General features: G+C 38.2%; 1 protein-coding gene across 2 annotated transcripts; it reads right to left on the bottom strand.

Annotated features, from left to right (window-relative positions):
* Nucleotides 1–774: 774 nt before the first annotated feature.
* PTGIS (prostaglandin I2 synthase) lies at nucleotides 775–56,591 on the bottom strand. 2 transcript variants are annotated; one of them, XM_026697499.2, is made up of 10 exons: nucleotides 56,191–56,591; nucleotides 43,642–43,765; nucleotides 40,871–41,049; nucleotides 37,602–37,745; nucleotides 25,839–25,993; nucleotides 22,878–23,059; nucleotides 14,221–14,392; nucleotides 11,087–11,268; nucleotides 7,622–7,773; nucleotides 775–6,640 (listed from the first exon to the last, which is right to left on the bottom strand). In XM_026697499.2, the coding sequence occupies exons 1-10, from the start codon at nucleotides 56,286–56,288 to the stop codon at nucleotides 6,493–6,495; spliced, it is 1,536 nt and encodes a 511-aa protein (XP_026553284.1). In that variant the 5' UTR covers nucleotides 56,289–56,591; the 3' UTR covers nucleotides 775–6,492. The 2 variants fall into 2 exon arrangements, with proteins under 2 accessions (XP_026553284.1, XP_087785131.1); XM_087929005.1 differs by lacking the exon at nucleotides 56,191–56,591 and adding an exon at nucleotides 54,652–54,674.
* Between the last annotated feature and the right edge of the window lie 4,357 nt (nucleotides 56,592–60,948).

Genomic DNA, 60,948 nt, shown 5'->3' with positions numbered 1-60,948 from the left:
CGTTCTTTAAAGATGCTAGGTAGAACTGTGGGCTACTATAGTGGTTTTCAACCTGTGGTCCACAGACACCTGGTGAGGAGGGCACGATGTTGTCACAGAAGGTCTGTGAAGGTTGGAAGAAATGTTGGGATTTATATCTTAAGACTTGGGGGTCCATGGCCACAAAAAATATTTAAAGGGTCCATGAAGAAAAGGTTGATAGCCACTGGGCTATTAGCTTCACCTTCTTCTTAGGTCCTATCCTTTATGCTAAATCTATTCAGGGGGGTGATCTTCCTTTCAAAGTTATCTGAACACTGCTTTAAGATGTAAAATAACTTTCACTCAGTGTCATGTAAAGGGTTTCCTCTGAAGCCCTGGATTTAACACCAGATTCTGAAAGATTAAGGTGTAATGGTTAGAGCAATAGACTGAATGGATTATGTGTGGGATTTTGACCACTTTTTCTCAGACCAGCCTTATGGAAAACTTGTGTATATAAAATTTATGTTTTCTACTTTACACTATCTGGAAAACAAACATGCCTATGATCTGTACATAGAAAGGCAATAAAATGAAGTGGACTGAGATTGCTGGCAAACATAAATGTGCATAGGCATGAATATGATTCTAAAGCCTTCAGGCATTGCACATTCTCTTTATGGAGGGGAGCTTTACAGAACCCCCTTCAACTGCCAGAAGAGCTCTCCTTGAAAGCTTGAGGTTTGATCAGATAACAGAGAGATTTAAAAAATTGGAAATGCAGCTACAGAAAAATGAAATATGAGTTCCACATCCAATATGATCATGTTTATTTTAGGAAATCTATACCTGTCCTTTCTACAAAATATCCAACAATACATGGTCATAAGCAAATAAAACCAGTTAATCCAACTGAAGAAACAATTTAAACAACTAAAGAACAATAGCAGCATAATGAACAATTTTATAAGAGTATCCAATGAGATTAATGGGAACAGCTTCCTCTAACAAGTTATTTGAGATCAGCACTTTTCAAACTTGATAATTTCAAGATTTAACTCCAGAATAGCATCATAAAGTCCATGCATCTTAAAGTCGCCAAATTTGAAAAATACTGATCTAAATCAACTTTGAAGTGGACACCTCATTGATTTTTCAGTTTGGTGTTCTGTTTTTCCCCTAAAGCTTTTATTTAATTCTAATACCAAGATTATTTCTTTGCTCTGTTAAAGATATGTATCAATTCTCATTTAAAAGAAATGTTTTTACAATAGTATTTGCTTATTTTTTTTATAACAGCATCTGCAAATATTTCCAGAGGGAAATTAAACAGCAAAAACTACACAGATTCTTAAGATTTTTAAAAATGAATACATTTATACAGCATACTTTTTTGTGTGAACTGTAGTCTCCAAAGACTGCTTGCTTCTGTTTAATGCTGGAAAATGAAAGTCTAGCTTTAAGGGAAAATGTAATAATAATAACACAGGGAAAGTGTTTTTGTTGCTGTTTGCTTTGGTTTTCCCATAAAAGTGATTTTTGTAGCTTTTGCCTGGACTCAAGTATAAACATACTTGGTAGTTATTAGATGTCATAAAAAATGTAGCATTGTGCCTGAAAAAGAAACTGTTGTACCCTATATTGTGGTTCCCAACAGTACTGGTCCATGGCCTGTTAGGAAATGGGCCACACAAGCAGCAGATGAGCGAGTGAATTCATCTGTGCATGCACAGGATCTAGGTTGTATGCAAAACCTCCCCACCCACCCAGTCCATGGAAACGTTTTCTTCCGTGAAACCGATCCCTGGTGCCAGAAAGTTTGGGGACTACTGCTCTATATAATATGTTGAAGATCTCATGAACCAGTGTTTTTCAAACTTGACAGCTTTAAGATATGTGGAATTCACCTCCCAGAATTCCCCAGCCAGCACAGAATTGTCCCAAAGGTTCTTTTTCAAAAGGCAAGTGGACTTCCTAGTTTTTCTTTAAAGACGTTTTGCTTCTCATGCAAGAAGCCTCTTCAGCTTCTTGGATGAGAAGTGAAACGTCTTCAAAGAAAAACCAGAATGTCTATTTACCTCGTTATAAAGCACCTTTGGGACCACCATGACGTGGATGACTGAAAATCTCCATAGACAAGTCCACACATCATAAAATTGTCAATTTTGAAAAAACCAGCTGTAACTAAAGGTACAATTGGAAAGAAAGGATTCATTATTTGGGCTAAATTGTTGTGTAATGTGTATACTAACTCGGAAGTAAAGTCTAATTAAATATGAGGGCTAGAGTCTTATTTTTCACGAAGTCATACCGGTTTCCAGGTAGATGAACTTAGCTATTATATTGTAAACCATGGTCTGGGATTTGAATTTATGATTTTGTGTGTGTGTGTGTTTATATACCTAGTAATTCCATTGGACAAATCCATGCTGTTTACTTGGCAACATTTTTGGGAAATGCTATTGCCTTCTTCCCAGGTCTGAAGGAAAGGGACTGGCCCAAGGTCACCCTAAGGCAGGCCTAGGACTGGATTTCTAGCCCCAGTGTCTTTAACCAAACAGGCACCAAAGTGGCTGTCACGTGTGAACTAGGTCACTCTGTTGTTCAATAAGCTGTCATCTAACCCTAGTATAGCATGAAATGCAGTCCAGTTCCTCTTATAGTCTTATTAAACAAATAAAGTGCTGCATAATTCTACTGATAGTCAGTGAAGTGTGTTTGCAAATAAGTAGGGATAAATTGTAATCCTAAAGTTAAAGCTGAAGATTGAAAAACAAGCACACACATACACATACAGACACACAACTTGGATAGATATTTACAAAGCTACTATTGAGGAACCCAGTACTGGGTTGCTCATTAAGGCTGGAAATGGAAAGACTCTGCTATTTACATGTCCATGTAGTTTTCTTGGCAGCAAGATGAGAGTAATTTCCTTTTGTCTTTTTTTTAGGATACTTTTTCACTTTCCTTTCATTTTCTGTGATTTTTCTGATAGTCTCACCTCTAAGTACTATTAGGTATACTTAGCTTTTCAAGATCAGCCAAGATTACTGAGTGCTGCCCCCGGCTGTGGACTTCACCAAGGCTAGGCTTTGTTAATTTTTCTACTATTATAGAGGGCATAAAGAATGGCTTTGAGGGACTGAAGGAATATTCTGTTATTATACAGTATTTTTACAGTAAAAATAATATGGGCCTACATGACTTTGATTTCCTAAACTGGTCTACTTTGAAGGTTGGCAGCTATGTAAATCAATCATAGTCAACATGTTGTTGCATTGAAATAGTGCCATTTGGCCTACCCTAATACCATTTTGCGGTCTTCATAAGATATTTCAGGGTGCTGTGATTACTTGCTTCCAGCATTTCTTTTCTACATTTATTTGTCTGGAATATTTGGGAGCTGGGATGAAATCAACAACAGTTCTGCCATTTTCCATTTCTAGGCCAAGTTATTGGAAATATGGTAAATTACGCTACAAGTCTTTTATGTAAGGCCTATAAACCTGTCCAAAAATAGTCCAGCCAATAGGTCAGGAACTTACTGATAGCTCACTACACATTCCAAATCCCTACTTTAATCCCACCATCATTCAGCTGGACCATTTTTAGCCCATAAATTTGTCTTCTGAAATAGCCCGTGTAACAGATTACTGGTGTGGAGTACCTCCACAATTACACTTTGACAACTTGAAAAGTGCTAAAGCCACCATTTGAGGCACTGACACATATATTCCCAGCCATCCCTGCCACAATTTAAGGAAAACGATTGGTGGTGGTTTACACTGGATGATAACAGTTGATACTGGATTAGAAGAAAACAAAACTTCTGAGGTGGCAGAAGAAGTAAGGGGGAACAAGATGGAAAGAAGTCTCTAGTCCCACAGAGAAATCATACCATGGGCTGGACATCCAATAGTAGAAGTCTTAAAGGTCTTCTGCTATCAATAATGGGCATCAAAGGAGGCATTCTCCATGCCACTTCTCCCTACAGCTTCTTGTGTGGACAGACACTCCAGTTCTACTTTATTTTCAGGGCAGAATAGATGTTGGTAAAGTGTGATCAACATTTCTTTAAGCTGACATACCTTAAGCTAGCTCCTGTGCTGAATAACTGCATTTCAATGCTGAGGTATAGAACAGCCTGTGATCTTGCTCTTGAATGAACCTTTCTATCTACTATTTATATCAATTCAAAAATACACTGTTTTCAATAGGTGGCTTTGTGATGTCATTGGGTTTGCAATATTGTTTTGGGACAGGGAAGCTGTAGCGCTCCCGATGTTTTGGGAATACTGTTCTTAACAGTAGCAAGCTAGTGGGAAATCCTGGATAGCCACAAATTAACAACACCAGTTATATAGCTACGTTTGCTGTGGAGATAAACATTATCAACCAAGTTGGTACAATCCCCGCCCCCTTTAACTGTCTTGAGTGCATATGGCCATTATGTCTGCCATTTTGATATCACTGATTCCCATGCGTCCAGGGGAATGTATGTGTTTCTCAAATACACATATGCTGTTCCTGATGTAGCTAGTTGTTACCTGCTTCTTTCTATATTATGAAGGGTTTTTTGGATGGTTTTAAAAAATCTTTCTTGAAGAATCTAAGGATAAAACGGTAAGTTAATAGTTTACAGTTACTTTTCAATCCAACAAATTATTTTTATTCATATTTATTATTCACTCAGAACTCAGTTGGCTTCCTACTGTGTCACAAAAAGGCCAGTCTAAATGGTTTCTGCACATATGTATTATGTGAAATGGCCTACTTACATGCATATATACATGTACATATACATATACATACATACATACGTAGCAAAATAGCATAAAATGCATTTTCATAGATAAACATAAATCAACGTCTATAACTTGATGTTTTCCAACTGCATTAAACAATTCTCAGAATCCCCAGCCACCACCCCTGGAGGACATAAGACATAAGAATTTATTTGTCATTACACTCGCAAGCGGGTGCAACAAAATAAGGTGCTCTTCCACAAGTAAAACTGGACAACACCATTGAAAGAAAAATAAAATTAAACACAACAGACCATACAATAATCTCTATACAATTTAAAAATGTAAATACCCCATTACTCTCAGCCATTAAATTCCACAAAAATCTTATGACCCTGCATTCAAACTCAAAACTGCACTTGGATAAAAACTGTTCTTAAATCTAGTCGTCCTTGTTCTTAATACCCTGAATCTCCTTCTCGATGGTAATAGTTCCAAGAGCTGATGTCCCGGATGAGAGGAGTCATTCAATATATTAAATATCTTCCTCTTACATCTATTCCTATACCGTTCTTCCAAAGAGGGGAGTGAGCAGCCAATGATGTTTTGGGCCATCTTAATCACCCTCTGAATTGCCTTTTTCTCTGCCACTGTGCAGCTCGAGAACCATACACAGAGACAGTAGGATAATATACTCTCAATTGAACTCCGATAGAAGGTAGTCAGTAGACTTTCAGCCAGTTGTTGTTTCCTAAGAATCCTTAGTAAATACAACCGTTGTTGTGCCTTCTTAATTAAAGCAGCAGACCATAGTTGAGCGCTGGACCAGAATATTTTTCTGAATTTAAACTGATAAAAAATGTGATTTGGCCTTTTTTGTTTTAAACACACAAGGGAATTTCAGTTAAAATCCATATAAAAGGAGTGTGGTGTTTTGCATTAATTCCATTATGATTGCACCCAACGGGAAATGAAGTATCATATCAGGATCTTGTAATTTATTGTAAAATATTCCTCCTACAGTCTACACATACTTACCTACACACATACACACACTTCTTGTTTTTCACAAGCGGCTTTTTTCAGATGAGAAGTCACTGTAAGCCTGAGAGGCTACAGGGTGATGGAGTGAGGTCAAACTGAAAAAAGTAACAGCCTCACCCACAATAGCTTATATTGCAAATTTCTTCATACTTTTGAAACATCTTGAGTATGAGGTTGAAAAACTGAAGCCACTTGCACAAGGGGAGAACAGTTTCAGGAAGCTGAAAGGCAGAATTCGATCTAGTATTAGACAGTTGCCATACTTTTAGAAATGGAGCTCCAAAATCAGGGGTGGGATGCTACCGGTTCGGCCTGGTTCTACAGAACCGGTAGCTCTGAGGAGCAGCAGGCACCAAACCAGTTCAGTGCAATGACCTTTTGCTTGTATGTTTGGCCCACCCGCCCACCTGGGTTTTTGGCTGTCCTGCTTTTTGCGTGGCACAGCTGAAACTGAAAAAGCAGGAAAGAAGCTTTTCAAATGCTGCACGACTGCGTGCAGCACTTGTCAGCTGTCCTGGCGGCACAGCTGATGTCTTTTTGCAAATGTACACACACGTGCAGTGCGTGTCAGGCCCGCGCGTGTGAACCGTGCATGTGCATGCAAAACACAACTCTCACCGAACCAGTAGTAACACCAGTTGAATCCCACCCCTGCCCAAAATCAATTCCAACAGTAACTAACAAGCGTTGTTTGTGGATTATACCCTAGACAGAATGACTGGAGAAATGGACCATCACTTTACTGGTCTTTCAATTTATATCGTATTCTGACATCTGTTTCTGGCTGCAGCATTCCAAAACCATATCTCTCCTTGTCAAAGCCTGGTATTTCCTTAGCAGGATCTATCAGTTCCAAGTCAAAACAGTTTAAGAGGTGGAAAACACATCTGTAAATAGGAGAAAGCAAAAACAAATCAATATGGCCAATGATATTCACTTTGCAATGTTTTTGTTTTAATATCAAAGAAGTAGAAATATCTAGCCTCAAAAAAAAGGGATAATTAAACAAAAATTACAATTGTAAAACTAAGCAGTGCAGCATGCAAATTTGCACTGTTAGTCCTTAACCTATTTAAAGTAACTGTGATCTTATACAGCTTTGCTCAGAATAATGTGTGGCTTTATTGGATATTTCTAAAAGAAACTGGTGGTGGCCAGAGGTGTGATTCTTAACAAATTTACCCATCAGTAAGATCCAGAGAAACTATTTTTTTTTTTACAAACTATGGCTTACAGCCACTTCAGACCCAGAAAAGCACGCACAATAAATCCTCTGAATGAATGGACTGAGATACAGTATTTGTAGGCAATCAGCAGAAACCCCAAATGGATCAGTAAATGAATCCTTGAATTTTTGCTAAGGCGAAATTGAACAGACCAACTATCAAACTAAGAACAGGCTATTACTAATTAACAATGAAGAGCAATCTATTCTGGGGTATATAAGGAAACTAATTTGCTGCTTGCTTTGAATTGCAAAGTAACAGATGTAATGGATGTCAAACAAAACTTGCGGTTGGCATTCATCTTGTTTCCTTTCAATCTGATGGATCACAAGATGTAAAATTTATTTTATGTGCCCATTTCATGAGAAATTACTCTGAGTGGTTATGAACAGTGAAATTTGGAACTAATAGATGAAGTAATCTCAGATAGAGTATCATCTGAGTAATGGATGAAGACTTCATCAAGAGTTTTAAAAATGGATTCAATCCATATTCACACCGTGAAACCATATCAGATGAGCATTCCTGTTCACTTTGTTTTGCCTTTAAGAGCTCTGGCTTCTGCTACAAGCCAACCCTTGCTTCTTTTAATCGATTCTATGCTTAGAGAGGCTATTTTATCAGTGTTATGCATTCACTTACAGTTTGATGCTATTAACTGCAAAGAACTTTCCAATGCAGACATTTATTCCTGCTCCCCATGGCATATTGTAATATTTGAGCCTTTGTCCTCCTTTATAGAAGTCTTTTTTTTCTGTGCCATCTGAATTGAGAAACCGGTTGTATATGAACTTCTGAAAAAAAATTCAGATAAATGTTAATTTTCATTTGAAATAACCAATATTTAAAAAGAAACATCCCACTTAGGATATTTAGCTGTATAAAATTCCATCCAGAAGTTTAAACTAGAATAAATGGGAGGGGAATTGTCTATGTGACACATGATGGAACTGGATCCAAATTTAATCTTAAAGCAGACCCATGGAAATTGGTATAAACTAACCGTAATTAACTTCAATCTCATAAACATTTATATGTTAAGTATTCTATGATCCTGAAGAAATAAAAATATTTACTGTTTGCAAAACATGGCAAAAGAAATGAAAGCAGTTACATAAGATAAACTCTATAAGGTTTTATTTTAGATTTTTCTGTTTTTTTAAATCTTGTCTTTGTTATTTTTATCCTTCAAAAAAGGAATGAGAGCTCCATTTCTATAAAGAAAGAAATGAATCTTCAACATACTGCATCCTTATACTTTTATTAAAAAAACCCAGAAGATTGCAATTACTTAAAAATAATCTTCACTCTGGATACTGCTCCACTCCAAAGTAAATTTAGTCATAAAGCCTTGTTGAACATTGTAAAAATAATTTGTTATATTGGTAAAAGGAACAGCAATTCCCTAAATGAACAACTTTGCATTACTTTGCTTCAACAAAGAGGCAAGTTTTCCTCCCACAGATCGAGTTTGTGTAGGTGTCTAGTAGAATATTTGTGAGAATTCTTGTATTGTGATCTTAACCTTCCTTCAAGTGTGATAGTAATCAGAACTTTTATATTTAGATTCTTTTTTTCCCAGTCTTAGGGAAAAAAAACCACAGGCTTTACTGTTTATTGGGACTTGGATTATAATACTATCATGGTTTTCTCAACATTGTTCCTGGGAAATTGTTCATAAAAGGAAACAGTTCCAGTATGACTCTCTGTCAACAAAGAAAAAATTAGAAAGGTGAAGTAAAAGAGAAGCAAGTTAGGAACACTGAACTGGGGAAGTTACTGATATATTTTTTAAAGACGTGCAATTGGTTGCCATAGCAACAGCCAAACAGGAATTCCAGGAGAGGTTTTTACATTCTTACTATTATTATATCATTATATTTTTATATCATAAATATGGATCCAAACTATTTTTGTTTCTGGGAAAACTCGAGAGCTGGTCTTATGAGAGAAAAAAATATTTTTGAGCTGACATGAAAGAACCATCACGAATCTTAATGTTACCCACTAGAAGGTCTGCATTCCTTTCTTTTTTTATTTTTTTTATTTTTTTATATATAAATTTTATTGAATTTACAATTAAAAAATAACATAACAACATTACATATGCAACAGAGAGAGAAAAAGAAGAAAGAAAGAAGGGAAAGAGAGAGGAAAAAAAAAAAAAACAACGCTCGGTCTTGCGACCGAAAAAGGAGAAAAAGAAGTATAAAAGAAAGAAAAAAAAAGAGACGGAAGAAAAAAGAAAATACGTTAAAACCAGACAGATATCCTTTTTGACAGTCTGCAAGATCCAATTCTCCTACCTTACTTTAAATATACACATCTTATCACTATTTATGCTTAAATTACCCATTATTCATTGAACAGTTTATCTCTGATATAACCAATTATACCACGCATTCCAATTATTATCAAATGCTGAAGACTCTTTATTTTTAAGAGCTATGGTTAACTTGTCCATTTCTGCGCAGTCACATATTTTCTGAATGACCAATTGATCTGTAGGTAAACAGGATGATTTCCAGCACTGGGCAAATGCTAATCTGGCCGCAGTTAGAATATGAATTATGCATTCCTTTCTTGATGCAATCAGTTCAGACGTTCAGTGCAGAGAGAGAAAACCCAAGACTGATGGGTGGGCTGATTTTCTTTTTCCACTCCAAATATGGAACTAATTTTTTTTTTGACAACTTTACTGTTAGTCCTTGGCCTAAGACCATTTGTTTAACGAGAGGACGAAGATGTCCTTGGAAAAAGTGACTTACAACCCATCCCTGAAGTTACAACCATTGCCCCATCCCCAATTGGCTCACATTTACTGTGTGTCAGCTGCATCTCGTGGTCGCAGCCTGCAGCCACAAGCAGAGTCAATTGGGGAAGCTGGGTTTGCTTAACCACTGCATCATTTGCTTAACAGCCCTGTGACGCACTGACCAACCACTATGATTTGTTTAAAGACCAGAGTAAAAATGGTTGTAAAATCGGTTCGGGTCATGTGATGACTCACTTAATCACCGCAATGCTCAGCAACTGAAATTCCTGTCCCAATTGTGGTCATAAGTCAAAGATTACGTGTGTATTGAATTCACTGTGTTTGTCAACCCTGAAGCTGGCCTAACTGTGGCCATTTTGTTTTTGTAGCTTTCCTCTAAGTTTCTCTTCGCGCTGGAGCAAAGCGTGGAGCAAAGCCTGGAGTGAAGGGGCCAAGGAGGTAGCTGGGGTGTTGTAACCTAAATAAAATTCTTTCCCCTGGGAACCAAGGACGTTGGTGCAGGTGTTCAAAAGATGGAGACTGAGGTCACCTGGCGACTGGACTGTATGCTGATTGGACCATGCGACTGGAGACTCATGGGGGGGAAGTGACAATGTTTTATTTTTAATTGGGTGTGTAAAACCGGCGGGAATTTGGACCCGGTTTTCCTCCAAGTCTGTGCCAATTTTATATGTCCCAATAAAATATTCTTTGAGGAATATGCCTGCCTTAGAGATCTCATTGAATGGGATGTATTACTTGGAACCCTAACAGTGTTTTAAACACAGCTATATCATTAGAAAGCTTTAGCAGTGAGATTTCCAGAAATTCTCCCAAGAATAGATCTTTAAGGGTCTTTGATCTCTCACAACAGCCAGGTTTGGTATAGATGGGTTGGTGTGGCTAGGTGGGCATGACTGGGTGGGTGCCCCCATCCATGCCCACCTGGCCACACTGACCAAGTAAAACTCACCCAGCTGTGCCCACCCATCCATATCGACCTGGCCACTGTGACTCATCCCATTCTGAATCTTTAAGGCTTTACTGCAAATGAAGGAAGAAAATCTGCTATAACTGGTAGTTATAAGATAAGCCTGCCAGATCTCTTCCTGGGATCTCAGCCTGGGATCTCAACCTCAGCCTCATTACCTGACTTATGCAATGTCTTCATGCAGCTGTTCCCTCAGGTGATTTGCCATTATGTCATTGCCTGTAGTTTTGACAAGTCTAAGAATGCTGTGCACTGAATAATCACAGTTCTTCACTTAATACAGTAGTTAAGATACATAGCACAAACAAACATCAGAGCAAAGTCATCAGGGGAAACAAGATTCAGAATAGCACTGTTTTACCTCTGGCTCCTTATAGATTCCGGGGTCCCTCTGAGGGCTTATGAATGGGAAGAGGCAAAGCCTATCTCCTTTCCTCAGGTGGTACTCTCTGCCAGTTGTCAGTCTCAGGGCCATGTCCTGAAGGACTTCTCGGCTGATAAAAGGAGCAGCTGTCAAACGCAGGGTTTCATTTAAAGCACTGTCTGTACAAACAGAAAACCCACAGGGAAAATTATGGCACCCAAAATAGCACAGGAGCAAAGGTATGGATAGGCTGTCATGACATCAATGTGCGGGGAAGATGATAGCTCAATTTATAGCCATCGCAATTGCCACCCAAACTCCCACCTTGCCAAATCCCTTAGAAACAAGACCAGAAAAAAAAGGAAATATAATAGGAACATCAGAGTATATTCATGAACTGGAATAGAGCTTGGTAACAAGGTCAGCAACGAAAAGGCATAGCAACTAAGTCAGCCAATGAGGGCTGTTTTTGGAAACTGAAACTAGAAGTTGCCTAGGCTGGAAACTGAAACTAGAAGTAGCTTAGGCTTGGCTCTATGTTAAGCTCCACAACTATGTGTTGAGCTCTGAGTCTGTCTATTAAAGATAAAACTAAACTTGCTTGCTTGCTTGCTGAAGACTGGAGCTCTGCTCTGAACTTGCAACATGTTTCTGTTTGAATTTGCTCCATGTTGGAGAAATCTACAACTGGTTTGTAAAATCTTAGTATGTTTATAAAGACTTTAAATGAAGCATCAGCCATCTGTGTTTATTTTTCTGGCACTGAATTATTGCTGCAAAACCCTCAATAGAACTTTTGTCCTAACATTGGGGGAGGCCTAAGAAAACCAGCCAGAATATAATTCCGTTAGATCGCTGCTAGCTAGGCACTTGCCCTAGGCACGAAAGCCAGCTGGTGACTTCTCTCTCAGCCAACCTACCTCACGGGGTTGTTGTTTTTGGAGAAAATAGAAGGAGGAAGCAGTATTAGGTATGTTTGTTGCCTTATTTATAAAAATAATGAGGACAGGATAAAAAAAATATCTAATAATAAATAGTGTTTGCGTACTGCATCCATTATTATCTGTGATTTGGTTTTTTTCTGTCTTTCTTTACTGGTGGCTTACAATATCATGGAAAGTTTGCCAACTGTAACTTATTCAATAAAGTACAGTTGAAAAACTTTGCATGATATGTGGAAGTGTTAATACTTATTTTATACATTTCTTATATGTAACAACCAGAGCGTAATCAGAGGATAGGTCTGGAAGCAGTGTAATATTTGTGATACTGCAGTAGAGAAGAATGAACATAGTGGGTGAGGTGGGGGCTTTCTATACAAAGTGAACCAGCAGAGGGCAAAGATAATTCTACAATTTCTTTTACCTGTTCAGTTATTTTTTTGTGTTGGGAATTTTCCCACGGAGAAAGGGCAGTTTCCAATCATACAGTTCAATTGTGTTGAAGCAGTTACCTTCACCGTGTGATGATATGTGTTTGTATGAGAGGTAACACTTTTTTCTGTATACCTATGGTTGGGACTAATATTAAGATGCTGACAACATGGAACTTGTTATACCCTTTGATTTTAATAGGATTATTGGTGATTTAAAAGGGTTTTGCGAGGCACATGCTGATCTTTAGCAGGAAGACTAGAATTAAAATGCTTTACTGCTAGTTTTAGTAGCAGTTCTGAATAAAGACAGTTCTGAATACAGATCATCTGCATTTTCTTAAAGGAGACTCTGTGAGTGGGGCAAAGAAACTGTAGGAATCTGAGAGTTAAATGTCATGATTTAAAATTACAAATAACAATACATCCTTTCAGAGGTTCCCTTACTACATTCTGAAAGTGTTCTTTGCAAATCTCAGAGTAGGGATGAGATGAAATGTGAGAAAGATGGTAGCAGAAAGATCTTGAAGTGGTAGCAGAAGATCTTGAAAGTTAGATGAAACATAGTGAACTTTTTCCATTTAACCTGAAAGCAGGGGATACAGCTTTTACTCTGATTGGGTTCTGACACTGTAATACACTGATTGCTGATTAGGTATATGACACCATATAATCACATGCATAAGCCCCAATCGGTCATGCAGCCCAAACCTCAATAGTCCAGATCAGCAGTGGGATTCAAATTTTTTTTACTACCGGTTCTATGGGCGTGGCTTGGTGGGCATGGCAGGAAATCCCCATTCCCTCCCCACTTTGGGGGAAGGTTACTGCAAAATCCCATTCCCTCCCCACCCCACTAACCTGCTTTCCAGCTCTGTTCTCCTGTGCAGGGCAACCAAAGAAGACCCAGCCAATCATCTGGGACTCAGGAAGCAGAGAATAGATGGGGGCAGAGCCAGTCAGAGGTGGTATTTGCCGGTTCTCTGAACCACTCAAAATTTCCACTACCGGTTCTCCAGAACTGGTCAGAACCTGCTGAATACCACCTCTGAACCAGATTATAATCAATATCTGCAACTCTGGCCTATTGTTGATTAGCTCAATTTAATTCTCATCTGGGGTTCTCTACACCTGAACTAATAGCTAATTCATGGTTAACAGCTACTATTAAGGGTGCAGGAATAGTTACAAACAGGATAAGATAATACTTTTATTTTAAAAAAAAAAGTTAAATGATACTAAAAAGATTGTTGGGGTGCCTAGTGTATACAGCAAGGGAAACAGAGACAATGATCAGACTGGTTAACTTGACTGGCTGAGTACCAAATGGAAAGTTAGTTTCCTACTATAATATAAACTAAGTCTACAATAATGGTTCCATAAATAATTCCATTATATCTTATGCAGGGGTGCTTTTCCTGCCCAAGACAGTTCTCATTTCAAGGTCACCTTAGAAGGGGGATGTGACTGGAATTTGGGGGAATTTTCTCTCAAACTTTGCCAGCCCTGAATTTGAAAGACATTGCACCCAGGCACATACTGCAGTCTTCCTCTCGGTGATGATATCCACATGTTTACCAAGATAAAAAGACTGGATACAACATGGAGGCAGCTAAAGGGAAGTATCTGATATTCGCTATGCTTTAAGTAAGTAAAGCAAATCAAAGAGACAGGAGATCCAGTGATGACAGTGGTAAATATTTAACTGACACTTAAGGAATTAAATAGCTCAGGGCTAGATGAATGACACGTTACTAACCGAAAATGGGGGTGCTATCCAAAACGTCTTGGCTGAGTATCTCACAAATTGGCCTGTTTGCTAATCGTCTGTTTCTAAATAGTTTTTCCATTTCAGCTTGAACTGCTGCCATGACTGGAGGATGTTTCAAAAGAAACAGGAGAAGCCAAAAAACTGCTGGACCAGCATTGCTCTAAAAATGAAAAGAAACAACAAAGGAATCAGACAGAATTTAATGCCAAAGAACACATATAGAACTTTATCACAAAGCAGCAAAATCGGATCCAATTTTAAATATCCTTTCAGTTAAAATCAACGGAGTCTGTTTCACCTTCAAGAAAGAAAGTTCCATATTAAGCAGTTTGATAAATGAACAACAGGGTGGCCTTAGATTAGATTTCTGGTGCCAGAAAGTCCAGTTGCCTCTTGAAAAAGCACCTTTGGGACAACCATGACCGGGATGACTGAGAATCTCTATAGACGTTTAGAAAACCAGCATTTTATTACTAAGACTTGGCTGGGTCTTGAAATGGGGGTTTTCCTTTCTGAAATTTGCCCAGTTGTGTTTCAATGTGGCATCAACCAAAACTCTGGGGTAGGGGAAGATTTATGACAATCGTTACCAGGGAATCTTTTGTGACTTCAAGGGGTCTGCCCCACAGATCCCTGGCCGTGAGATTCAGTTCATTAGGTTGGGCTCTAAGGATCATTTGCTGTTGTATCAACTTCCATGCTGCATAGCAACTTCCCTGCCTGAGCTCTTTGACTCCATTTTTCAGGTTAGGCATTGAGGTCTCCAGACGTATGGCTCTAAAGTTAATCTCCCTGGAGTGGAAAGAGTTAAACAGTACTTACAGAATGCTAATTTACCTCAGATACCTAAAGAGATTGAAACAATGTTAGAAAACAATATAAGGATGATGGAGTTAACTGAAGCACTCAAGAAGCAAAATAATGGAAAGGGAACAGGCCCAGATAGACTTCCGGCAGAAATTTACAAAACATTACAAGAATTGTTGAATCTTCCATTGCTAGAAGTTATGAATGAAGTTATGTTAAAGAAGAAGATACCTAAATCATGGTCAGAAGCCTATATTACACTTATCCCAAAAGAGGAGGCCGATCTATTACAAATTAAGAACTATAGACCTATTTCTCTACTAAATGCAGATTATAAAATCTTTGTTTCAATATTGGCAGAAAGGCTTAAAAAATATTTAAATAATTTTATTCATCCTGATCAAAATGGATTTCTGCCAAAGAGACAAATTAAAGATAATATGATAGTAATCTTGGACACCTTGGAATACTATGAGGCACATCCTGAAAAACAAATGGCTCTGATATTTCTAGATCACAGAAGGCATTTGATAATGTGAATTGGCGATTCATGTTATTACTGTTGGAACCGATGGGCTTTGCTAAAAAATTTATTTAAGCAATAGAAGCTATATACTACAAGCAAATGGCAAAGGTAATGATAGAGGGAGAACTGACAGACTCTATCAGTATAAGAAAAGGAACAAGACAAGGGTGCCCACTATCACCTTTGTTGTTTGTGTTAACTTTGGAAGTGCTAAACAGAAATCTTAGAGATGAAAAGAATATAAAAGGAATGAAAATCAAAAAGGAAGAATTTAAGCTGCAAGCATTTGCAGATGATCTGGTTTTCATCTTAGAAGACCCTCTAGAAACAGCACCAAAATTGATAGAAAAGATAGAGACATATGGAAAGGTGGCTGGTTTGAAAATAAATAAAGATAAGACAAAGATCTTGACAAAGAATATACTATTAAGACAAAAGGAAGAACTGGCAGACCTATTGAAAATTCAGGTCACGAATAAGATCAAGTACTTGGGGATATATTTGACAGCAAGATGTAGTACACTAAAAGAGAATAATTATATCAAACTTAAACAGCAGATAGCGCTAGATCTGGCAAAATGGGAAAATTTACAACTGTCACTAATAGGGAGAATTTCAACAATCAAGATGAATATATTACCCAGAATTTTATATTTGTTTCAAACAATTCCAATTAGGCTCGGAAAAGATTACTTTGAAGATTTAAATAAAATTGTCTTGAAATATATATGGCAAGGTAAGAAAGTGAGAATAAAGTTAAAATTTTTGCAAGATGCTAGAATTAGAGGAGGATTTGGTTTGCCTAATTGGGAGTTGTATTATCAAGCTACAAATCTGATGTGGGTTAAGGAAAGGATAACACTAAGAAATATTAGATTGTTGACATTAGAAGGACATGATTTGTTGTTGGGGTGGCATGCTTTTTTATGGTATAAAGGAACTAAAACACAGGGGTATTTTAGAAGACATTATATACAGGAGTCTCTGTGGTTAAACTGGGAGAAGATTAAAAGACAATGTTATTTGAAAATTCCAGTCTGGCTATCGACTATTGAAGCATTTTCTTATCCTGTAATATACAAAAAGGAAGAAACAGTTAGATATGGTGAAATATTGAATGAAAAGGGTGAACTCAAATCTATACAAAAACTAGAGGAACAAGGTATAAAGATGAATTGGTTTTCATATGCGCAAATACATTCAAGGTATGATAAAGATTCTAAAATGGAAGGTTTCTATGATAAATTGACTGATTTAGATAAGATTTTGACAGGTACTGATGAAAAGGTGATTAAAAAATTGTATGGATATTTATTAGAAATTAAATTAGAAGAAGAACAAGTTAAAGAAACTATGATTGCTTGGGGGAAGAATTTTGGATATGGGATTGATTTAGAGAAATGGTAAAAATTGTGGTCTCAAAATTATAAAATGACAATGTCAACAGCATATAAAGAAAATTTGTATAAGATATTTTACAGGTGGCATTTTCCCCCGACAAGAATAGCAAGAATGTTCAAGAATAAATCCAAAAAATGTTGGAAATGTCATCAGACACCTGGCTCATATTACCATATGTGATGGACTTGTGCGGATGCTAAAAAATACTGGACTAAAATCCACATGTGGTTGGAAAAAATGACAAAAAACGTATAAACTTGAAACCAGAGATATTTTTATTGGGAATTTTACCTTAAATATATAGTAAAGACTTGAAATATCTGATTGTAAATGTATTAACAGCGGCTAGGATTGTATTTGCCAAAAACTGGAAAAATGAGAAAATACCACCACAGGAGGAAATCATTAAGAAAATATTGGAATGTGCTGAAATGAGTAGATTGACATTTGAAATTAGAGAACAAGAGGATAAACAATTTTATAAAATTTGGGATCTATTCTATCAATGGTTAGACAATAAAATACAGTAATGAAATATGTAGACTTTTAGAAAATAATAAATATATAAAGATGTACTTCCTATTATATCTACAAAATGATTTTAAGATAGATTTGGGATGATAATATGAACTGTTATAAAACAAACTAAGTAAATTATGATTATCTTGTAAAACATGAATGAATAAAAGTATAGTCAAATGATTGATTAATAATGATACTAAGATATTTAATTTTTGATTGAAAATATGAGATTATATGCAATGTAATTGTAATTGAAGACTATGAAATGGAAGCACAAAACAATTTGTAAACCAACCGGCACACTGTATGTACACATATGGAAGATGGCTTGATGTTTTTATGTTTTGTTTGTTTATGTTTGTTTTTAAAAACCAATAAAAACTTTTTTTAAAAAAAAGGTAATCTCCCTGGCGTCTGAGTGGCTTTGACGGCTTCCAATGGCTTCCAATGACAGCCTTGGGCCTATCCCAGGTCATCCAGAGCCTGACTCAGCACAGTGGTCACATTCTAGATTTGGTGTTCCTGTTGGAGCAGCGGCAATATGATCCAAAATGGCGGGAGCTAACCCTACCCTCTTTGTTGTGGTTGGATCATATTCTGTTTTCTTGGGATTCTCCAATGCCATGACCTACCACAGAGAGGTTGGACCATCTGAAATCTGGGTTGCTACTTGCAATAAGGGGGTGGCTGAGATCTTCGATCAGATTATGCCCATGCAACCTCTCCCTTCTCAGGAATCCCAGTACTCCCCACGATTTGAGGTAGACCTAAGATTTATACAGAGATTAAAGGGCTTTGCAAATTATCACCTGCACTTTAACAGCAAATTTTAACCCACTGGCCTTTAAATATTTAGATGAAAAACCCTGGTCTGGAAACCTTTCAAAAAGCTAACAGAGGTCTTGTTCTACTCAGCCCATCCTGCAATATCCTGACCCCACTTGGCCATTTTGTAATAGACACTAGTACTTCTGGTTTTTGCAGTAAGACATTTTGCTATAAGATGCAGCGAAAACACAGAGCTCAGCATTTATTTCTCAAGAAAATTAAACCACTATACTATCCAGGATGAGGACTGCAAAGGTAGCCTTTGAAATTTAGAGGCATTTAATAGGAGGAGAAATGCTGGGGAAATCTGAACATAATAACTGGAATACCTGCAAACTCTTCATTAGCTAAATCAGTGACAGTTCTAGTGGTCTTTGTTTTTTCTCCTGGATTAGTTTTGAAATGGTTTATATTCCTAGCCTTTAGGAAAAAATGTACAAATATTTTGGCCTGGAAATTGGAATAATAATGGAAGTGCTCTCCTTAAGAATTTTGCATTGTGACACCTCCAGTCCATTAATAAACTGGGCTGAACAGGAGTTCTGAATGTGAACCCCCAGGTTATATAAAAACTCAGAATATTCCTAATGTCCATTTTTCCTAAGAACTTGTATTCCTACTATTCTTCATTACTAAGACTGCTGTTATATTTCCCTGGTAATTTAAAAAAGTAATATGACAGCTCATTTTGGACACTAACATCTTTCTTGTGGTCCTGAGATACTTCTAGTGGCCACAATTAAGAACAAAAGTTAAAAAAAAAATCTTGCACAGTCTATCATCATGCCAAGGGCAGAAGCTGAGTTTACCTCTCTCATTATAAACCTGTCTAGCTATTAAAACCTGCAGATTTCACGAAGATGTTTCTACTGTTGGAATCATTATTCGAAGGAGCTGCATTTGGTTTTCATGTTCTCACTTTTTTCAAAATCTGTATCTTGCCATTTCCCCCTCCTAAAGAATGATGGTAAAATAGCAGAGACCAAAATACTTGATTTTCCAATTTTCAATTTGTATCACTTTTCAATCTTATCCACTTAGGTCTATCTTCTAGACATTCAATAACATTCTAATGGCGACCTATGTGAGAGCCTATGTATGCTATTTAGAGGTTGTTATTTATAATATTGGTCATCCTTATGTTCATAAGATCTTTTCTCAGTACAGAAGAAAATGAGACTACCAGAAAGTTGGTTAACGTCCCTTCTGGTCTATGACATGTTTGTTTCATTGCTTGGGTTAGTCATTTTGTTATTGGTATTGTTATATGCTTTTTGTTTGTTTTATTTTTAATTTGTTACCTTATAAAGAAGATGGTAGTATAAAAATTAATAAAAAACAAACAGATTGGAGTCAGGTGATCCGTGTAAATAAATAAATAGACAAGCAAGCAAGCTGACTAGATAGCTTTAAGCAGTGCAATATGGAGACTTGGTTCTTGGGAACAACTCTGTGTTCCCAACCACTGCCATTCCTTCCCACCACTGCATCTCACGGGAATGCTCTTATTTCAGTCTCTGAGAAACAGAAAACAGGAAGCCCCAGCACTTCCTATGCTTGCTTATTAAAATTGCTTGCTTATTAAAATTGAGGTGATTAAGTGAAATGCAATACAGCACTATGGTTGATCGCAAGTACATCAAGAGTACATCAAATCCAATAGAGAGAAGTGCAAAGAATAAATAATATATGCTGATTTTTGGAAGGCTGAGATGCAAGATTTTGTTCTTGCTTGGGTTTTTTTTTTTAGGATGGCTGTTCTTCTAATTAAAGTGCAGCCATTAAAAGTGGGGTGGAAGTGAGAGAATCAAAGTGCATCCAGGGCTTTTAATTATTAAATGTGGTGACCAAAATGGATTTATTCATGTTGTATGGAGGAAAAGTCTCTCTTGCCACCTTGAAAGCTGCATTCTAAAAATTCTTATTTCAATGTATAAGAGCCAAAGCATGGAGTGTCTTTGGGAGCAGATTCACTAACACAAGTCAGGATAATTATGAGAGGGACAGGAATTCAAATATTTTAGAGCAGGGCTTCCAATTATATGCTGGGAAACAAAGGGACCTCTTGGAAAACAATTAGTAATAGTCTGGTCAGAACCAATACCTTAAATTAAATCTTGGTACTTGTACTATTAGGTTAGTACCTCTACACACTCTGGAGCAGCTTTTCAGTTCTTTCAGAGAGATCTCCCCATCCTGTTTGGAACGCAAAAGCCTAAAGCTGATCTCCGCATGAAATGTTTGTGCTCTATCTCTTGGTTTTGTTTGCTTCCATAAAGGTGATCCTGCATGCCAGATCTCAGGATACTTTGAGTTAAAGCATCTCCCTAAGTGAAGGTTGGAGAATCTGTGCCTCTCCAGATGTAGAAGAAATACAATCTTTTAATTTTTGATAGCTGAGAACTGTGACTTCATGGCCTGGATCACTTGGAATCCAATACTAAGTCCCTGGCTCCCTTACGCTCAAAGGATTGCTCAAATTACTTTGGTAATATGCTCTAAAACAGGGGTCTCCAACCTTGGCAACTTTAAGAGTTATGAACTTCAACTCCCAGAATTCCTCAGCCCACTTTGCTTAAAGCAGCGGTCCCCAAACTTGGCAACTTTAAGATTTGTGGACTTCAAGTCCCTGAATTCTCCAGCCAGCTGGCTAAAGAATTCTGGGACTTGAAGTCCACAAGTCTTAAAGTTGCCAAGGTTGGAGACCTGTTCTAGAACACAGGTCTAGGTCATTGGAACTTTGAAGGACATCTCTGGAGCTTACACTACAAAAAGGGGCTTAGGTGGCTAAATTAAATATTAACAACATTACTCATAATAAACATATGTTTTTGCAAATGTACCTCCAGCAATTTACATCTCCTCAGTTTTCAGTTGATTTACAAGTTTAAAATGAATTTAGAAACATACAAGCAAAATATTGTAAAAAAATTTCTCTGCCTATTTTTTTCCTTTGTGCCTTTGAATACTGGTGACTACAGGAGTCTGCAGTTTTCTTGGCAAGATTTTGGAAGTGGTTTGCCACTGCCTCCTTCCTAGGCCTAAATGAAATGACTGGCCCAAGGTCACCCAGTTGGCTTTGTTTTTAAAGACAGACTAGAACTCATGTCTTCCTGTTTCTAGGTTAGTGCCCTAACCTCTGTAACAAACTGGGTCTCTGTTCCTACATATGCTCTCGCATATAGACACAAGAGAAGATGGCAAGATAAGAAGGGAATGAAAAATATTATTGATGGTACTGCTGGGGATATGAGGTGGACCTGGCCTTTCAGATACTGCAGTTTAAACCCATGTGCTAAAGAACAAGAAACAGATCTTTCTATTTGACTCAGAAATCTCACCTGTCCTTTTTAAAAACATTGAGATGGCAAGCACAGTACTTTTTATTATTTTTAGCTGTGCCAAAAAGGAGGTCTACCCACTGAACTATTGTGTATGCTCTTGGTATGCAGGGTTCCTAGGAGTAAAATTCACATTTGTCACTATAAAAATATAAATCATCTTATAAAACATCAGAGTACTTATCCATTTAACTCCATATTTTTAACTGCCCCTTTAAGATTTCATTCAAGGGTTTCTCTCCTGTTAGCTAGTCAATAACTTTTCTAACTAGAGTCATAAAGATATAAAGAACTGCAGCTGGGAAGTTTTATATGTGACAGTATTCTACTTTTGATAAATGACTTCTCTTCCATTATGATTATAATACTATTAACATTATTATAACCAGTTTATTTTCAATCTTTCTTCCTAATGGGGAAATAAGCCAACTTACTGTTCATCCAATTTACTGTACATATCCTGTCTCTACACTGCATCCTCCCTTTCAACTATAGCTCCTGTTCAGAGAGTTAGATCTGATCTAACTCTGCTGTGCTTCAACTTTATCATCTGCAGCATGCAGGCTTCCTTTCTAGCTGAGACATGGGTTAAAAAACAACCTGCCCAGCCTGTTTTACATGAATTAGAGCAGTGTTTTTCAAACTTGGCAACTTTAAGATGCGTGGACTTCAGCTCACAGAATTCCCAGTCAGTTTGCTGGCTAGGGAATTCTAGGAGTTGAAGACTTCCTATCTTAAAATTTCCAAGTTTGAAAAAACACTGAATTAGAGCCTCTCTCATTATAATCTGCTGTGTTCAACGTTTCTAAAACTGAGCGTAGAAAATAGGAGTGAGCTGACTGTTTGAAGCCAAACACTAAAACAAAAAAAATGCAATTATTGCTATAGAAACTCACATATTTTCTGAGTTTACTTATGTACCATGTGGCAGTCAAAGGAAGGAAGGAAGGAAGGAAGGATGGATTATAAGTGTGAGGGAGGGTCTTGGGGAAATCCTGCCCTAGCACTTGGCCATTACAGGTGCTCCCAAACAGAAGTCCCATGTCACGTCTCCCCATGACCATACCCTCAGCCACGCCCCATGCCCCCCCCAGCCCTCCGAAGTCAAGCCCAACCCTGATGTGGCCCTCAATTAAATTGAGTTTGACACCCCTGATGTAAGAAACTTGAGATTGAGAAACCATAGAGGATGAAATACAGACAGTAAATTGCATATTTACCTGAGTACTCCAGAGTTGCAGCACCATGGCTCTAGTTTGCATATCTTCATTCACACCAAGATCTACCAAGTGTTCCTTATAGATGGTCAACCAAACACTTTGGTTTGCTCTGCTGTTCAGTTTTTCCATAGAAAAAAAGTTCCAGAGATCCTTCCTGATGTTGTAAAAGTTCTGTTTTTCCACTGAACAGAGAAGCACCAGAGATATAAATATAGATGGCAGGTGGTTACTATTGGGGCCTTCCTCCAATAAAATTAGAAGGCCTATCTTATTTTATCCTGAGAACAACCATGTAAAGTTAGCATTCCCAATTTTTATTACATATTTTATGAAAACAAATTTATGATCTCTCTCTCACTCCCTCTCTTTTTCCCTCCCTCCATCTCTCTTTCGAAAGTAGCTTTCCATCATGCTACCAGGTAAATTTCATGGGTGAACAAGAATTTGATCCTCAAAGCCAAACATTATGTCTGAATGTTTAGCTCAGTTCACTCAGGATGTATTTATTTTCAGGTCTTGTATACCTTAATTACTTGCACATCTAGCAGGTATCAGGCTGAGAAAGACTTTTCTATGGATTAGCTCAGGGATCAAGAACTCAGAGGAAGAAAGAGAGAAAAGGGAGGGATGGAGGGTTAAGCAGGCAAGCTGTATGTGATTAGTGAGGCAGGTGCTGTTGCTTATCAACCTGGAACCACAGGTAGAAGGCATAGTGGCATCTACACAGTCTCTCACAGACATTCATTAACAGAACTGGTGCATACACACGTTTATTTTTTTCACTCTCTATAAGCTGTACTCCTCACCCCAATTGTGCTATGGGAAGCACAATTATTTGTACAGGATGTTTTCTGTGTTTGTTTAACAAGGTGCTCTGTGTGTGTGTGTGCGAGAGAGAGAGAGAGTGGGGGGAGGGGAGAGAGATTGTGAGGACAGTAGACAAGTCCCTGCAGTTTTCTTGGCAAGATTTCCGAAGTGGGTTGCCATTGCTTGCTTTGTAGAGCTGAGACAGAGGGACTGACAGTTGGTTTTGTGCCTAAAGCAGGTCTAGAATTTCCCACCTCCTAGTTTCTAGCCCAGAGGTCTCCAACCTTGGAAACTTTAAGACTTGTGGACTTCAACTCCTGGAATTCTCCAGCCAGCTTCAGTTGCCAAGTTTGGGGGGCCCTCTTCTAGCCTGATGCTTCATCAATCTAGTTCTCATTGAGGCATATCTACTTAGAAGTAATTTCAACTTCTCAGAAATTAGAGGTATAGGAGTCCAGCCTCAATTATACTAGTCTCAAGATGGCCAATCTCAGCTTTTTGAACAGTGTGCACTCTGCTATCCAACAAGGTATATGCTAACTGGAAGACTAGACTAGACTTCCAATTCCCTTCAACTCTATTATTCTCTAGTTTATATTCTAGTTCTCATTAGGTATTTTTCAGCTTTAAGGGTGAAACAAATTGCAGGTTAGTCTTAGCCAACTATGGGTGCAGGTCCCGAGGACCTTCAAATGATCACCATGCAGGGGAAATGGTGGCAAGCCATAATACATTAGGTTCTGTGTTTCAGTCATTTTTACAGCTGTCAATGACAGAATCATTTTAAGGTGTTTATTGTATCACAACGTGATGATAGATGCTTGATGATGAAAAGGTACATCACGATTATCCTACTCGCGAGTATTTTTTTCTTTGAAACACTTTTACTAATTTAAACACTGGCAAGAAAAAGAGTTCTGCTTATTTTGTAAGCTTGGACTGAAAACACTGACAGAATCGTTATAAAATTATCCTATTATCTCATCTGCAAAAAAAACGAGGAAAGCTGGATGGACCCTACCCATTTCAACAGCCTGTAATAAAAAGGATCTAAAAGGTTGCACAATGGCTCCATCTACTGTTTGCAAATTTCCTTTTCCAATAGTGGCATTTAAAAGATGTAGTTGTTTACTACTCTTCCAGGAAGAAACAGTTTCACCAACAATAATAAGATTACTAACATTACCTCTTTTATGAGGTTGCATTTATTCTATTAATTAATCACATTTACTCAGTAGTTTTATAGGGTTTTTTTTTGCTTGTTTTGTTCCAGGGAAAATCTCTTTAATAGAGAAGTAGCAACTACGGTATTCCTATTAAAATACTACGTATAGTGTAAATATAAACATGATTTAAACATGGAAACTATACTTTATCTATCTATCTATCTATCTATCTATCTATCTATCTATCTATCTATCTATCTATCTATCTATCTATCTATCCATCTATCCATCTATCCATCTACCTATCTACCCACCCATCCTTCCATCTCAACTACCTTTGAACATGGGGGTGAGGTTTGGTTGGATTAATACCATGTTCTTCCAAAGGCAGATGTGTCCCACTAAGAAATTGATAATCTGTAGCAAAAAAACCCCGTTCATCTTTTGAAATAGGTTTCAAAATGATCATATCACTTAACTTTCCATTACATTTATTTCTATATAATATGATTTTGGAGGCTACAATTATCTTCTGAAGTGAACTATGAACTATCTGTCAATCAACCAACACATTATTGTTATTTTAAGCTACCAATACATTATTTTAAATATATATTTTTGTCCTACCTTTATTATTTTTATGAATAACTTAACCCTGTGAGATGGGTTGCACTGAGAATGATTTGCCCTTGATTACCAAATGGCTTTCATGCCTAAAGTGGGATTAAAACTCAGAGTCTCCTGGTTTCCAATTGTCTTAATTAATAGTCAGCACTTGCTCATAATTAGCTATTAATATTTTTTTTCTGCACATACCACTCTAAAAACTAAATATTCAATGTAATTAAATTATAGTTACATTTAAATAAGAAGTGCAAACACACTGCAGATATTAGTGTAGCTTGATTCTAAGAAGTAAATTCACTTTAGTCTAAGTTTCAAAGCATTGGAATTTTAAAAATGATATTTCTTTACCAATGACACCTACCTACACTTAATGTTGACCGGGCTGCTTTCATCAAAAATCGGTCTAATTTATAATATGCATTATAAACTTCCATTGAATGATCTCGATCTTTAGCTTGACAGTTAACATCTTCATAATCCTTGCTTTCATTTCCATACAATGTCAGGAATCCAGCTCTGCAGAGTTAGGAAGGGATTAAAACAATTATTTTAAAATGCCATTATACAATAGATTGTAAATGTCACATATCTTAGGAATAGATAAAGTAAATCCCTGACATTCTATACCATTTCTTTTGTATAAAGATGATATTTTTCTCCTCTATTATAAACGTTTCATCCTCTATTCTTGGCTTCTCCAGTCTGGTATCTTTCAGATGTGTTGGAATTACAACACAATGCTAAACAAGCTCCTCTGTTGAAAACATAGCCAGCCACCTTATCAACTAAGTGTAAATCTCTCTTTCTTCTCTCTCAATTCGAGTGCAGTTCTTGAAACTATAGCAGGGGCACCCAATCCCTGGGCCGTGGACTGATACCGGTCTGTGGCCTGTTAGGAACCAGGCTGCACAGCTAGAAGTGAGCAGCAGGCATGTGAAACTGTGCATGCACTGGATAATAGGTTGTTTGCTCCTCCCCACACCTCCTTGGTCAGTGGAAAAATTACCTTGCACAAAATCGGTGTCAAAAAGGTTGGGGACCACTGAGTTAGGTAGGGTTTCTAACATACAGGTAGGATTTCTAACCATAGAGGTAGGGTTTCTAATTATAGAGGTGGGGCTCCTAACCATAGAGGTCATGTTTCTAACCATAGAGGTAGAGTTTCTAACCATGGAGGTAGGGTTTCTAATTATAGAAGTGGGGCTCCTAACCATAGAGGTCGTGTTTCTAACCACAGAAGTTGAGTTTCTAACCACAGAAGTAGGGTTTCTGCAGGGTCCAATCTAGGTCGGTCATTGGGACCAGAGATTTTGTCTTCTCAGCCTTTGGACTCGTGCTGGAGCCCATCTTCATGGAACTTCTCTCTAGACCTGAAGATGGGCTCCAGCACGAATCTGAAAGCTTGGAAGACAAAACCTCTGGTCCCAGTGACTGACCTAGATTGGACCCTGCAGCGTTATCCAGGGACACATATGTTCATCTTCATTCATAGGGTTTCTGTCCTAAAGCCCTTAGCCAGATATTATTTGGCTCACTTAATGAAGCACTTCCTCTGGCAAAAGGAGGAGTGCTGTGTTTACTTGTCAACATTTATTCTTTTGAAAACTGTTGAGACTCCAAATAGTAGGAGACTCAGCATGGTTGAACAATTGTACCCTAAGAATGTATGTCAATGATTCTACATCATTACATCAAGAGGCATACAAGTCTCTTGGCTTTGGGTTATTCAACACATTTATAAAAGATTTAATCAAGGTTTAGAAAATATCAAGTTTGCAAAATATCAAATATCTAGCTAGGAAACAGAAAAATGAATTTCAAAACAAGCACAAAGTTTTTCATTTAGATAGAAAACAGCATATAGTAGTATGATATCCATACTACTTAGTACTACTACTAGCTAGTAGTACTTGCAAAAAAGTTCTGAATGAAATGAATCTGGTAGATATCTGGAGAAAATTAAATCCCCAAAAAGAACAGTTTACTTATTATTCTAACCCACATAAAATTTGGACAAGAATAGATATGGCTTGGATAAACGGTGAATTATTTAATGAAATCAAAAATAGCGAAATCTTACCAAATGATTGGGCTGACCACAACCCAATTCAAATAACCTGGAGGGGTAGAAGAAAACCAAAGAAAAGATGGACTTTTAACACTCATTTAATAAAAGAAGAAGAATATACTAATAAATTGAAAGAAGAACTGAACTTCTTCTTAAAGGAAAATAATAATGATCTAACTTCGAAACAAAATATATGGGACACATTAAAAGCATATATAAGAGGTATAACAATCTCTTACAATGCTATGAGAAATAAAAGAAAGTATGCCCAACAAAGTAACTTACAACAAGAAATTAAGGATTTAGAAACCCAATTACAAAAGAACCCCAAAACCAAAGAATACAGAACCAGTTATTAACAACTAAACATAAACTAAATTTACTGGAACAAGAAAAATTGGAGATTAGTCTGAAAATGACTAAACAAATCTACTTTGAGCATGCAAACAAGCCAGGAGATGGTTAGCCCACAAACTTAAGAAAACGAAAGAAAAAGATTGATACACCAATTAATGGATGAGGGGGCAATATGCAAGAGGAGATAGAGAAGAAAAAAAGAGATCACTTCTAATTACTTTGGGAAATTATACAAAAAAGAAGAAGTCTCTGAGGATAAAATAATGAAATACCTGGAGGAAGCGAATGACAAAGCAATTGGAGAGGAAGAGGTAGAATTATTAAACCAAAATATAACATGGTCCGAACTGAAGTCAGCAATAGAGAAGCAAAGTAACAATAAAGCACCAGGACCAGACGGGATACCGGTAGAACTTTACAAAATTATCATAGAACAAATTGGACCACTGATGCTGGATGTATTTAATGAGGTACTGTTAGCAGCCAAGATGCCGGACTCGTGGAGGGGAGCCTTAATTTCGCTGATCCCGAAGGAGGACCTTGATCATAGACTTATTAATAATTATAGACCAATTTCGCTCCTGAATGCAGATTATAAATTATTCTCTTCTATAATAGCCAATAGATTAAAACAGGTTTTAAATACTTATATCCATGAAGATCAAAACGGATTTCTCCCATTTCGACAAATTAAGAATAATTTAAGAACAGTGATAGACATTTCAGAATACTATGAAGCCCACCCAGAAAAACAATTTGCATTTATGTTCTTGGATGCTGAAAAAGCATTCGACAACTTAAATTGGCATTTCTTAATTCAAAAATATATAATATGAATCTTGGCACCAGATTTGAAAATGTCATCACTACAATTTACCACACTCAACAGGCAAACATTCTAATAAATGGGGAACAAACTGGCCCGATAAAAATAGAAAAAGGGGTAAGACAGGGTTGCCCTCTCTCCCCTCTGCTTTTCATATTCGCTCTAGAATCTCTTCTGACGTACATTAGGCAAAATTTGAGAATTAGAGGTTTGAGGATCAAATCAGAAGAATATAAAGTACAGGCTTTCGCAGATGATTTGGTTTTTTTTCTGGAGGAGCCCATAGAAAAAGGACACAACTTATTAGAAGAACTAGAACGATTTGGAGAAGTTGCGGATTTAAAATAAACAGGGGAAAAACAAAATTAATGACTAAAAATTTAACAGGAGACCAGAATAAAGAGCTAGAGACAACAATGGGAATACAAGTGACAAAAAAAATTAAATACTTAGGAATTTGGCTAACTCCACAAAGCAAATCGTTAAAAGAAAACAATTATGATAAACTTCTCCAACAAACTAAGAAAGACTTAGATTTTTGGAGCAATTTACAACTTTCCTTATTGGGCAGGATTGCTTTGATTAAGATGAATATTCTGCCAAAATTTCTATATTTATTCCAGACAATACCAATTAAACTAAATAAAAAAATTTTTACGGAACTAAACAAGATAACATTGAATTTCATTTGGCAGGGGAAAAAGCTAGGATTAACGTAAAAGCCCTACAAGATTTGAAAAGCAGAGGAGGGTTAGCCTTGCCAAACTGGGAAATATATCATACGGCAGCCACCCTCCTATGGATAAAGGATTGGGTGAACCTAACCAACAAAAGAACACTAGTATTAGAAGGCCACGATATGTGCAGAAAGGATGGCATGCCTTTCTGTGGGAATCTGGGAAACCCAGGCAATCATATTTCCATAGGCATCTTATCAGGGACTCTTTATTAACTAATTGGAAAAAAGTACGTAAAAAGATTTATTTAAAAATACCGATTTGGATATCCCCAATGGAAGCGATAGTACACCCTAATAATTTGGATATAACCAAAATGATTAAGTACGAAAATTTATTAGACCCACAAGGAAAATTGGAAACACGACAAGAACTGCAAGAGCGAGGATCTATAATTGATCAGTGGGTGTACCTACAAATTCATAGTAAATACAAACAAGACATTAAGGAATTCGGAATCTACAATAAATTACAGACCCTAGACAAAATTCTACTAGGACCAAGTAAAAAAATATATCTAAATTTTACAAATATTTATTAGAAACAGAACTAGAACAAGAAATTGTCAAGGGAAATATGATTGCGTGGAGCAGAAATGTGGGTCGGAGCATTACCCTAGCAGAATGGGAAAAGATCTGGAACAGGAACATTAAGATCACAAAATCAGCAGCTTATAAAGAAAACTTATATAAAATGTTTTATAGATGGCACCTGCCCCTTCGAGATTGGCGAAGATGCACCCCAACACGAGCCCCAAGTGTTGGAAATGTCAACACATAGAAGGTACCTTCTTTCACATGTGGTGGTCATGCAAGGAAACCCAGAAGTATTGGCAAAAATTAGGCACTGGCTAGAGGAAATAACCATGGAACAAATTGAGTACAAACCAGAGTCCTTCCTTCTAGGAATTTTTGATAAACAAATATCCAAAAAGTCAAAGTATATTACAATCCACATCTTAACGCGCCAGACTGGCATTTGCCCAGTGCTGGAAACTACCCTCTATCCCCACTGATCTTATGGTTATTCAGAAAATCTTACAATGCGCCCGAAATGGACAAACTAACACAAGCATTAAAAATAAAGAATCTTCAACCTATTATAGCAATTGGAATCCTTTGTACATTTGGCTTAATCAAAGATAGATCACCTCTAAGAAAATTAAGGCCGAGGCCTCCGAGGCAGAGATAAAGAAAAGCACTGCCGATGATAGTCTGGAAGAAGAAAAGACCTTACAGACAGTCACAAAAATATGGTTTTATTATAAATGTTTTCTCTACTTCTGTTATCCCCACTTTCCCCCCCCCCCTTCCCTTCCCTTTCCCTCTTTCCTCTCTCAAGCTTTCCTCTCTTTCCCTCTTGGCCCATGCCAAGACTTGTTCGTCTTTTTGTTGTATATACTTTGTAGCTGTGTTGTCGTTGACTTTTTAAAAAGTAAAACTAATAAAGTTTATTAAAAAAAAAAAAAAAAGAATGTATGTCAATGATTCTACATCATTACATCAAGAGGCATACAACAAGTCTCTTGGCTTTGGGTTATTCAACACATTTATAAAAGATTTAATCAAGGTTTAGAAAATATCAAGTTTGCAAAATATCAAATATCTAGCTAGGAAACAGAAAAATGAATTTCAAAACAAGCACAAAGTTTTTCATTTAGATAGAAAACAGCATATAGTAGTATGATATCCATACTACTTAGTACTACTACTAGCTAGTAGTACTTGCAAAAAAGTTCTGGGTATCCTGGTGTATCATAAGATAATACACTGCTCTATTCAGAAGAGATCAGACCACATATAGAATATTGTGTCTGGTATTGAGCACTATATTTTAGGATGGGCATTGACAAACTGGAGCATTTATTTTATTTTATTTAAATATTTATATAGTCACCCATCTTCAGACAATTCTGGCTAGCACCCAATCAAAAATTAAGAGACATAAAAATTTATTTTAAAAACTATAAATCAATGAGTCTGTCTGTCTGTCTGTCTATTCTATATCTTTCTTTCTTTCTTTCTTTCTTTCTTTCTTTCTTTCTTTCTTTCTTTCTTTCTTTCTTTTTCTTTCTTTCTTTCTTTCTTTCTTTCTAATTTATTGACCGCCCATCTTGTCACAGGGTAACTTTACTAGAGGATAACTTTAAAAACTATAAAGCATCAGTTAAAACATAAAACATTAAAATATCAAAAACTGTTATGTCTCCTCTTGGAGATTCAAACGAACAAACACAAAGCAGCCGTTTCACAATCAAATCAAACTGAAGGAAAATAACAAGATAACGACTGGCAGAAACGGTTAGAATTCCCCTTCAAAATTCAAACAAATAGAGATCTCTTTGCAGTAACGTCCTCATTCAAAATAGTCATTTTGTTTCTGGCGAAAGGCACCAGCTCAGCTGTGTCCTTTTATACCCATTAAGGCAACGTGCTAATTAACTGGCTTGCCCTTCAGATTAACGTTTCCTGGTTCTGACGTCAATCCACGATCTAACAGTCATCAGATTCAAAACTCCTAACAGGACCGATCCTTCCAATCACAACACTATCCCCCACCGCAGGGCCCTTCCCCCGAGTCTGATGATTAACTTGACGATGTTTCGTTGACAACCCCACTCTGTCTCCCACAGCCAATGGAGGTGTCGCTCGTTCCAATTGTCTCAGGTGGTCTACACATTGGAGACTTGGAAAAGAAATACCGTTCTGCGACCAAGCCACCAACGGATTGTGCAAACGCAACCAGGACATTCCGAGCACCAAAGGGAGATGAAGGTTCGAGGTGATATAAAACTTATCGCCTCCTCATGATCCCCAATGATCATACGCACTGGCTGGGTGGCGAAACGAATGGGCCCAGACTTGAGCTCACGCCCATCCACGGTTTCCACCTTAATGGGTGGATGTACAGCAACCAATGGGATCCCATAGTGCGTAGCAAAAGCTCGGTCCATAAAGCTGGTTGTAGCCCCTGAGTCCACCAACGCAACAGCAGGAATTCCCTCCTTCTGTGACTGTAGAAAAATTCGAGTGTCCAAAAGTAAATGTCGAGGAGGGCCAGAATTTACTTCAGCAATTTGAGGTGGGGATGTGAAATGTGTCCGACCTAGGGTTTCCTTGAGGTCAGGTCTACCCTGTTTTCCTGACGAGCCAAGAGTGGTTTCAGGTACGGACCTGCGGGTCCCTCTCCATTTGCAGGAATTAACAAAATGTCCCAGACCCCCACAATAAAGACACAAGCCTTCCTGGAACCTTCTCGAGCGTTCTTGCACCGTTAAGTGAGGGCGGAGTGCACCTAACTCCATCGGCTCCTCAACATTAACCGTGGGTTGGAAAACTCTCAGTGGCATGGGTTGTGCACGAGAAAACGAAGATGGTTCCATACCGAGCCGCTTTGCGTCCCACGTTGCTGTAAACGAGCTTCAATTCATAAGCACTGAACTATCAATGCATCCAAAGTTAAAGCCCTCTCTGCATGGACCAGCTCATCTTTGATGGCATCAGACAAGCCTTCCTGGAATGCAGCCATATGAGCCGGTTCGTTCCAATTGGAGTCCAAACACAACAAACGAAATTCTGCAACGTAATCCTGCAGGGAACGTTTCCCCTGATTTATGTCCCATAAACGTCTGTCCACAGTTTGTATCTTAATTGGGTTCTCAAACATCACTCTCATTTGTTGAAGAAAACCCTGGAAATCATTCAACAACGGGCTATCTTGAACTAACAAGGGAGTAGCCCAATTAGCAGCCTGCCCAGATAAAAGGCTAAGAATGAATCCTGTCTTGGCCCGATCATTTGGAAAGTTTTCAGGCCTCAAGGACATAAATAATTGACACTGCCCCAGAAATGCCGGAAACATGTCCATTTGCCCAGAAAATTTCTCCAGCATGGATACTGGGCTTTTGCTCACAGGAGGGGCAGGGGGAACAGCAGCAGGGCTTGGTAAGCTGGAAACATAATTCAGCAATTGTGTTACCTGATTCTGAAGCGTCACATTGCTTTGCAATAGCTGATTAATTTGTTGTTGTTGCTGCTCTACCAAACGCTGCAGTTGATTTAAATCCATCTTGCTTGAAAGATGGTTTGTTTAGGCCAGAAACAATAATGTTATGTCTCCTCTTGGAGATTCAAACGACAAACACAAAGCAGCCGTTTCACAATCAAATCAAACTGAAGGAAAATAACAAGATAACGACTGGCAGAAACGGTTAGAATTCCCCTTCAAAATTCAAACAAACAGAGATCTCTTTGCAGTAACGTCCTCATTCAAAATAGTCATTTTGTTTCTGGCGAAAGGCACCAGCTCAGCTGTGTCCTTTTATACCCATTAAGGCAACGTGCTAATTAACTGGCTTGCCCTTCAGATTAACGTTTCCTGGTTCTGACGTCAATCCACGATCTAACAGTCATCAGATTCAAAACTCCTAACAGGACCGATCCTTCCAATCACAACAAAAAACTATTAGTGTTAATGTGCTACAGCATGTCCATAAGAAAACAAACAATATGATAAGGAACCCAGAAACTTGGAATGATCTTGGATCTATTTAGCTGTCCTCAGCAATTTTCAAGTGTCTGAAAGGAAGCCATAATGAATTTGTTCAGAAAAGAGGACAAGACTAACAGATTTAAATTGCAGAGAAGTAGGTCTCAACTGGAAAGCGTTTTCCTAACAATAAAAAATGTTCAGCAATGGAACAGAAAATCTTTCCTTAGCTGGAGAGCTTAGATTGGCTAGAGACCAACCGTGGGGCATGTTGTAATAATGAATTTCTATACTGGGCAGACAATTGGACTAGATGATCTCCAAGCTCCCTTCTAATCCTTATATACAAGGCATTGGTATTTGGAAGATATTTAGGAAATTAATCAGAAAGATAGAAGAATTATTTTCTCTCATTCTAAAAGCCATAATTGGGCACATGACTTAGTAGTTTACAATGAAATCTATAGTCACTTTTGGACAAGAAATTGGATTGTGTATGGAAACTGGATCCTACATTCTGAAATGTGATCATGGTTGTTCTTTGATCCCCTGTGTGCCTAAAATGTTCAGCTGAAATTTGTATGTTGTTTATTCATGACATTTCCTGTGCATGTTGCATAACGTTCATTCATATGCAGCTATTCAATAAGCATTTTTATCAACATTCTGCAGCTTGGTAGCTCCATTGTGTGAGAGGAGATCATTGAATATAAGAAAAGAGAACTCAATTTCCATTTCTTTGTTTAGTGAAAAGGTGTGGAACCCCTTCCAAATACCAGGAGAGCCAAACGAGCTGATTGGAACTGCCTATTTTTTTCTGCTTTTGTCAGTTTCTTTGTGTTTATACTTTGATCACATGCAGTCATCGAGACAGCAAGCAAAGCAAGTGGGAGCTGTGCCACATTTCTTTTCCGTCTGGCACGACTCCATTGTTTAACTCAGAGAGGAGAACAGGAACAGGTAATCCTTGACTTATGACCACAATTTTGCCCAACATTTCTGTTGCTAAACTTAAATCGACTAGTGAATTTTGCCCCATTTTATGAACTTTCTCGCCACAGTTGTTAACTGAATCCCTGCAGTTGTTGAGTGAGTAACACAGTTCCTGAGTGGATCGTGCTTCGCCATTGACTTGGCTTGTCAGAAGGTCACAAAAGGGAATCACATGACCCTGAGACACTGCAACCATCACAAATAGGAACCAGGGGTGGGATTCTACCGGTTCTGACCAGTTCTATAGAACTGGTTGTTATGATTCTACACAGTTTGGAGAACCGGCAAATCATGGTCCTGTCTGACCCCGCCTCTCTCTGCCTGCCCCTCCCCTCCCCACCTAGTCAGTCCTTATCATGCATGCGCGACATTGCAACATCGCTGACTGCGTTCTCCCCCTGCCCAGTCACTCCTTCAGGTATTTCTTTTTTTCCCCTTCCCGATGATCAGCTGTTCTAATGATCAGCTGTGCCGGGATCCCCCTCGCTGTCTTACTGCTTCACCCAGGAGGCTTCCCTGAGGCCCAGGAGGCAAAAATGGGCATGTGAGAGGAGTGGGCGTGGGGGGGCACACAGCAGCCCCTGCTCTCCGTTGTTTGCCTTCCTGGGCCCCAGGGAAGACTTCTGAGAGCAAAAATGCCCCCCAGGAGGCCCAAAAACTTCTGGAACGAAAAACCAACTCCCCAGGAGGCTCACCTAAGGCCCAGGAGGCCCAAATACAGAGTGCAGGGGGGTGCTGCGTGCCCCCCCTCGCACTCTGTTTTTTGCCTTCCTGGGCCCCAGGGAAGCCTACAAGCAAAAATGCCCCCCCAAGAGGCTTCCCTGAGGTCCTGGAGGGGGAGTGCTGCCAAAAAAAAAAGAAGCCATATAGCCATGAGATGCTGCAATGGTTGTGTCATGCCCCTGGTGGAGTCTGACTCTGAGAAAGAGGAGGAACAGCCAACAGGGAGTGGGAGTGTGGATCCAGAGGTGGTGGAGGAGGCTGGGGAAGGGCAGAGACCGGCTGAGCAGTCAGAGGAGGATCTAAGCCCATCCCCTATCCATCGTAGGTCACGCAGGGAGGAAAGGATCAGGGAAAAGCGAGGTCTACTCAAGAGGAGATTACCATAATACTCCTCGTGGCTTGAAGGTGGGAGCTATGGATATAAGTTTCCAACTGCGCAGTTAGAATTGCTGAAGTCAATTAGTGTTCACCTTGAAAGAGGCTTATCTTTGCTGGTGTTCTTCCTGTGGACTTTTCTCAGCTATTTTCCTGGAGTTTATAATTAGTTATCTCGGCTTGCTTCAGAACTCTGATCAATGCAGTTTGATTTGGTTTTCTGTTTGCCTCCTTATTTATTTTTGTGACTTTAAACTGTGCCTAATAAAACAGTGAAGTTAAGTTGAAGGCTTTACCGGACTTCGATATATGTTTTGGGTTTTGGGTTATTTTGAGAGACTACAGGTCATCACAGGTTGTTAAGTGTGAAAAACAGTAATAAGTCTCTTTTTTCAGTGCTCTTGTAACTTTGAACGGTCACTAAATGAACTGCTGTAAGTTGAGTTGACTACCTACAATAGAACAGAGGAACAAGTAAAGGAAACAAGAGCAAGAAGGCTGAGAAGTTGGCCTTAGATCCCTCACTGGAGATCCTGTTGGCGGTCCTGTCAACTCTTCATATTGAATCCAAGCAGACCTTGGAAATTTGTTCAGGACTTACAAACATGTCTTTTTAGTTTTTTTTAACACTTGAGAAGTTGTCATAAAATGTGTAAGGGAGTTTCAAATGTTATGTTGGAAATGCAACTGCAAAGAGAGTATTTTTTTATCATCTCTGGTGAATGTGTGATAAAGCATATTGGCATCAAGTTTCTGCTTCAATTCAGAAGTTTCTTAAAAGAAATATAAATAATGAAACCAGAAGGTTTGAAGGATAAGGAATTTGAATGAAAACACAAACTTCGTTATTATATGTGTTGACAGCACACAAGAATCTAATATACACAAGGATGGAAAAACACATTAATTCTCCACAATGGAAGAACAAATGGTAAAGGGAATGGAGTTAGCAGAGGTAGCAACAATCATTGTTTTAATTAAAGAAAGGCATTTATCTGGCTTTGTTTCTATTTAGAAATCACTTCTGGGCTTTTCGCTCAAATCTGAAAAATATATATGAAACTTTGGATTTAGTTTTCACTGGAGACTAAAACATACAAAGAACGGTTACAGGAACTGGGCTTGGCTAGTCTAGTGAAGAGAAGGACCAGGGAGACATGATAGCAGTCTTCCAATATTTGAGGGGCTGCCACAGAGAGGAAGGGGTCAAGCTATTTTCTAAAGTCCCTGAAGGCCAGACAAGGAATAATGGATGGAAACTGAACAAGGAGAGATTTAACCTGGAAATAAGGAGAAACTTTCTGACAGTGAGAACAATCAACCAATGGAACTGCTTGCCCTCAGAAGTTGTGGGAGCATCATCCCTTGAGACTTTCAAGAAGAGATTGGACTGCCGTTTGTCAGAAATGGTGTAGGGTCTCCCGCTTGGGCGGGGGGATTGGACTAGATGACCTACAAGGTCCCTTCCAACTCTGATTGATACTCTGATTAGATAAACTCTGTTTATCTAATTTATTACTTTGTTTAAAACAAATGAGTTAGAAACATTTCACCCACCTGAACATAGTTCTGTAGGAGAGTTGAAACAGGCCTTCCTCTTTCCACTGCCCACTGGCTCCATCAGGTCCTGGAAGGAGAATGGTTTGTAAGTTAAGGCACATGGCCTTTGTCAGGCTGTGAAGATTCTTGTCCTTCAGAGAGCTGTAGAAGGAAACAGACAAGAATATTTTGTGAAACCCCTTTTTGCTTCCCACTTAGATTCCCCAAACTGAGGTTTCTTAAATAAACCTTAGAAACTTGACAACTTAGCTAGAAGTCATTGTGAGTTTCTGATAGTCTGACTCACTATGGTGGAAAAAGAGAACATTCATGCCTTATGTAGAAATGATTAAAGATTTTGGTTCAATCCCTATTGGGGCTATAATATTACACTGTAACTCAATGGGACTTAGTCCCAGGTATGTTTAGGATAGCAGTTTTAAATTATTTCTTCAATGACGATTTACCAGGGGTCTCATACCAGTGGCCCGTTGGCTGAATTCAGCCTCCGAGTAATTTTCTGCAATGGACAATACTTTGTAAGCACTGATAGTGCTTAGCAAAGGGGTGTTGCAAATCCATGCAACCAGGGCCATGGGAAATCACAGGAAGAGGAACTTAGGAGTCCTAGATATAGTGGTAAAAGAAATCTGCCCAAAAGAGTCTGATTCCCATAAGCAAATTCCAGTATAGGATGGGTGGTAGAAGAAATGGAGTCAGCTGGAACCCCAATCCTTTCCTGGAAAAGTTAATTTTAAAAAGACTTTTCCATATAGAATGTGGAATGTTCAGAAATTTGCAAATAAAAAGTGTATGTTTGGGATAGTTGTATATAAAATCAACATAACTCCAGAATAACAGAGAGCTGGTTGATCTAAACAAAATGTATATTTGAACTGATAAATATCCTAAGCATAAGTTACATATAACCTGGTATTCATAAAAGTACAAGAATGGATATACTGAAACAAGGCAATTTGGTTGAACATTTTTTTAATGGATTCAGTACAAAAAAAAAAGAATAATAGAATAGAATAGAATTCTTTATTGGCCAAGTGTGACGGACACACAAGGAATTTGTCTTTGGTGCATATGCTCTCATGTACATTATGGAAAAAAATACATTCATCAAGAATCACAAGACTCAGTGTTAGTCATGGTTATTAACAAGCAACCAAATTCATACTAGGAAACCAGTAAAACATACTAGGAAACAAATAAAACAATAGAAATTGTAAAGCTAACAAAGCTGGCAAAACACTGTGTGACATCCTGTGTTGCTTCTACATTCAGAATGGCACTGACATATGTCAAAGTTTTCCCATGAATGGGAACAAATGGGAAAACTTTGACATATGATGCCCTCAGTGGCATTCTTGAGATAACAGTTCTAGAGGAATCCTTGGATTGAATTTCATTTCAGCCTCACAGCTGTTCTATGAAGAATATCAGACTGTGAAATGAGGAGTGGCAGTGCCACTGAGAGTTTATTGCTAAAATGGGTCTTCATCATGTTTTGGGGAAACTATGTTGGCTTAATGAATCAAAAATGCATCAGCTGCTCCCTATATTTCTCCAGTAATATCCCAAGGGACCAGTTACAGTGGTTATTTTGGCATGTCCAGGCAGCAGGAAACTTCCTCAAGCTTTCACAGGGAACATACAAGGGAAAGTCATGCTGCTTGACATTAATTCATTTGGACTTCCAAGCTAACATCCTAAATGACCCACAATACTGAAATCCTTTCAGTGAGAAAACTAATAGAACATAATATTTGTAGCTCAGGATTAAATGGTGGGGTCCTTGGTGCTCTCTGAACTTGGTTGCTTTTTTTGTTGAAATATTTCGTTAATAAACTAGATGACATCATCAGGCTACCATCAGGGGTTTGTTAGTATGGAGGGGAGTTTGAGCAAATCCCCACCTTACTAGTACGGATGATATTACCTAGTTTGGTAATGAAACATCTGCAGGAGAACAGGCAAGCTCCAAGAACACCAAAGGCCCCACATTAAGAAAACTCTTACAAATTATTACCAGAAGAGGCCAGATGTCTTGTCTTTTTCATCCATATAAACAAACCTATAGTAGTAAGTGCTTATCTCATCAGGAAATTCCTGGTTCATGCTCTGCCATGCGCTCAAGGGTAACTTTAGCCCAGCACTCTTTTCCAGTGCCAGCCTTTCCTTTCTATTGCCAGTCCAAAGTCAGCAGGCCTACCTAACAGAATTCCTTACTGAAAGATAGGCTGTTGGCTTCCTTTATGATTACTTGTAAAAGAGCTTTTGAAACAGGCTTATTCTCTCTGGATCTGATTTATTAGTTTGTTGTTTCTTTCTCTATTAAATACGTATCCTGCCACAATCAAACAACCCCTGATGTTATCTCACTGTGAGCTATTGAATGAACTCACTAAGAGGTTCATTTAGATCAGGGGTGTCAAACTGGTGGCCTGCGGGCCGGATGGGTCATGCACAGGCCACGCCCATCCCAGCTCTGCAAAGGCAAAAAAACAACACGATACGTCATGTGACACAATCGAGTTTGACACCCATGATTTAGATAGCCAGGGAATTAGGACCATCTACAATACAGTACAATGTAAGAGTGAAAAGGATCCAGATGATCCATTTCATCTACAACCCTGAATCCAGGGTTGGTCTCTTTGGATGGGGGTACATCAAAGCTTCCTTCAAGAAGAGCATTGACAATCTGTCAGACCCAGTGATTACCTCTACACCCATTCTTCACAACAGTGAAAATAGGCAGGGAGACAAAAGGTAAGTAGTAAACGAGAACCAGTCAGCACCTATCCACTTCCTTGGAGGTCACAGCCCAACATGAGATAACAAAATAACATCTCAAGACCCCAATCACCACAAGGGACAATACCAAAGTAAGTGCATGTCCTGAAACACCTTGTCTGAATAAAATCTGAAGTATAACCCAGATCTATTATCAGAATTTAAAGGTGATGTTCTTTTTAAGTTTACTATCTCAAGATTTATAATGCTTTTGGCTGGAAGGAAGAATGTAATGTAACTGAAGAAACATTTACTATATATAATTCCTTATCAAGGTTTTATTGACAAAGCTGGACAAAGCTGGTTTATGCATTCCAACACGTATTATAGATGACCAATTGACTCTCAATTTTTCAATATTTAAAAGAAGATGCTACCACATATGTAGAATTCCCCGAAACGAGTGTTTTAAATACATAGTCCATAGAACATATCATGGACTTCTTGGGTGCATGCACTTCCCCTATAAAATTTATACTTACCGTCTTAGCATGGTCTTTTCCTCATTAGAATCATAATTTGGGAGTGTCACATCAAACATCCGTTTCATTAAAATTCGTGCATATTGGCCAAAGTCCAGCTTGGCACATGATTCCCAAAGCACCGTTTCATAGGAAAGCGGATCCAATAAGACCGTTATGAATTTTCCTGCAACTTGAACCTTAAACAAACAATTACATTTAGTCATGTAGAGTTAATCTAGTACATTAATGTTAAGAAAGCAATGAATTTTGAAAAATAGAGATATTTCATCATATCCCAACTCTAATCCCTAGAAACCCAATGATTCCTATTAAACAGAAGACTGAATGGAGGTCTTACAGTTTATCCTAAGTCTTGCACATAATTTTTCAACAGATTCCTAATGCAACATTTTACTCAATAAAAAACCAGACCCTGCTTCAAGGATGGAGAACATGTGAACCCTCAGGAATTGAAGAGTGGAACTAGAACAAGGTCTGGAGGGTATACTAAATAAACTGCCTTGACTGTCCTGAGGATCAAGTGGTGGTCTTTGTAGTGCCTATGAGTTTGCATATCATAGCATCTAATGCATTATATTAAAAAGGAGGTGAACAGGGAGGGCAACTTTAGAGGATGTTTATACTAGGGCACATTTTAAATGGTTCCTGAATCTCAGTAATGAAATTTCCATATAAAGAAGGCCCTTAGAATCGCTGTGTGAACAATTATTAGAAAAAATGATTGATTCATAATTTAAGAGATTTTGGAACTGAGTGAATAGTTCATGTCCCTTAATGGTATCAATTAAACTGGCTGCGTGACTCTGAGCTAGTCATTCTTTCTCAGCTCACCTCACCTCATAAGGTTGTTGGTGGGAGTAAAATAGGAGAAGGGAAGAGCGTTATATATGTTCACCACTTTGGGTTAATTATTAAAAAAAACCCAATAAACGATACTTTCCCCAAACATGGATAATAGGGATTGCTAGAGTAAGAAAAGAAAGCGAGAGAGAGGGAGAGTGGGAGGGAGAGATAAAGACTCCTTCAACTGAAACTGAATTCATATTCCAAATTTAGCCGGTTTATATATGTTTGTATATGACTAAGTACACAATTTCTGTGTCCCTAGCAAAAACATTTGAGTAACATTTTTGGCACCATATAGTGTTCTAAATCAAGAATTAACTTTGATTCCTAGAAATTGTGCCATTGCTGAGGAATGCTGTTACAGTATTCAGGAACACCTGTAGGGTGAACTATCACCCACCTCAGTTTTAATGGACTTTGTTCTTGCTCTGGCTTTAAGGAATGAATAGCGGTTTCATAGCTTGGAATTAAAGAAGAAATGACGGAGAATTATTCAAAATCATCTGGCTACATTCCATCAGGTCCCTTCTTCTATTCTATTTGAATCTTTATCTATTTAAAATATTCACAAATTTTGAGGAACACTGGTAGCTAATACTAAATATTCTAAAAAATCCCACAAAAAGTCTCAAGTGTTCCCTTCCATTCTATTATTAAGTGTAATCAATAATAGCCAATAATCACCATTTGAAAAATAAGGTTTTCATACTTATTCTGAACACCTGCTAATCAGAATAGGAAGGGAAATTTCAAATTCCAAATTATGGATAGTATCCTCAGATCAATCCTATCTGGAATCATACATCATGATGTCATTAGTTTTTCAAGACTCCAGGATCTCGTGTTTGTGTGTGCATGTGATATATATATGCGCGTGTGTGTGTGTATACAATCACACACACATACCTTGATTACATGGCAATCACATATGTGATTCTTTTATCTCTTTTCCCAAGAATGCTAATAGGCATCCATAGAAAGAGAGCAAGGAAGGCAAGCAACCAAACATGGGCCCTGATGCAAATTATATAACATGATATAAAAGGGGTGGGACTTGTAGTAACATTATGTCATATGATTCATCATTCTGATATCATCACAAGCACCTGCATATGGAAATATGTGTGGCCTTGGAATTTACTATTCCTATTTGCTAATAATTCCTTACCCTGGCTGATGGCTATTACGTTAGACCACCTTAACACATTTAGATGGATGGGAACAGTAATAACAGTGACACAGCCTTCTTCTGCTTACACATTTTCGGTGGAAAAGAATACGGAAGCACCAATGGGAAAACTCAGATGGCTTGCAACTCAAAAGTGACATCATCCAGGTGCCGTATAAAACTCCATCAATTACGTGCTGCACCTTTATTTATTTAAATCATTTATTAGGTTTATATCTTACCAGACAGTCCTCGACTTACAACAGTTAGTGACCGTTTAACATTACGGCACTGAAAAAAGTGACTTGTAACCATTTTCCACACTTACGATCTTTGCAGCATCCTCATGGTCATGTGATTTACATTTGGATGCTTGACAACTGACTCATATTTATGACGGTTGCAGTGTCCCAGGGTCATCTGATTCACCTTTTATGACCTTCTGATAAACAAAGTCAATGGAGAAGCCAGATTCACTTAACCACCGTGTTATTAATTTAACAACTGTAGTGATTCACTTAACAAATGTGGCAAGAAAAGTTGTAAAATGGGGCAAAACTCACTTAACAAATGTCTCACTTAGCAACATAAATTTTGGGGCTCAATTTTGGCCATAAGTTGAGGACTACCTGTATAAGGCCTCCAGGCAGTTTACAAGATTTTCAAGGTAGCATTCAATGAATGCCTATCTACACTGTGTCCTGCAGGAGATGAGCTTTGGCACCCTGGAGAATGTAAATTTATCAATACTCACTGTGAAAATATCACCATGCTTCTCTTTCATCTCAGACAGGAACTTGGCAGCATCTTTACCAAATGCCAGTGCATGCCCAAGCCAAGGAATGTGACCTCTGTCAAGTGGAGGTTCATCAGGCCTCCTGGAAAACATATCAAGATAGATAAACGATTAACCACGTTGCTATTTAATCATTCCACACTGTCTCATAAAATACATTGTCCTGAAGTCTTAGATGAAGTTAAATAATACAAAAGCCAGAAGCTACCATGTGACAGCTCTAGCGACAATTGAAAGTAAAGGTGTGGCATGTGGGCTTTACTGATGTGGCATGGCTGCTCTTCTGCAAGCATGAAACCTTCAATGGAGTGGGAGATAGGGAAAAGAGAAGCTCACTTGTCTGCTGGCCAGGGCTATCCAGGACTGTTGTGGGGAGATGCTGAGGCCATTGGTCCAGCCTGATACAGAGGTAAGCCGTACTAGAGCCTTGGGAGTCCCACCTCCTCAATGGTTATGCCGCTACTCTAACCTAAACATTGGAGAGAGAGAAGAAAGAAGGAGAAAACAGAGAAACATTGTGGACGGAGGGAACAGCATAGCTAGAGAGAAGGTCTGGAGAGAAAAATTAAGTGCTCGGTAGTTGTTAGTCCTCGTAAGGAAAAGAAAAGTGCAGGAGTGGCTTCCCTGGAAGAGGGAAAGTGGAGACCCAAAGAGATGAGAGCTCCATCCAGTGCCAAGAATAAGAAAGAGGGACCCAACTGGCCATAAGCGGTGGGTTCACCAAAGAGCCAGGAGGGGTAGATGTTGGTTGATAAGCTCTGGTCACAGAGAAAGACTGGTTGGACGTCTCTCAAAAGATTCTTTCCCCAATGGACAAGCAGAAGGTCTTCGGAAGAGGTCAATCCACGCTGAGCTCATTACAGCAAATTCTCACCCACTGTTTCTTTTCATTCTCTCTCCTGTCAGGGCCACAAACTGAGGAAGGAGACTGACAGAATTACAGAGTTGGAAAGGACCTCAGAGGTCTTCTGGTCCAACTCCCTGCTCAGGCAGGAAACCTTATATCAGTCGTAGCTAACCTTTCTGGGCTGCCAAAAATTGCGAGCACGCCAGCAGGCCCGCACTCATGTGCCAGCACCCAGAATGGAATGCGCACCCCCCATGTCCCCTGCGCATGCACTCACAATCCTTCATCCCCACCCCCTTACCTGCACTGCGCCTCACAGCTGATCTTTTTGGCTGGTTTGAGGCCTTTTTCAGCCTCCCAGAGGCTTGGAAAAAGCCTCTGCAAGGCTTCTCAGGATGAATTATAGGCCCGTTTCATCACTTCCGGTATTACAGTGACGAAACGAGTGACAAAAAGTGATGAAATAAGCCTATAATTCAGTCTGAGAAGCTTTGCAGAGGCTTTTTCCAAGCCTCTGGGATGCCAAAAAAGGCCTTAAACCAACCAGGGAAAAAATCAGCTGTGAGGTGTGCGCAAGTGCAGTAAGATAAGTTTGCCTGCGGCTCACGTGCTGGCACAAATGGCTCTGTGTGCCACTTGTGGCATGAGTGCCATAGGTTCACCCTATACCATTTCAAACAAATGGGTGTCCAATTGCTTCTTGAAAAGTGACTCAGAGAAAGGAAGAGGAAGGAGGAGAACTAGACTAGAAGGAATCTCTAGGAGGAAGACTTAGGAAGAAACCCGACACTGCCTGAATACCAGTACTGTTTTGTACTGTTGTATTGTTCCAACACTACTGCAAACAATGTCACAGTATATAGTAAAAAGCATAAAGGTTTCCACTGTCTTATTTTTCAATGTCAATTGCCACACTTGCAAAACAACTGCTGTGACAGAGATATTTGTAAAACAGCCTCAAACAATTTAACAGAGTTGGAAGGGACCTTGTAGGTCATCTAGTCCAACCCCCCACCCAAGCGGGAGACCCTATACCATTTCTGACAAATGGCAATCCAATCTTTTCTTGAAAGTCTCAAGTGATGGCGCTCCCACAACTTCCGAGGGCAAGCTGTTCCATTGGTTGATTGTTCTCACTGTCAGAAAGTTTCTCCTTATTTCCAGGTTAAATCTTTCCTTGTTCAGTTTCCATCCATTATTCCTTGTCTAGCCTTTGGGTGCTTTGGAAAATAGCTTGACCCCTTCTTCTCTGTGGCAGCCCCTCAAATATTGGAAGACTACTATCATGTCTCCCCTGGTCCTTCTCTTCACTAGATTAGCCAAGCCCAGTTCCTGCAACTGAGGAACCCATAGCCCAGGTGTTTTGCTAAGTGAGAAAGTTGGGTGGAGTTTTTGGCAGCTTTATTAAAAAAAGAGAACTATTCTAACTAGGTAGGATTCTCTGTGTACTGAGTTCCAAAAGTCTAATGAATCTTATCTCAATTGCATGCAGGTAGTCTTTTTTGACTTACAACCTTTAATTTAGTGATCATTCAAAGTTACAATGTAACTGATAAATGTGACATGACTATTTTTCATATTTACAACCACTGAGCATCCTCATGGTCACATGTTCAAAATTCAGATGCTTGGCAATTGGCTCATATTTACGATGGTTGCAGCGCCCGTGATCATGTGATCACCTTTTGTGACTTTCTGAAAAGCAAAATCAATGGGGAAGCCAGGCCCATTTTACAGCTGTGTTACTAACTCAACAACTGTGACGATTGACTTAACAACTATGGCAAGAAATGTGGCAAAATCTGTCCTGCTTAGCAACAGAAATTTGGGGTTTAGTGGTGGTCATAAGTCAAGCACTACCTGTATAAGAAAAGCATGCAGAACAGAGTATGCAGCATATCCTTGGTGTACGAAAGAACCATACTGTTTCGAAACAACCATACTGAACCTCAGCTGGATTGGCCTTTAAATAGAGAGTTTCATTTTTCCTTTTTAAAGACAGCAGAGGATTGTTTTCTTGACCCTATCAAAATGAAGTTAAGCAATACAAAATAAAGCAGATTGTTTGCTGCAGTTGCACAAGGCAATGATTGTGAAGTTATCACAAGGTAGCACAAACTTTGTGGAAAAGAAATTCTTCTGTGGCCCAGCATTCTATGTTTGAAGTTTCCAGGTTCAGTCCTAACAGCTTTATAGAAAGCTAGTAGAAGACTTTTAGGCCAAAGAAAAACTTTCTGAGGCCAACTTCTTTTGAATTAGTCATCTTAGACAGCACTGAGCTAGATAAAGGCAGTTAATTTATATTGGCCTCCCCTTATCTTGAGAGCCTGGACATACGTGGACTTCAATTCCCAGAATAGCCATTACGGAAAATTGTAGAAATTGATATCCACAAATCGGCCCATTACCAAAATTGGGGAAGGGTGGTATAGAGCAGTCCAAAGCAGCTTCCTATCATCAGCAACCTTTCATGGAAAATATCCAAAATGCTTAGAAATATATTTTATTGATTGATTGATTTGATTCGGTATAAGTATAAACATGAGTAAGAATACAGAAAATAGGTACGATTAAATGGGGACAATAGGACAGGGACGGGAGACACGATGGTGCACTTATGCACGCCCCTTACAGACCTCTTAGGAATGGGGTGAGGTCAATAGTGGATAATTTGAGGTTAAAGGAGTGGGGATTTGAGGATGTAACTACAGAGTCAGGTGGTGCATTCCAGGCATTGACCATTCTGTTGCTGAAGTCGTACTTTCTGCAATCAAGTTTAGAGCGGTTAACATTGAGTTTGTATATCTGGGATCCTCAGGACAAAGCAAATGAACTGTGATAGGGATGGGGAATAAGAATAGCTAAGTCTGCAAAGTAATTTGCTTCTAGTGCTTAACTTGGTGAAGCATGTCAGCTATAATAGCTTATCAAAAATCCTTTTTTTAAAAAAAAAAATAACCCCTCTCATTATGGTAGAGGTAATTGGCATCATATGGCAGAAGTTTAAAGAGAAAGTTAAATTAAGAAAACTGTTTAAGGGGTGAATTATTGGCTCAGATAACTACTGTCCATATTGAGAAGACAGAGCCCTGGTTAGATAAAGTATAATTTAGATAAATGTATCACAATTTAAAAACCCCTGTCAAAATGTGTTTGTGGTTAGCAGATGAATTTCCCAGAGTAATTGTGCTATGTTTAACTGCTGCATCTTGTCGGTATAAACATTAATTTAATGGGATGCAGATGTCTGAAATTAATTGAAAGCACATTATAAATCAGAAAAGGTTGTATATCTTTAACATAGTCCTCACTACCAAACAAACACCACAATCCTGAATTGAAGAATCAGAATAAAGGAGTTACTCTTCCTTAATAAATCTCTACAGACTTAATTTGGTTCAAGCACAGTTTTTGATGTGTTGAAGTTCTAGCTTGCTGGGCGGGTGAACATTTCACTACAGGCAGAAGTGCTACAGATGTGGATTTTCTTTTTATAGGGAAAAACTTATGGAGAACAACTTGATATGCTTTATTTTTGTCCATCATATGAAAGAAATAAAAGCTATGTACAGCTCTATAAAGTCATAGCATTTGTCCTATTTAATTAAGCATGGGAGAGGGTTGTATTTCAAATGACTGAACTGAGAGCACAAGAAGACATTTGGCCAAAATTAATGGCAACTTTAACTGTAAGCATTCAATGTCTTCCACTTTGAATATCTGCTATTAAGCATAAGGACTGACAGTCACTTTATACTGTCATTTTATATCTGTTTGGCTATCTGAAATATAACTATTTGTTCCTAATCTATTCCTATTACTGGAAGATATCCTCTCTTGCCAGTCTTGTGCTATCTCCTTGCTTCAGCATATTGTATACCTCTAATTCAAAATGTTCAGTCTATGCTCATGTAATTATTTCCTCCATGGGTTCTGAGCTACTTTCATCCAGTAAAAATGCTAAAATAAAATATAGTTTTATTTATTTAAAATGAAAAGCATTTCAGTTGCTCCATTCTTTTCCTATATAAAATTCTTACTCTAGGTGAAACCTCCTCCCATATGGTGACACCACCCCCCCAATGGCTCCTCCTCTGAGAAAAAAAACAGCCCCAGATACAGATCTCATGTCTTTCAACAATGTGTTCATATACAGTTATTGTCCTTGAAATATATAATAATCCATAATCAGGAGGCTGTCAGTTCGACCCTAGGTAGAGGCTAATATTTGGAATAGACTCTCTTGCTCAAGCAGGGGGTTGGACCAGATGACCTCCAAGGTCCCTTCCAACTCTTGTTATTCTATGATTCTATAAGTATGGGTGAAACCGACATCACTGTTTTTATAAGGTTGCCAGCTACTTTTCTGACCAAGAATGAAAAGGATGAAGCAATCACAATTCAATGTTTTCCTAGGTTTTAGTTTCCAGATCTGCTGAATAAATTCAATTCAGTGCATTTCTTAATACAAACATTTTTTCTATTTAGCCCAAAAGATCACATAGAAATCAGTTGTTAACCAACAACTTACTTAACTGATATAAACTATGGACCATCAACTGCTTAACTAATATAAACTACGGGCTGTTTGATTCTAAAAATAGAGAAAGTTGGCTGCGCTGCCATTCTGCCTTTCTCTATAGTTAAGCCCAGAGGGTAATAAATTATAAAATGTGTTTCCTAGTTCCACAAGGACAAAAAGAAGAAAGGGCTTTCCAAGTTTATAAGACAGAGAATTCTAGTACAATGTTTGCTAAAGACACCTACAAAGTAAATTTTTGTAGTTTGCTCTCAATCCCTTCTTCATCAAATATACAGCTTCCTTGGAAAAAGAAGTTTAGAGCATTTTTACTTACTTACTTACTTATTTATTAAATTTATGTGCCATCCATCTCACTGTCAACATTTTGTGCATACATTGATGTATAATTTTAAAATTGTAAAAATTAATATTTAAATAATTTTCCAGGATGTATATCTGTTATAATAAACTATGAAGGATCAAGCCAGCCAAAGGATAAATATGTAATGAGTAAATGCATTCATCTGCAAATTAATTTGTATTTTCCTTTTAAATTCCTTGCTGATTATTTAGCATATGGCCTATTGCACATGGACTTGCAATCAGTGGTGGGATTAAATTTTTTTTACTACCGGTTCTGGACGTGGCTTGGTGGGTGTGTCGTGGCTTGGTGGGCGTGACAGGGGAAGGATACTGCAAAATCCCCATTCCCTCCCCACCCCATTAACCTGCTTTTCAGCTCTGTTCTCCTGTGCAGGGCAACAAAAGAAGACCCAGATGATCAGCTGGGACTCGGGAGGCAGAGAATTGATGGGGGTGGGGCCAGCCAGAGGCGGTATTTGCTGGTTCTCCGAACTACTCAAAATTTCCGCTACCGGTTCTCCAGAACTGGTCAGAACCTTCTGAATACCACCTCTGCTTGCAATATATATTAACATTTCACTTCGATTAATAAAATACACTAAAATATAATGTAAAAAAGATCTGTCTTCAAATTCAAATGTCTGGGCCATCTAACCATTGAAATGCAGCATCATATATAAGAAAAAAAAAATCAGGTATGTGCCCTCAGCTTAGTCTGTCACAATGTGATGTACAGTTTGACATGGGACCCCACAGTCACACTGAGGGGAGGATGTTATGTCCCATTTATGCAGACACCACAGACACCACATCAGGTGCGAATCCTATTCAGGATTGTCCATTGCTTGTGTGGTAGTTCAAAGCCTGGCACTTTTTTGTGGGATTATTTATATGTCTTCCTAGGCCTGAAAGTTCAGTGACCGATTTGGCTTTCTATTGGAAATCAATGTTAAAGTTGTTGGGCAGATCTTGTGCAAGTGGTTTCCTGGATTTGAGTCTTCCTGCTGATAAATGGGAAAGGTCAGCATGCACCAGTAGGAGTGAATTGTTCATAATTTTTCTGTATTCTCTCATTAGTCACCAACATCCAACCACGGATATGGCACAAGAAGAAATAGTAGCCCAACTTGCCTTTGTAAAACTGGCAGTGTTATATGGCTCAGAACAGGAAGCCAGCAAGTCAGAATGGTTTTAATACATCCACTTATAATCCTCATGGTGTCGTTGAGTCTTCCGTCTAGCTTACTAGTATGGCAGCTGTTAAGCCATACAGGGGCACAGTATTCTCCTTTGAAAAAGATGGTGTGGTGATCCAAGATCCTGTTTAGGTACACACCTTAATGAGACCTATAACTTTTTAACAAGGGGAAGCTTGTTAAAACTTCTAACTCCGAAACTGATCGTAATGTGGGAGGTTGGGTGAGTCACAAATAAGTGCTGGGTATGTGATTTCAACTCAGTAGCATGCCAACTAATGAATTTCTTTAATCTATTAGGATGCTCTTTGCCAGTCCATTATTCTATTTAATCCCCTTCATTTAATATATTTATGAAATCCACCTCTTTTATTTCCTAACAGTGCTCTGGGGGCCTATGAGTCTGTCAGTGACAAGAAAGGCATGTGTAAAATGGCATCGTGGACATTAATACAGTATGTCTTCCCCAGGGCCAGCTTTAAGTTCAGGTTGAGCAGACAATGGCTTAGGGCACCAAAGTTTAAGGAGCATCAACAAAAACAGGCCAGAAGAAAAATGATCAAATGCTAAATTTATTGCAGGAATATAAAAATGTTAAAATAATTATTCTAAAAATTCAAACCCTCACATTGGAGAGAGGTTGGGAATGTTCAGTCCTTCAGAACAAATGTATCATTTTGGTTTTCCTTCAAGACATGGAATAATATGGGCTAAAATTGTGGAAAAGGATTTCCCTATCCATTCTTGTTTTATGTAATTAAATAATACTGTATATAGGTAGACAAAATAATTTATAACTAATTAATCCTAGAAAAACTTGCATATAAACCTTGAATCTTAAATATAGGTGTAAGTAAGTCAACCTTTAATCAACAGAGCTTACTCTGAATAAACATGAAGAATATTGCATTACAATGCAATTATTAAAAAAAACACATAGCTCCCCGGCCTAGTCAATAGAAATTTTCTTTAGTCCACTCACATTTCTAAAGACTTGGGTAGTATTTAATGTGACTCATTATGCAAAGATAGCTTGTTTAATTTGAAATATGATAGAGTTTTTAAAAAACCTAAACTCTAACATTGGAACATACAAAATGTAAGTTTAAAAATAGCACCACAGCATTAAACCATCCATATACGCACATACAATTGCTGGTCTTTTTAAAAAGAAACATGCATGGATTGAGTACATTTAGATACATTAGGTCAAAATAATTAATAGTAAACTGAAACAATGACAGAGTGATAGAAAAGCAAAAAATATAATCCTGGAGATTAAGTGTCATAAAACCCATCTGTTACATATTTTTACCTATGACTAATTATTGTTGAACCCAGCCATTCTTAATGTAACAAAGGCTTGCCAAGGTTGTGCAAAACTCAAAGAGTTTGATGGAGACCATTTTGGCAGTCAGATGATTTAACAATTGCAGGGACAGAGATATAAAACAGAAGATCAGGGTGTGTCAGATGTGAACAACCAGATTCACACGTGTAAAGTTCAAAGTAGCTACTTTATTGTTCTTTGACAATAATACAAAAATATGCCCATACTGGCACCTTTTGCTTGGGAAAGACTATATAAGGCTCAAAGGGGTGTGGGGAGCAAAGGGGTGTTTTGTCAGACTTTGCTCTCTGGTACTTACATGGTTAGTCCAGGCTAATCATACTACTTGAGCGCTCTCCCCTTCTGGGATGGTTGCTGTCCGATGAGTACAAACCATAGGTTTTCGGTCATAAATACTCATTATATCACGATTAGGAAGTGTGGTTCTCTAGATTTTTGGAGGAAGTTTGGAAACATTCCTTTTCCAGGTATTTTGTCTATTTGGGGGCTTTTACTTCATTTTTTTGGAAGCAATAATGCAAATTGTTAGCAGTTGTGACTCTAGGAACTCAGAAATGTGGATTGCTACACTGCAGCTGCAAAGTGTTTATCCCTGGGCTAAATGCATCAATTAAAATGCAAGTAGGGAAAGAATACAGAGCAGTGCTTCTTCAACCTTAGCAATTTCCCCATGCTGTTCTGGGGAATTCTGAGAGTTGAAACCCACATATCTTAAAGTGGTCAAGATTGAGAAGCACTGATATAGAGCATGACCTTTGGATTTGTTCTTTTGGCCAAAAAGAAGCATCTGTGTGAACTTGCTCCTTCAATGAAATAATATGTCACATTTTTGTGGGCGCTTGTGTTATGTGCATGCTTCTGCTCTCCTTTTGTCTTTTGTCTGTGTTTGTGTGTAGGGGTCTAATTAAATAAATATTCTTTGCTCTGGATCTACAATCCGGAGGTTAGAATGGAGGAATTTGCAGCGTTCTCTGTATATTGGCTGACTTTTTCTGAATTTTTTTCTTTTACCAGATCCTAGCAAGAGCCCACCTCTTTTTTTAATTTGGTTTTTCTTTTGAGAGCTGCTCTTACACAGATTGAATGAGGACCCATTCTGCTCAGTTTCCAGAGACTTATCATGCAGGCAAGCAGATTGACAAGAATCTTGAGTCTCTGTATAAAATTACTTTCCAGCATACTTTCCAACATACATTTCCAACATTGGGTTGGAAAGAATTAAAAATATAAGTGCATACATTTTTATCAAAATAGTTGTCAAGAGATACAGATATATTTTTCTGTTGTAACAGAAAAAGCCAAGAGTTTTGATGATGTAAGATTTCCTGTTATTGTAACAGAATATCTTTGTCTATGCAATTAATTTTCCTAAAAGGTCTTTGGAGTAGCTGGTAAAACTGTTCTGTTGCGGTTATAGTGATTATAATTTTTTTCTTATATTATTTTTATGGCTTACTTTTAAACAGTCTCTAATACACATTGGTATGGTTTGCATACTGCACTTAGCCATGATTTTAACCCATAGTGAGTTTCACATATTCATTAGCCACCTGGGTAACTTTGAGCCAGTCACTCTCTCACAGCCCAACCTACCTCACAGAATTGCTGTTGTGAGGGAAATAGGAGTAGGAAGATGTGTTGGATATGTTCACTGCCTTAAGTTATTTATAAAAACAATAAAGACAAGAAGATACAAATAAATATCCATGAAATGATATTGGGTGGGGATTTGGCGTGTGGGGGCAGAGTGCCTTTCAAATAATAGGATGCCAAGTTAGTTTTAATAAAAAATAATTTGCTAATGAACCAACCACACGTCAAATGTCATGTTAACCATTCTTGATAAGTTGTTTTATCATTCACACACACACCCGCCCAATGTCTAGGATGCAAACTAGAAAAGGCTGCAGATAAGTTATTTGGTCAAGAAGCAGAATAAAGAACAGTTATGCCCCAAATACTAAACAAAGTATTTGATCTTGCAAAAAAATTATAAAATACTCTATTTGCTAAAAGCAAATGGATGTTGCTCAGAAAGAAAAACAAATGAAATATTTACTATTGCAATATTCATATGAATTCTACATCTGAACTATTATGGAAAACGCATTCCATACAGAAACAAACATAGTGTATCAGTTAAGGCAAAAACTCCCCCACACCCCCAAATGTAGCATCCTTCTAGCTGGCACATCTCCTTTTTAGTTGTGTGTTCTTCTCACACACTCTAATTTTGTCTGTTTTTTATTGTGCAGAATAGCTATTTTTGCACAACTTTCTTAATGTTGTTTATTTATTGCTAATATCTCAATTTATATGGCAGCCCATCTCAAGTTCATGACTCTGGAATATGCCTCTTTTGTTGGACCTAATGGGACAGGTAGATACAGTATGATGAGGAAGAGGTGGCCCTTTAAAACCGCAGCCCCATACCATGAAGGGCTTCACAGTTTAAAACCAGCAGCTGATAGAGCATGCACAGATGCATTGAAGAGGGCACTTAACTGCCCATGCAGCTGCATTCTGTACTATCTGTAGATGCTTTTGAATTAACCATTTTTGGGTCCATACAATATACTGTATTCTAAACTCACCAAATGAATTTAGCTTGCATAAAACACAAATTCCTCCCCATGGTTAATACCAAACAAGCTTAAAATGCTATACTAATATAGCAGACATGGCTTACCTGGCTCAAGTTAAATCTTCTGGGGTGATACAAACCAGGCTTTTCAAAAGAAGTTGTAAGTGGCATTTTCATATGACAGTGTGTTTCTATTGCTCACTTAAGAACCACAGACATTTTTAGACATAAAAATGTCATCACAAGTTGGCACTTGAGTTTCCAGACTGGAAAAATTTTGTACTGGAACAACAGTACTGTAATACCACTGCCACCAATCAAGAAATGTAGAAACTCTGGTGGGTGCCAAGGAAAATACTGTGGGCAGACTTGGGGACTGAGTATAAAATAGAATATTTTGTAGTTAGATAATCTATAATCCTCTCAACACCCACCCACACATACCAGGTGAGATTTGAGAGCTGCATAACAGGCACATGCTATGTGAACAAAGAAATTGCATAACAGATCATCCCAAAAGGTTTATCTAAGTCCAACATCCTGGGAAGTCTCAGGGATCTGTCAAGCATAAAAGCTCATAAAAGCTTCTATATAGTCACACCTTTTAGTTCCTATTTAAAGCAGATGAGCTTAGGTTCTGTTCCCAGAAACAATGCCATCAAAAACAGTATGATTTTTTTTAAAAAATCATCTCATATTTTTATTAAAAAGCCCTCTCATTTATTAGCTGGGTTGACACAAATGTTAAAAACTCACGGCATAATAATTTAACATTTGAATGAATCTATCCAATTGTGATTTATTCTATAAAGTACAGTTAAACATGACTGTATGTGTAAAAAGCGCATAGTCTTCAAGGCTAGTTTCTTAGTATGATTTGATTGCTGACTGTGCCCTATGACTATCATTAAGTGTTGTACGTTATTATTCTTGATTCTTAACGAATGTATCTTTTCTTTATGTATACTGAGAGTATTTACACCAAGACAAATTCCTTGTGTGTCCAATCACACTTAGCCAATAAAGTATTCTATTCTATTCTATTCTATTCTATTCTATTCTATTCTATTCTATTCTATTCTATTCTATTCTAGTTTGCCATTGCTTCATTTCAGGATGTTTTTGAGATTTCCTACTTGCTCCAAAACCCCTGATATTTCCGAATGATTTTCCATCCAATTATTAACCAGACTCAGGCTTAGTTATTTTTAGATCAACTGAAGCCACCACAATGCTCTTCTAACTCCACCGATTAATCAATGCACTTAGTGATGAGATAAAGTATTGTTCTTCCTTTTCTAGCACTGACTTTCCCATCAGTAAGGTTGGATGAGCTTGTTTTCCAGGAACTTACCCAATCCCGTTTCTCCACCTCATAATTCATATTACTCCCTCCATCAAATTACTCCCTTCCGGCAAAACTCTTGCCTTTTATTATACTCTCAACCCATTCCAGGCATCGTAAAGCGATTCACTTGTAAGGTCTCTAACCGTCGCACCGACCTCACCTGTGAGAGGGACGGAAGCCACATTTAGTGGCGATCTCCCAAACTTATTTCTGTGCTATGGTGTGGCAGCGATAGATTCCCACCTGTCCCGACCCTTCCCTGGAGGCGCGCGGAATGGATCCCGCCAGATACTCACCTAATCCTCCCGCTGAGCAAGACCACCAGCAGCAGGAACAGCAGGAGCAGCAACAGGAGAAAGTTCAGCCAGCTTGCGCCGAGGACGAAGGCGCCCATGGTCCGGAGGAGCGCAGACGCTCTCGCTCTTTCCCCGGCGCGCTTCTGTCTGTGCCGCTCTCCTGCTCTTCTGTCGCCTCCGCTTTCTTCCCGGCTCCCGGCGCTCCCCTTCTTTGCTCTCCTTGCCCTCAGCCCCTTTTTGAAGCGCTCCGCCCCCGTTCTGGGTCCGCGCTGGGCCTCACCTCAGCCCGACCCCGGCAGGCTCAGCTTCGGGGAGGGGAGGAGAGGAGAGCGGGCTTTTGCGTCTGTCTGCCTTTCCTCATCTGGCTTCAGCTCAGCCAGAAGTGGTTGCCGAAAGATTTCCACCTCGTCTTTCTTTCCGATTCTTCGAGGAGGGATTTTTCGGGAACGAGGAAGCAGCTCTGGGCTAATACCAAGGACTCCAGATTTACCTCAACTCCCATTGCGTTTTAGCACAGCAGGCCAGATCGCTATGTGGTAGGGTGTAGAGAGGGGGCAAAATTTATTTTTATTTATTTTATTTATTTAGATTTGTCAATCGCTTACAAGATAATAGGTATAAGTATATACATAGTTATGAATACATGAAATGGGTACATATAAGAAAAATAAAAGAAACAATAGGACAGGGACGGTAGGCACGTTGGTGCACGCCCCCTACAGACCTCTTAGGAAAGGGGTGAGGTCAATAGCAGACAGTCTAAGGTTAAAGTTTTTGGGGTTTGGGGAAGAAACCACAGAGTCAGGTAGAGTATTCCAGACATTGACCACTCTGTTGCTGAAGTCGTATTTCCTGCAATCAAGTTTGGTGCAGTTAACCTTGAAAATGGAAAATTGAAAATGGAAGAAGGTGGCTCCAATTACAATTCACCAGAAAAAACAGCTCATAAATTAATGCCTTGGTCATAATTCTATGGCCACACATCGCACATGGCATGACTCCCTGCTGCCACGTAAAACAACAAAACAATTTTAGAAATATTCAAAAGGGACGAAAAAGTAATATTTTAGAAGGCCAAGAGACAGCATCCAATTAACAAACAATTGGAGCCACCTAATCAAATTATTGCTCATTAGCGAGATTCCCCAACCCCACTTTTAAAAATTATGGAGAATCCCAAAAGAGCTTTTGCTTGCATGGGTTGTATTTATCAATATTTATCATATTAAAGGTTAATATTAACACGTTCATGGAATTTTTAATTATTGTATAATGTAAAAATTATATTAAACCCATTAGGTAGCAATATATTTCCACGAACAAAGCTATATATTTTAACAGAGAAGAGCAACTGTTTTATATTTAAATATATTTCCAAATATCTAATATCAGGCAAATATTTTTGATATCCTGGACTTCTGAGAAGGTCTTGAGGGAGTCTTCAGATGATACTTTAAGAAAACTGTCCCAGAGGAACAATCCAGCTACTATCATGTCTATAAGTAACATTTCCTAATGGAAATAAAAGAATGTATTTGGCACAAATCTCACTTGAACATACAGCATGGTAACTCAGATCCTTTCAGTTCATAAACATACTGTTAGAGACTCCCTGAAATCAACAATTTATTATTCTTACATTAAGAAAATAGGTGCTCAAAGGTCAAATGTTGCTAGTAATCTGGGAATGCAGCAAGGTGACATTGCGATTCTCCCTCTTTTGGCAAACCAATTAAAGAAAGTACGGGTGACCGCAGGTTTTGTCTTTAAACTGGAAAATGCACCCCTTTCTCTTTGTAGGTTGTTGTGAATGTATTGGCTGATTGACTAAGTAGAGTTCAGTGTTACCTCACTCCAAACCAGCTCTGGGAGGTTTGCAATATAAAGAGAACAAGCTAAAACTCAACAAGGTAAAGAAAAAAAACAGTACAAGAAATAAACGAGAGAAATCCAGAAAACCAACAACAAAATATATGCAATAGATACCAAATGCAGCCAACCTGTGCCAAGGCTTGAGATCCAGAAAGTCGTCTGGGTGAATGTAGATTAGGTGCCAGCCTGCAGGTTTAAATAAACACTACACACCTCTATTAATGAGAGATGGCTTTGCGATGCAGGTTTCTCCAGCCTGTGCCATTCCTAGAGAGAGAATCTCTGATGAACCAAGGCTGGAAGAGACTGGGGATTTTCATGTTCCCAACAGCCTTTAATTACAGTTTGGGAACTGGGCATCTGCAGTCTCATTTTGGAATAGTAAAAGTAACATTATGTTGCAAGATCTTTCCCTTTGGGATGCGCATGTGACATCAAAGGGAACAGGGCTTGCCTTACAATAGTATGGCATTACTTTCTTCAGACCAATCTATTTTACCCTCCATAAAGATCCAGCTGGAAGAGCATAGGAAATGAAACTTCCATATTTTTATACAGGTACATAGATCAGAGATAAGAGCCAGTTTGTTATACAGGAACTCCTCCACTTAAAACAGCTAATTTAGTGACAGTTCAAAGTTACAATGGCACTGAAAAAAGTGACTTATGGCTGTTTTCACATGATCATTGCAGCATTCCCATGAGCATGCGATCAAAATTCAGATGCTTGGCAATTGACTCATAGTTATGACCGTTGCAGTGTCCTGGGGTCATGTGATCACTTTTTTTAAACTTCTGACAAGCAGTCAATGGGGAAGCCAGATTATCTTAACAACTGTATTACTAACTTAACAACTGCAGTGATTCACTTAACAGCTTCGGCAAGAAAGGTCGTAAAATGGGGCAAAACTCAACAAATGGATCACTTAACAATAAAAATTTTGGGCTCAATTGTGGTTGTAAGTCAAGGACTACCTGTACTGGTTGAAGGCACCAGGTGGAAGAACAGGAGAACTGGGAGTTCTGGAAGCATGATGTCAGCTGGATGACCTTGAACCAATTCTTCTCTCTCAAATATTGGAAGAAGGTGGCAAGGAAAAACCACTTCACAAATCTTACTCAGAAAACCTCAGGGGTTAATCAAGGCAGGCACCAGAAGACAGGACTGACTGGAAAGTCACACACAATTGATAAACTGTATAGTCAGGAATTTGCTTTAGGGTTTTCTTTCTTCGGAGTGATGCTTTATAGTCTGTAAAATTTGGAGAATTGGGTATAATTTTAGCCTTTCGTCATCCTTCAGGCTGTATTCAGGATGATTTTTTTTTCTCTTAGAACCTTCTTGTGATCTGATAATAATCTGAAACCACTCTAGTTTTTTTAAGAGATTAAGGCAGACAGTTTTCCATTGTTCAGGCCCACATCATCATGTGGTTTGTCTAGAATATGGTATTTTTGTTTGGATTTTTTCTTTTAAAATTAATTTGTAAGCTGACGCATGACATGATCTGTGCAGTTCTATAATTTATGTTGATACTACATTGTCATACTTAAAGTTAAAGTTCTTAAAACATATTAATCATTTTTAAAAGAATAGAGAAAAAATAAATAAAAAGGAAAAAAAAACAAAGATAAAAATAATTAATACAGAAATATATGCAGAAGTGGACCAAGGGGTTATGAAGATTGTACAGTTAATGCTCAAATGATAACTAAATTAACCATAAAGAATGAAGTAAATTGAATTATTTAACAATAGGAGAAAATATCTGAGTACTCAAATCTCCACTATTTTGTATTTAAAGATACAAAGAAAAAAGGCTTCTAAAAACATTATAAACAAATATTTAGTTTCCAACTTCCTCTTTGTTGTACTTCTACAATATACAATGTTATAAATGTTCCTGGATTTCTATTCTAAGTCCTTTAGCCTATTTTTCTTCTTAAAATAAAAACTATTCTTTAAATATTTACATTTGCCTTGCTGCATAATATAGGGGGTAAACGAATGAACAAACGAACACTATACGGAAGCCTGATGATGGCAGATGAGATTCTGCCGAAACGTTGCTACAACTTTAAAAGCACAACTATAATGACGTGGGAAAATACCCAAACAAAGCTGAATAGCACACATATAAATACCCGCAAAAACTTAAGAAAACACACACGCACACACGCACACACACACACATATATATGCTATTTTTGCTTAAATTTGCTAAACCTGTGTGTGAATATGTGCTGTTGAATTCTCATTACTTCATATTTTCCAAGTTAAAATTTCTGAGTCCTATAGTGTTCATAATGTATTTTTTCCCACTGTTGTGCTAAGTTTGTCCTCCTGGTTGCTAATATATATTTTAGTAAACTAGGATTTTTTTATTAATATATTTTGGAATTATGCCTAGTAAAAAAATCATAATTCTTTCTAGTTTTTATTTATTTTTTAAAAAATACAATTAGATTTCTTTTATTTCTTATGAGATGGAGCTGGTTCCCAAAGTGGGGTAGGTAGGATTGATCCCATTATTGTACCTCTTCACTAAATGATTAAGATGTCTATCTTCTATCCTCTCTCTCATACTTTGGGCTTGTAGATTGGGCACTAGGTAAGGTGTCACCTGGAAGGTAATTGGTTGCAGCAGGAACTGCAAGACCATTATTCAAAGCCAGGAATTGGGGGTCAGGATATCATTAACAGATAATCAGAGTTGGAAGGGCCCTTGTAGGTCTTCTAGTCCAACCCCCCTGCCCAAGTGGGAGAGCGAACACCATTTCTGACAGATGGGAGTCCAATCTCTTCTCGAAAGTCTCAAGTGATGGTGCTCCCACAACTTCCGAGAGCAAGCTGTTCCATTGGTTGATTGTTCTTACTGTCAGAAA

The sequence above is a fragment of the Pseudonaja textilis genome, chromosome 3 (genome assembly GCF_049901715.1).
Source record: "Pseudonaja textilis isolate UNSWEBS1 chromosome 3, rPseTex1.2, whole genome shotgun sequence".
NCBI classification, from domain to species: Eukaryota; Metazoa; Chordata; class Lepidosauria; order Squamata; family Elapidae; genus Pseudonaja; species Pseudonaja textilis.
The sequence above is the reverse complement of the archived record's forward strand: the minus strand, read 5'-3'. Positions and strand labels throughout refer to the sequence as shown.

Coding starts and splice junctions, on each gene's coding strand:
- PTGIS (XM_026697499.2), bottom strand. CDS start 56,288: ATGGGCGCCTTCGTCCTCGGCGCAAGCTGGCTGAACTTTCTCCTGTTG. Junction 37,746..40,870: donor GAAAAGACCATGCTAAGACG/GTAAGTATAAAT, acceptor TTCCTTCTACAG/CTCTCTGAAGGACAAGAATC. Junction 14,393..22,877: donor TGCAACTCTGGAGTACTCAG/GTAAATATGCAA, acceptor TTTCATTTTTAG/AGCAATGCTGGTCCAGCAGT.